The sequence below is a fragment of the Lepeophtheirus salmonis genome, chromosome 6, assembly GCF_016086655.4.
Source record: "Lepeophtheirus salmonis chromosome 6, UVic_Lsal_1.4, whole genome shotgun sequence".
Lineage (NCBI taxonomy): Eukaryota > Metazoa > Arthropoda > Copepoda > Siphonostomatoida > Caligidae > Lepeophtheirus > Lepeophtheirus salmonis.
The window spans coordinates 2,819,320-2,885,765 of record NC_052136.2 but is presented as its reverse complement, the minus strand read 5'-3'; the positions used below and the strand labels follow the sequence as shown (position 1 = coordinate 2,885,765).

Genomic DNA, 66,446 nt, shown 5'->3' with positions numbered 1-66,446 from the left:
TAGTATCGGTACATCTCTAGAATTGAGTCAAAGGCTTGCAAAGTTGAACTAAAGAATGCATTCAATATTTAAAACATTATATAAGAAGCAAACCTATAAGAACAACATCTGACAAAAAAAATATAACTATTTTTAATTATAATGTCTTTTTAACAGTCATAAATATATAAGTATATATTTTTTTTTTTTTTTTGGGGGAGGGATTTGCAGAGCTCAATCCAACTCTGAGATCTTAACTAGTAGTCCATTAAAATCTAAACACTTTGAATGTTAGACTTCAACAAGATATAATCTATTAATTAACAACACAATTAATACAATAAATGGATATCAGTTAGAGCTCTCTTAATCATTAATGTAGCCATCCTTAGCGGCGGCAATGATGGCTTTCAGGTGGCAGCGGAAGGCTTGTCACCCGCTGTGGAGGTAATATTCTATCATGGCGTCCCAGTGCTGGCTGACAGTGGCTTTTTAGTGCCTCGGTATTTGGATGACGGACACTGCAGGGCTTCCCCTCAACATGCACCCAAAAGGTGACGTCAAGGGGGCTAACATCAGGGTTGTAATGGGGTCAAAAGTGTTCAAAAGATATCAAAATACTCATTTAAAAGAGTTTTGCAATGGAGGAGATGGGTTTCTTTCGTTGTTAGTGTCAAAAATGGCCTATTCACCCTCACAAGGATCTTTCCACCCACTTTTTTAATATGTTTGTGGACAGTCTAGTGTGAAATCCCGATATCTTTTGCATGGGCCCTCATGGATTTGAAGGGATTGGCCTGGGCTGTTTTCTTTAACTACTCCGGGTCCAGTTTGGCCTTTTTGACAGAGCCCTTCTTCCTCTCCAGCGTTTTGGATTTGCTCACGGCGTAGACAGGGGTTCTGGAGACGTCTGGCTGTTTGGAATGCTCAAATAGGAATTCGTAGATCACGTTCAATTGGCATTATCTCTACTCGTACATAAGCTAGAGAGTTTATCTTTGTTTTGTTTTGTAACTAATATTCCAAATATGAATTAATTTCAATCACTCAACCTTCATAAATTAGTAATTGTTCAGATTTCAATTGGCCACCTGGTATGTATAAAAAAGTTCTAATGATCCAAAAAAATGTAACATTCCCAACTACATTTTGAAAGTTCCATTTCGAACTTTTTGCACCTGTAGTCTCATTTCTTTAAAAGACATTTAAATTTTAATGATTTTGAGGGAAAGAAAAATTGGGGGAAGGTAAATGAAAACGTCTGTTGTAGATGTTTGTGAAAAACTCAGAAAATTAATACCATTAAAAGAGAGCACATTTACAGCAGAAGCGGTTATATCTTTCTTAAGGCAATTACTCCATGAAACAGAAATCCCTACTTCTATGTGGATTATAAGTAACTCAAATAATGGGACTTTTTAAGTAGAGATAAATTACACACTAGTCAACAAAAATGGCAACTTTTCTTGCCCTTGGATTGACAGGGTGTATTTCTGATTGCTTTACTTCGAAAAACTTAAATATGAGCTTTATAACATAAAGTGTCTGGTATTACGGCCCACGGGAATAATTTTTTCAAAAATTTGTTTCTCCAACATGATTCATTGTTATTTTTCGTCTAAACAGATCTTTGGAACAGCAAAATCATGAAATATAGTTTGCAGGTACATGGATCAAATTGAAATATTATTTTACAAAAAAAATTGAGGAAAATTTGACTCTTTCTTTGAAAGTCTAGTAAATTTCATCATTTTTGAATACAACAACAAACATCATTTGTCATAAAAATTGTTTACTGTGGTAATGGGCATATTTAAAAAAAAAATACACCAAAAATCAACATGGTAACTCAGACAATTTGAAGAACGTTTTTGAGAAGAGCAGCAACAATCAGCTGTAACGAGGGAGGAGGTGGAGAAGGAAATAAAAAAGGATTTTGGGAAGAATTACTCCAATATTGTTCATCAATTCTGCTCTGAGTCCAACAAGGACTTAAAATTATAACTACACAACAAATCCTGAAGGTTACTCGCCGTCTTTTATGATCACACACGAATGTTCAATCAGATTATTAATATAATTGAATCTATTTAGGATAGGATGTTCACTACTTAGAAATTAAATAATAATGATAATTGCTAAGGAAAAGAAAATTCATTCTTCCCATTGCCAATTCCAAATAAATGGGGCAACCAAAAAATTTACATTACTAAACATCATAGTTTGATTAAAGTGAAAACATGCAACTTCTTTATTAAAAAAAAAAGAGTACATTAAAAAATAATAATATTTTAAAAATTACTAGGAAATGGTACTCACATTATAGGGCTGAATAGAGGGGAATAGAAATAAAGAATGAAGGTGGGAGAAAAGATACAGAGAGAGGGATGTAGAAAGAGAGGGAGGGAGAAGATAAGAGGGGAGAGACAGAGAGATATAGAAAGAGAGAAGGGAAATGAGTTTGATATCGGTCAAAAACAGACTCTTACTGAGACTGAGAGGAACAAAAAAATCATAAGAATATGTTTGGATATTTCATACGTCTACTTGATAAATTTCAGACTGATCTGTTCGACCGTTTTGGATTCATGTGTGAAATCACCAAAAACACACTTATAAATGTATATATAAAATTTCAAATATTTTTTTATATATTTATTAAGATATCAAGACTTATTGATAATCGAAAGATATAAAATGTGTCTGTCTTAAGGTGACAAATACTAAAATTCTATGTTATAAATTTCATTTCAATAATTCCTTCCCCATACAACTCCATCTGACTAATTAAAGGAACATTTAACATTTTAAAAAAATCAATGAGGAATACACTATTTTAATCCAGGGCAAATATTTGTTGACCCGATTTTTTTTAGTTCTTTTCCCCATGAATTTATACAAAAAAAAATAGAGTTACCAAATCTATCATGAAAGGATAAATAATTTGAAGATCATTCTCTTTTTTGTAATTGCTCCATGAAATTATTTATTTATTTATCAAAAGCATGCATGATCGACTTTGGAACAAATTGGGATACATAACTCAATTTTATTTAAGGTGGAGGTTTTGCGCTCTAATGAGAGGTCAAGGTAACATAAAACGTTAAAAATGCATGATCGACTTTGGAACAAATTGGGATACATAACTCAATTTTATTTAAGGCGGAGGTTTTGCACTCTAATGAGTGCCCATTCCTTTTATTATTGTATTTTTGAAGAGAGAACAATAAGTTTAAATTAATCAGTAGTGCGGGAAAGACGAATATTAAAGCGAGGAATTGTAGCAGAGTTATAAGTGTAACACCTTGTTGGACTCGGAATAGAATTGAGGATGTACCTTGGAGTAATTCCTGCTAATATCATTGTTAGATACGGAGGTTGATTTTTTTTATTTCCTTCGTCTTATATCTGCAAGCTGCTAATTTAATTAAACTTCATGACAGCTAAGTTGATGTTTTCTTAAACATTCTTCAAAAATTTTGGGTTACTACGTTCATTTTGGGTTTCTTTTTTTAACCAGCGTTTCATATTATTTTAATCTCTATCAATCATGCGTGCACTGACAATTAATTTCGAATAACTTTTTATATTATAATCCTCAAAACCTCAGCAACCCTCGATGTCAAAATATTAAAGGTTCTGTGATTTAAAATGTATCTTTTGGGGGGAGATAAAACCCCAAATTAGTAATTTCCGTGTCTCCAAAATTTAATTTATTATTACATTATCACTCCATCAAACAAGAAATATTTTGAATCACAAAACCTTCTCATTTAGATAGGGAGTGTGGTTGAGGTTTGAAGATTATACCGAGTGGTTCATTGAAATTTGAACAATTACTAGTTCAATAACTAATAAAGCTTGAGTAATTGAAATTAAAGTATCAACAATTAGTTACAAAGCAAAACAAACCTGAGCTGTACGTGATCGACAAATTTCTATTCACGCACTCCAAGCAGTTGGGTGTCTCCAGAATTATTGTCTACGCTGTCAGCATGTCCAAAAGGTCATATTGGAAACGGAGGAGTAAAAGAAAACAGCCCAGGCTAAACCCTACAAGTCCATACAAGACATATCACCAGATTGTCCAGAGAGCTATCAAAAAAGTGGGCAGAAGGAGCCTTGTGAGGGCGTAGTGGCCACTTTTGAAACCAGCAACTAAAGAAACCCATTTTCTCCGTTGAAAGAGTTACGAATGAGTCTTTTGAGTTATTTTTAGCACATTTGCCCCCTACATCCCTGATGCAAACCAATCGATACACCTTTTGGGTGCATGTCGAGGGGAAGGCCTACATTACACGCCGTCCAAAGCTCCTCAAAGCCACTAGGAATCTCGGGATTTCACACCATACTGTTCAGAGAGCTATCAAAAAAGTGGGTGAAAAGAGTCTTGTAAGGATGGAGAGGCCACTTTTGGCACCAGCAATCAAAAAACCCCATCTCGTCCTGTACAATATTCTTTTGAATGAGTATTTAGAGTTCTTTTTGACTCTTTAGGCTCCTCTACAGCCCTGATACCAACCCCTTGACTACACCTTTTGAGTACATTTCGAGAGGAAGGCCTGCATTGTCAGTCATCCAGACACCCAGGCCTTAAAAGCCACTCTCGGCCAGCACGGGGACGCTAAGACAGAGGACTACATCTGCAGCAGCTCCCAGGTCTTCTGCCGCCGCCTGGAGGTAATCATTGCCGCTAGGGGCGATAACATTAATGATTAAGAGAGATGAGACACAGATATATTAATAGTATAATTTTGTTGTTAATTAATAAACTATATCCTATTGAAGTTTAAAATTCAAAGTGTTCAGATTTTAATGGACCTCTCGGTAATATGCAATGTTATTGGAAATGCTGTATTTGAATTGTGGATAATTTAAATTCATTGCATTCTTCCTATGACAAATGGGACTACAACTACCAAGGAATGGGTTATATTGCAGGATTTATTGCTTTATCCATATCCATATATGTGAACATTATGAATGATAGACGTAACATTTAAAGAGGCGGCAAACTTTTAAAAATAGCTAATAATTTATTAAGTATTTATTTTCGTTTTTTTAATTTATGTATATTTCTATATCATTTCCCTGGAATATATCCCAAATTTCGACCTTTAATTCGTATAAAAAATACTATAATTTATTGTTTAATTGTATAGTATTATTATTATTTTAAATAATCTAGAATTGAACTATTGATAAAAACATTTTTTTTACATGTATTGGATTAGAGTACCAGAGAGAGTTAGAGTATTAGACTATAATTTTTCGTCTCTTCTAAAAATAAGTTATTTGTCAAATTTGGCATTTATAAAAAAAAACATTATGTCATAATTGTCAAAAAAGCAACCTCCTCCCGAAAAGAAAAATCTAGCTACCTTTCCTACACTACTCAACAAATTTTTGCCCTATGGGTTGAGATGGTGTGTGTCCAATTGATTTTACTTCGAGAAACATTGTATGTAACGACCTAGCTCAATAAACTATGCGCTCGGGAGAAATTATTATCTTGACCTCAGTGTGTGCCCCGGTTGTTCCTAGAGAAGAAAATGTACTTCCTTTATATCAAGATTAATAGAAATACAAGGTTATACCAAAAGCAAAAGTGTAAATCCGGTGTGGATTGGCATGTTAAAAAAAAAGAAACCGAAAATCAACATGGTACCCTAACAATTTGAAGAATGTTTTGGAGGAGAGAAAGAATAATGCTCATGGCTTATCATTAGATCAGCTACAATCAGCTGTGACAAGAGAAGAAGGAAAAAAGAATATAAAATAGGACATTTGCTAAAATTACTCCAATCTTAACCCCCAATCTACTTTAAGTCCAACAAGGGCTTACAATGATAACTCCGCAACAAATCCTCTGGGTCTTTTATGAGCACACACGAACGTTCAATCAGGTTTTGAATATAACTGCACATATTTAGAAAAGGGTGGTCACTACTCAGGAATTGAATAATAATGACAACTGTTAAGGAAAATAAAATTCCTTCTAAATACTACCAATTAAAAATTAATGGGTCAGCTAAAAAACTCACCGGATTTACATGTATAACCATAAGGATTTTCTGACTGATGCTTGACTTCTACCCTGCTTTTTAATAGAGACGTCAAAGAATTTAATTGTTACCAAAAGGAGCTATATATCGCTTTCCTTGACTGCTACTGTTAGAGTACCGATGTTATATTATATGATTTAAAAATCTGTCTACCTTGGCCAGCAGTCGGTACGGTACATCAAATTGAAAAATCTAGCAAGCCAGATTACATGATGGTCTAACCTTGTATTTCTGTTAACCATGATAGAAGATGATTCCTAGGTCAGATGGAGTAAATGTAATACTATAATGTTTACTTATAATTAATCAGTGTAACTCTATCTCATCAATTAAACGAACATTTAAAATATCATGAAAATAACCTTTATATGTAGCTCAAAATTTATGTTTTTGTGGTCTAACGAGAGCAACATTTTATATACTATCAATAAGCTTTGATTGCTTGCGATTAAAAATAAAGAATTTATGAGATTTCCAAAGAGAGGGTCAATATTTTGTCATCATTTTTGTATTTACAGGGAATTTATCTTATTTATAAAGAAATAGAGAAATAGTTAAATTTTATTTAAATCTGGGAAATTTAATTTTAACTATAAATTATATTTTTTGCTTCTTTTTTTATAAATATATTTTAGAACTTAGAAATAAAACCATATAATGTAGTTGTCAGAAAAATATATTTTTCAAAAAAAAACACAGAAAGTGTGGCTTATAAAGGTCATTTCCATGGTTTTTTGGGTAAAATCAATGAGGAACACACTATTTCAATCAAAAAGGGGGGGGGGAGTAAGTTAACATTTTATTGAGTAGTGTTGCCTATATAAATAAAGCAAAGTTTATCGGCATGTATAAACGTATGTTTGAAAAATAGGCATTTTTGATCTAAGAAATAATAACGTATATCATCGATTTATCTTCCATTATTTTTATAATAGCCTAACTATTAATTAATTAGCTACAGCTAACTCACTAATTAATATTCATGCCCAATTGAAGGTGGCAATATGGAATGGAAATTTATATAGATTGCTTGAATCTTTACAAGGTACTATATTGATAAATAAATTAACATCCAACATACCTTTTATTCTATCCTGAACACCCGATCCGTAATTTCGAAGGCTATCTTAAGGTAACTTATTTTCCAGCGAATGTGCGATTAAACGATGCAACGTATTGAGAGAAAAAAATTAGACTGGGTGATGGATTAAGAATTTATCTAGGTCATAAATTCTGATGTCAAAAGTATTCCCCTCATTTAACCAATGAAAATCATGCATTTCTATGGGATGCCCCAAACGCTCCTAGACTTCCACACACGTCTGCTGCAAGTTTTTTTCCCCTAAGAGTTGTATAAAATATTTTCCGATATTATGTAATAATGAATGAAATCTCGCAGGCGTTTAGTTCAACTAATATTCAAAAAGAAAAAAAAGGGAAGCACTTTATATAAAGTTTAAAAAAATGAATGATGAGGTTTAGCGATGAGTTAAAGTACTCCCTGGCACATCAAAACATATTTATAAAATTATCAAGCTGTTATTATTACTTTTTTTTATTCTTAAGGTGAGATTGTCCAAGTATTGAGTAGCTACGTGGGAGAGGGCTCATGAAAAACGGAAGGTAACATCAAGGATTTGTTGTGGAACTATCTCCTATATTATTAAAGTAAAGTTTGTCTGTTCGCCGACTCCTAATAAACTCCAGACAATGCTAGTACTACTCCTAGTCTAAAATAAATGACGAATAATCCCTAAAATTGCCTAACTACCAGTAGATTTTTGGCCTTTTTTATGTTTCTTTCTGAGAGAAAGGTTGAGAGATACAATAAAAATAACAACATGAAAACATATCAATTAGAACATGATTTTTTTATTAATAAAAAGGGGGATAGGTCATGTCCCCTAGTCGACTACACATTAGTACAAAACACTCCAAAGTCTAATTAATTGACTGTTTCATACGATCCTACAACATGAAAATAAAACAATATGTAGAATGACCATTAATGTCCTTGTCGAGACTGAGTCTGAATAATTTATTCAAATTATCAATATTTAGTATTCCATGTTGCCTTATAAGACATTCATTTAATGTATGTATGTATCCACGGTTCTAAGTCATGTCGTGAAAGGCCATGTCGAGTATTGCAACTAAACAATTTCAATGGAGAACTTGATAATTAATTTTCCTTCTCTTATGGTTAACAATAGGGATACTTATGAGCAGTGACGTATAAAATTTGTCTAGTATGTATGTAAAAATAAAAGAAACAGAAAATTAACGTGGTTATCCTGACAAATTAAAGAGTGTTTGGGAGGAAGGCAGCTTAGTCGTCATTATGTTTATACTAGATCACCTGCAATTAGTCATAAAAGGAAGGAAGTAAACACAAATCCCACTCCCTATAATATAACAAGAACATATAGGCTAGAATTACTTCGATATCGATCTTCAATTCTACTCAAAGTCCAGTAAGGATTTACACTTCTAATCAGAGATGCTAATCTAAACATTTTGTGCATGTTAAAATAAAATAAAACAAAAATAAACATGGTAACCCTGACAATTTGAAAAATGTTTTGGAGGAGAGCAGCTTCATTAGTTCAGCTACAAGCAGCTGTGAGGAGCGGAAAGAGAGTTAAATGAACAAACTAAAGGTAAGAATTACTCCGGTGTTGATCCTCAATTATACTTTGAGTCCATCAAGGACATACAATTATAACTTCGAAAAAAATCCTCAGTGGTAATCTACGTCTTTTATGAGCTCATGGAATTGTTCAAGTCGGTTACGTATACTGTATACATCAATTGTAACTTTTATTTAGTAGAAAAGGAAGTTCTTAATAATACTGATAGCAGCTTAGGAAAATAAAATTCCCTCTACAGGTCGGCAACTCCAAAAAAACGGGCAAGCTTTAAAAAAATGTTACCGATTAGTATCACTACTTAATTTTCAAGAATATGAAATTTGAACATCGATACTCTTTTTATAATTTGTACTTAAACATATTTTTTTTGTTTACCAAAGCCAACATCATTATTATTGTATTTTTGACGAGATAATAATAAGTAAAAGTTTATCTGGTGTTGTGTCTTGACGAGGGAGAGACACAAACTTATTTATAGTAGGAGAGATCCAGGATGACCGAGAGACAAAGGAGAAGAAGAAATGGCGTGGAGGAATAAGACTACAATATAATATAAGATCATATGTATTCTTTATAATACAAAACCATACTCTAATTTATTTACAAAATACACGACTATTTATACTATGTAAAATGCAGTACTTTAATACATAGAAGTAAATACAAGAAGAAATGCTTCGTTAATTGAAAAGACATTTCCTTTATGGTGTACGTACGTCCTACATATTTTTAATACAAAATTTTAATGCAATAAATAAGTTCAAATGCTTCTTATTTCTGTTTAACATCAGCCAACTAAATGTAAAAAAAAACAATCTGTATGAAAAAGGATTCAAATAGCTCTGTCCTAACGATTTTGTAATTTTTTGTTGCTGGTAACCTAAACAGTGTTTTTTTTATTTTCCAAAGCTGTTATTATTATTATGTCGTTCTTGAGGAGAGAACATCTAAGAGTAAAGTGTAACTAAGAGTGAGTTTGCTCATGAATAATTGAGAATAACGCTGATGATTTGTTGGGGAATTATGCGTGTAAGTCCCGGTTGTACTAAGAGAAGAATTGAGGCTCAATATCGGAGTAATTCCTGCCTATATCCTTACTAAATACAGATAATTGTGTTGATTTCCTTCATCTCATATCTATTCGAAGCTAATTTAATGAAACGTTATGAGGGCTAAGCTACACTCCTTCGAAGCATTCTTCAAATTGTAAGGATTACCATGTTATTATTAAACTTGATAACTTCGTAGAGAAAAACGCGTGCAAGGAGAAGGGGGGAGAAAGACTTATGGTATCATTGTTTAAAATACTGATGTGATTATCATCTGCCTGCTTTATGATAATTTTTGAGGGTATAACGAAAGTATTTATTAGCAAAATGTTTATTGAAGATATACTACGTATAATTGACTTAGACGTTTTTTATCCGTTACAGTAGATTTGAAAACGCAACACTCCATGAAATTGTAATTTAGTATGAACCATATTCTCAGAATAATAACTAATGAAACGACAAAGTAGAGTATTTCGAAATATGTTTGAAGTTCCCAGTTTAAAAAGAAGGCTTAAATTAAATATAATCTACATACTAAAAAAATAAACCATCATACATTTATATTAAATATACAAAATTAAACAATTAGAATCATATAATCATAATAACAATAAATTATTAATACAGAATATTGAAATCCAAATAATATTTCTTGGTCTTACATAAATTCAGTTAAATATGTTATAACTTTAGGTTGCAAAACACAAGCCAGACGTGGAGTTTAATCAAAAAAATAATCACCCCTTTTTTTTCATGTGGAAGTTGCTATATACAATTGTGCACAGGATAGATATATCTCTACCGATGAGATCTAAATAATTATTAATAATAAAGTAAATGTAAAAATCATAAAATTAGACAATAGATATGCTAATAAAAAAAATGTTAAAATTAAATCCATCGTAAAGATTTAGTGCAAAAGCTAATTATGTAGTAGTGTCCGGCGATATTACTCCTTATTAAGAGCATCAAAAAAGAAATTTTTCCCGTTATTTATGCTTATATAACAGCATACTATTATCATGAAGGATATACACAATTGCTAATAATAATGATACACCCAATGCAACTACCCCGTTGCTGTGACCATTTAAGCAGTTGTTTTTGCCTTTTATGAGTTTTCTGAACACCATTTCTTGGGGCTTATCAACCATAGCTAATCCTTAAATGATAAAAAAGTAATATTTATTGACTATGTAATATTGAAAACCTAACTATCATACCCAAGACTTTGAGTGAAGAAAATAGTGTCAGATAAACTAGTTGCGAACCATCCAAAGCTACTACCCCCGTTGTTGTGACCATTTAAGCAGTTTTTTGCCGTTTAATGAGTTGTGTATCATAATTCTTGATAATTTTGTCTAAAATAGAATCATATTTTATGATTAGATTTATAAAAAAATGAATACTTACTTTTAGATGGTACAAAATTCAGAGTTACATTTGATAATTGGGTGTCGATTACTCTAAACATGCTGAAAATTATCTTAACTTCACAATTTACAATGGGGGTATTTCTATAAATGGCATCATTACCAACATCCTCCATTAATTAATGATGGTTCCTCGGGAAGGGATGGGTTTACCCGTGTATTTCTCCATAAATTTTTTGAACGTAGGATGATTAGCAATAGATAAGGTTATATTACATGCAATAAGCATCTTTGTGAGATCAAGGTTAAAGTCTGACTTGATGTATTCATCGTTAACTTGATTTTATAGATGAATATCCATACTCTTGTTATGAGATGATGATAATGAGTGGCGTGCAATTCTAGACAGGGGACTAAAGGCACATTTATATCGATAAATCCGACAAGCCATCTGTTTCTCATCCGATAAGTATTTTCCAAATTCCTGGGCCTCCATTTTCAGAAATCCAGACACAAGGCGACTTTATTTTAGGCATTTTATTCAGTTCTCTATCGACGATCAGCATCTAATATTATATTAATATTGAATAATAAAGGCGGGAATAATAACGTTCTCGATAGAAGAAGATGTATATAATTTAATCAATGATGCCGTAAGTATTTCTTCTCTTCTCCTCGCACGCTATTGTATTCTTACCAAAATTATCAACCTTAGTTATTATACCATTTATTGTCATCACACTTCCTCCCTTTGGCGTTCCTTTCATTCTCTAGTACTCTAGAAAGTCAAAATATAAAAGCATCAATCGCAGATCCAAGAGGGATTAAATCATCCCAAAGATTATTTTATTTACGTGATTTTTATTCACATTAACTTAAAATTGAATACAGCAAACCAAGGGAGCCAGAACCAATTTTTATTTGGAGAGCCACTTTTATAAAAATTTCTTAATATATTACTAACAACACTAACTCAATTCAAATTGTTAATGTGTTTCACAAGTGGAGGCCAATACACCACCCCCTCTATTACGACACCTTTGTAACAAACTGAATGATGTAAATATTGGTTCCAATGGGGATATGTTTACATGATGATTGATGCCCAATAATGTGTCAAATCACGTGACAAGGCAATTCCTTTAAAAACATCCATAGCATCTGAGTGACATTGTGCTCCCTCTTCAAACTGGCCTCTTTACTAATCACACTAAAAATGTTCGCGATGTGATATTTATTATTTCTTTCAAACTTTTTCCAAAAAGAGAAAGAAAAAAGGCCCAAAATCAGTTGCTTACTCAGCAATCTCTTCATAACTTTGAATTAATTTTTCAATGATACACGGTAATTGTTCACAACCAAACAAAAGCTAATTGGAATTCAACCAGTCAACTTTCCAAACTAGAGGCTGAAATTTATAAGTTGAGGCAGGCTAAATAAACCATAAAATGGCCCCTTATACAAATCTCAAACTCTCCCCCCCCCGTCTTAGGAGCAATGTTCATAGTTTTTTAACCCCTCTCTCTCCTAAAACTTTAAAACAAAGCCTGTTACCTTCAGGAGATACATGGTCTTGGAGTTATCTTTTTCACTGCGCAGGATGTAGCTTTTATTATACCACAGATGACGTCGCTATATCATTTTTGTCATCTTTCCTTATGCCAAATGCAACTTTGTCTTCCTATGCAGAATTTACCTAGTTAATTCAGCTAAAAGAGTGAATTCATGGAGGCTGTATATTTTAGTTAAGCAGTCACGTTCAAGTATACTCGAGGCCCGTAGTGGACAAAAAGTGTCGCTACGAGACCAATAACTTGTACAAATATTAATCTCTTGATCGATTCCCTCTTCTCACTTGATATAAATACAACTACTTGTTGATCTCGAGTCGTATTTGAGTGTATATAATGGTCATTTTATTAATTTTGGCTATCATATACAAATGTATATCTAAGTTTTTCATGCAATATTATAATATGGTATCAAATAAAATACTATGTAGGATTTTAATGTTTTGAAATATTGTATAGGTATGTAATTCATTTTAATAATTGTGAAGAAATAATATGACAATGATAGTCCGGGATTAATTAAAAGATAAATAGCATTTGGTATGATTTACTTATTTGGCAAACCAGGGATTACGAAAGAGATGGAGAGCGCACTCTTTTCTACATGGTTTTTTTAAATACACTAGTAGACATTTACTTAATATATACATCGTTTAATGTTCTACAATGTACCTAAATAAAATTACATTCAAATCTTATTCCCATTTGAATCATTTGAAAAAATTATGTTGTTGTAACATACAAAAAGTTTGAACTTACGATATAAACCGTTATTGAATTCTAAGAATGATTGAATTTTTTCTGATACCCCAACAACTGAATCAATATAAATAAAAACCTTTACATCCTTGTAATTATAACTTTATATTTATCAATATACTACATAGAAGCCCATAGAAAAATACAAAAAATTACAACAATGTTACTACTTACTTTTTTCCTTGATACATTATTTTTTGGCTGTCTTCGTTTTTTCGAATGAAGCTGAATATTCTTATCTTTAATATAATTTTTTTGAAAATAAATCAAACAATTTATAAGCAACAAAATTCAAATAAGTTAAAAGTTCATGGCCATCGATACAGTTGCTGTAGACAATCCATTGATTTTGACAGATCAGCATTCCTTTTAGACAAGATATAAATACATTTCGAGGATTTTTATGTGAACAAAGATAATTTTTTATAATATCACAAGCAGATATAAACTTCAGTACATTATAAATACGAAATTCAGTCACAAATATAAAATAACTTAGTCTCACTAGTCTATACTTATTAAGTTCATCAATAATTTGATGGCTACCATGTTCATCAATTAAAATATTAAGATGATTAGATGAGCTAAGCTTATCCCTACAACATTCATTTACTCCTAAAATAGGTTTTACAGGAGCCCTTGCTATTTCCATAATGTTTCAAAGCTTCTATAGTAGAATCATAAGAAAACTTCAATGATATATTGACTTTGTTTTTTTCAATAGGTTGAGGAAATAAGACTTCGTGAGAGAGTTAATGTGTATATTTGATTCCTAGGCCCATTTCTTGTTGATAAATTTTAATAACAGGGTGAGAATGAGCTTCCAAGCGTTCGTCATGATTTTCAAAAGATAGAAAACTAAAAGTTTCCTATTTATTATTGTAGAATTTTTTTTTAAATATAGATTGAATCAAATAATAAGAATATCTTTTACTTTTCAGATGGAGAACGGATTTTCAATATCGAGTGGGGTAGAACCATTTCCTAATTTGTTCTTTAAAAAAATCATGGTTGATCGAATGTCCATTAGTCGGACGGGCTACTGGTCGAAGCCCGACATCAGTAACAAGCTTAAGAACTTTGAATAACCATTTTTCCATGACTTTTGAATCAATTCTCGATAGAGTAACCATTGCAATTACGTCGTTATACCTGCCTAAGACACAAATAAATATAAAAAACAAGATTGTTCTGGTTGATCCATTATCCTCATATCCGTAGAGCTTCATCCCGATAATTCAACTCTTTGAGCAGAATACACCTCGTCTATGATGATATAGCGACATTTCTGCCCTTAGCATCGAGCGAAGCTATTTTACAATTCAAATAATCAGATGTTGAGTTATCTATTCCTGCTTCCATGGATAAAATGCTGGCGAGTCTTTTGATGAGTTTTTCTGAAGGCAAAACAATTACGCGGGACAAAATGATTTGTCGGTATAAAGTCGGACATGTTGTTTGCCATAGCACGGACATTCCTAGAATTATTGGAGAATATATCCTACCATATGGAGTTTTTGAATGAAGGAATAGCTGCTCTTGTATAAATTCAAGATGATTACTTTTTTCCACGAAGTCATTGAGGGCATCTATGATGTCCTCTAAAATAAAGAATAACTCCGTTTCTTCTTTATAACTACTTAAATAGGATAAACATTGTTCACTTTTTGATCTTCAGGTTTAAATTCATGAGCAAGAGATCTATTGATCCGGGCCTGGAACTTGGAGTTCACCAATTGTGAGATGCAGAAAGAACTTGACATAATAGTTAAAATCTTGCCCCTCTCCTTAAATTATAAACGAAAAATCTCTCGTAAAAACCTCAAGATACTTTTAATGAATAAATAAAAAGTAAAAACAACCTGGATCTACTAAAGTAGTAAACAAAAAACAGTATATTCTCCATCTCTATAGTACTCCCGGAGCAAACTACCAAATGATTTCAGGACTATTTCGGTTTCTTTTAGTGATAAAGGTTGCGTGGTACAAGAAAGGTTACGACGTACTACCTTTCCCCATGTTCACATTCAGTACACATATTATACGCACTTTATTATTATAGCCTGTGTTTTCAGAACCCTCCATTCCTCCTACGTGCGTGCTTACTTTGTACACATCCTCTTGGCATAAATTTCAAACCCCAACTATAGACATTAAACATGGTATGAGTAATTGGAAAATTTCTAAACCAACCAAAATACATTGTAAAAAATTCATGTTAATAAAGTAGTGGTTAGCGTGTTTTGTAGACAAAACTTATCCTAACATGAAAAATTAGGTAGTAGTTTTCATCTACTGTTGTTTTTCTATACATCGTTACCTGAAACATTTCATACGAAAATAAACATAAAAAAAGTTCTAAGTCAGTTGTAATCAGCATATTTCTCCCAACTATTGGGTATATTTTTGCATGATTATATTTTGTTGTTGGGGGTACTTGGTTGCTGGATTTTTTTGTAAGCTAAAAATTAAAACTTTTTGAAAAAAAAATTGAAAAATTTAATTTTTTTGGAAAAAATATTCAAATATTAATTTTTTAAAGACATATCAGGGGCGTCCGCAGGGGTGGGCTGGAGCAGCTGTACCCCAAACCCAAATTAAGCAATTTGTAATAGGAATTCTTTTGATCAGGATTAAAAAGATTTACGCAAAAATAGGGTTAATTTTTTTTTTTAAAGATTTTCTTAAGATAAAAGTTCATTTGTACAAATTATGCAGCAGAGCACAAAATTTAATATTTGAAATTTTTTTCCAAATTCTTCAAAAATCCAACGCTGTTCATAAAAAAAAAAATTGGAAAAAAATATTTTAACCCTATTTTCTCGCAATATTTTTTCATCCTGACAAAAAAAGAATCTAGTAAAAAGCAAAAATTTCTTAATTTAAAAGGGATACAGCCCCTTCAACCCACCCCTGCGGACGCCCTTATATGTCTTGCAAACTTGGACTATAAACAAAAAAAAGAATTCATAGTTATCAAACAATGGAAAATATGGCTAAATAGATTTTTTGATTAGTATGAATATCATCTTAAAACATCTTAAAAATAGAATGAATTATATATTTAGACACATACTCCGCTGTCAACATAAAACAGTTTTAATTTTTGTTTTCTTTTTTTTTACACTAATATTTTTTTCCGTAGCTACAAAGTAAAATTTAGTTAATCATTAATTAAAGAGGTAATTAAAAATGTTACTTCTCATACACAAAAACATAGTCTGCATTTTGTTATCAACTGTCGATGTGCCTGCTTCTTTTCCTCTTATCAGTGTTTTGAACGTTGATTAGTTAAATTAGAAATAGCTCTTGTTGAGTTGCTGTAAACAATTCCCAAATATTATTTAAAAATTAATTTTATTGAAGAATTGGATACAAATTTTGATTTGGGGTCTTTTTCTGTTTCTTTTCGGAGGAAAAGTTGCGAGGTATAATAAAAGCAACGACTAACCATCTGTTAATCAAAGGGTTAACTATGTAATATTTATTAGGCTGTCTTCCTTTCTGAATAGCAAAAGAGGTTTAGAGATACAATGTAAATACGCATTGTCTATCTAGCTTTGCTACTTAGATTATTAAAAGGAAAGGATAAGGCCATAAATCACTTACGCTACAATATTTTACTGTAAGCTACTCTGTTAGCATAGTAGTATTTGTTGATATCGTCAGAACTTAGTAGAAATATTTGAGCAGTACGCATATAATGTCCTAATTTGTATCCGGTAATACCCATGACTCATAAGAACAGTTAAAGAATATCAAGAAAATTCTAGGTAAATTAAGTAATGTTTATTTCATCGTATAATATGTATATAATTAATATTTATGTATTTGGAATCCTACTGATTGAGAACTGAAAATCGTTACTGACTAACATTGATATAGAGCGTCTTCATGTGACATCACCATTTTGATGTCGTTCATTTTGAGGGCCTTTACAGCCAAGTTTTATAACAGTCAAAAACCTTTATTCTTTAATATTAAGGAAAGTGGTGAACAATGGGACATCAAAATGGGACCAACAAATAAAATGACTTAACCTTTACTGCCTATAAACATTTTATCGCTCAATTACCTTGTTTGATTAATATATGACCCTAAAATGTATTTATAATATATAATTATATCGTAATAGAATCGTATTTCCTTACTGTAGATACTATTATAATGGAGAAAAAGAAATGTTTTTTCTACATTTGTCCAACTTTTCTCGTTCCTAAAGAATTCGATTTAAACAAAGATTAATTGTAGCCATTTTTATGGATTTCAGTGCATATTACTTTATTCAGGGAATAATATATTTTTCCTGCTTTATTTAATTCAAATATCACTGTTTATCATAGACATCAAGTAGTATTCCATGGAAGTCTTTTTGTATTAATAAAACCATCTGATGAAGTTAGATAAAAGTTTGTTGAAAATTCGTCATTTTATGTAGTCAAAATATCAACTTTGAGCCCCCCTTCAATTATGATGCAATTTATGACGTTAGTGAAAATGCTATACTGTCTCGAATACTCATTCTGTGAGTGTATGTAAATAATAATTATATTATTAACATTAGTAATAACTTAATAACTATAAATAATACTAATATAACTGTCATTGTATAGTATTAAAGTATTAGTATCAATAGATGGCGCTGTGAAGCTACTTCCATCGTAAAATGTAAACAAGACTAGCAAGAAATAAAAATATAAATATTATACTTTATAGTATTGACAATGGAAGTATCCAATAATTCACAACTGTTAAAACGTGTTCGAAGTGATCGATGTCTCTGTCCTCTCTGCTACAATCCAAGAGCCACCTTCTATTGTTATGAATGTATTAAATTCGGAGATTTTTCTCATTCAAATCCCTTAAAAAATGAGATTTTAGCGGAGAAAAGAGTCAAGCTGAAGGGATTCTCTCTCAAATCATCCAAATTTTATCAAACCATTAGGGAAAAGTTGTCTGAAAGTAACGAGTACTTTATTCTATCCGAGAATAAACGCCTTGTGGAACTACGGATTCGTTATTTGAAGGAAATCATTGCTGAAAAAAGGTATTTTCAAACTTTCATTGGACTTTTTTGTTTGTTTGACGTTTGTCCTTGAAAAGTTTATTAATTATTTGGGCCTTTCTCTATTTCTAAATGTATTTAGTAATTGATTCATTATCTTGTTACAGAAAAAAATGTGAGAGTTTAAAAGAAGCGTCAGATCAAATTTCCACGTTTAACTCCAAAAGAAGGCTAAGATTGCCTCAATTTTCTAGTCGTACAAAAAAAATGGGAGAATATTTTGTAACTTGTGTCTTAAAAGCTGATAAACTACGACTTCGCCTCCAGGAGTTACAGTCCTCAATTGCTCCATTAAGAATTAAACATTTACAAGATTTAGTCAAATTGATTTTTCCTATAGAAAGGATATGTCGTACGATAAATAAGGTAAGGAGAAGCCTTTGTGTGTCTTGTCAGCTGGCTGTTGCATTTATATATGTTGTGTACAAGTTGTAACTTGTATAAGAGGATTGTACAAGTTGCAACCAAAAAATAAGATGAAGAAGTTAGAGCAGGACTTGTCATGATGATAATTGATAATTTAATATTTCATGAGTGGTCGATATATTTTTTTAATTTACTTTTTAACTTTACTCATGAAAATTACTAATTTATCAGTATTATGTGGCCCATTGAAATGTTCAAATGCCCACAGTTGTATACCTTGTAAATACATAATAAATGCGCAGTTTAAAAGAATCAAAATGAAATTATAATTAGTAATTAAAATGACTGAGAATGTAATAAGACGTAGAAATTGTGACTGTACAATATACTTTTATATTTTACAACTTGTACAGAAACCGCAACGACACAGCAAATATACTTATATAAATGTATGGCTTCCATAATATTATCAACCCCTCACTTTTTCAGGACGAATTAGATGAAGATCACAATGAAGTAGCAGATATATTAGCTGAGGCAATGCGCACATCCTTTGTACATGGACGATGGATCACCGCTAATTCAGATAATTCCGAAGAAATCCAATATCGTATAGTGAATCCTACTCTTCCGTCCACGGGCAATTACACTTCTTACTATCACTATGGTGCAGGAGATGATCAAGTCGTCATGATTGCTCCTTGTTCATCACCGGATGCTTCTGAAGTTTCCTTGATAGCTGGGCTTTCATATGTAGTGCAACTAGTTAAACTGATTGCCTTATTTACTGACGTTATTCTTCCTCAAAAAATATCTCTTTCGGATTTCCATTCTACTTCGCCTTGCTCCAATGAATATCGATTCGCGCGTCGTGTAGCATCTTTGAATTGTAATGTAGTTTATCTTTTATGTTCTATTGATGATGAATTTATTATCCATGATCCGCTGAGGACCTTACAAAATATTCATTCTTTCATGCTACACTTAGAAAACTATCCAGATAGTAGATTAAGTGTTTTTAACGATCAACAAATTAAAAAACCCGAGGTATTGGTCTCACTTATTCAAAAAATATTTATGGAAGTGAGCAAAGTAGTGCCCGAAGAGGGACATTCTTCAAATGGTGAGGAGTGTGATGCTAAAGAATTCAAAGACAGTGATATTGATGATGATTGGATATCTGTTCCAGATATTGATTCGAATAGAATGAAAACTCTGTCACCCTCACCAGTTTCTAATATTGTTACGTCGCTCCTTCGCGGCTTTTCTGGTGGTTCTTCCACCTAATCAAAGTATCTTTATTATATATGTGATATTTTTATTATGTTTTTCACAAACTACAAATACGCATCCATATAATTATATGTGTAATACTTATATTCCATTCGTTGTTATTTATATACTTAAATAATTATTTAAAATATAATTCCAAGATTTTTTTTATAGTTTGAAAATATATTTCCATATTATTGTCTAAGGTATTTTTTTCTTTTCTTTACTTCGACAAGATGAATTTCGATGAAAGTTCAGGTACAGTAAACTGTAAAACCGATTGGGGTGAATGGTATCAAACAGTTAAAGAAGTTGTCATTCTCGTAAATGTTGAGCCAGGTACAAAGTCAAGAGATGTCGAAATTAAAATCAAGCCAAAAAGGATATCCTGTAAAGTAAGAGGGGCTCTACTGTTTGAGGTATGTAGGTTTTTCTCCCAATTAATTTAGTTTATTATAATTTAATTTTAATTTTAGGGAATTCCATATGAAACCGTAATGGAGGATGACTCTATATGGACTATTGAAGAAAACAAACTTATTAGGATAGCATTAACTAAAGCTGAATCTCGATCAAAAGAAACATCTTGGTTGGGGCTTCTTAAATCAATTGATGGCGAAGAAATATTATTTAAGCCAGATCCATATGTGTATAATGAAATGCGAAAAAAATTGGATTTAGAACAATTTCAGATAGAGGTAATAATGTTTATTTTTATTATAACGAATACATAAGTATTCACATTTTGATATTTCATAATAACTCTGTACCAAACGTATTCGACTTATGATGTTTACCGTGCGCGGATAACTGCCTGGGAGAAAATTGCCCGTATTTTGTTCAAACTTCATGATGAATGATAACACATAAATTCAGTTAATATTATTTATGACAAATATCTCAACATATTTATTTGTTCCATCCTCCAAGGGAGTACCTTCAAGTGTGAGTAGTATTATTGCAATATAGGGGGGGGACTAAATAGCTTAGGGCCTCCTAAAATATGGTTGAATACTCTCCGCCCTTTAGTATTATGGGGTTCTTTGGATGTATGTGATGCTTTAGCGGTGGTTTTTTATGGATTCCGAGTTTCTGCAAGTACCCCGGACAACCCTAAGCCTAGAAACTATTTTTTGGTATTAGATGGGTTCCTTGGATGTATTGGTTGAATTAGCGTTGATTTTAGCAATCTCACTCTATCCCAGGGGCAATCTGATGGTGAAAGGTATACAACTATATTTTTAAGGGGCCCTACCATATTATTTCCTCCCTACCTCCTTCCAATCCTCTCCATTTCTTAGAAGATTGGATTGAATTTTAAAAAAATGCAAGGAAATTTTATTGCAATAATATTACTCACACTTGAAGGTATTCCCTTGGAGGATGGAACAAATAAATATATTGAGATATTTGTCATAAATAATATTAATTGAATTTATAATGTGTTATCATTCATCATGAAGTTTGAACAAAATACGGGCAATTTTCCTCCATTACAATTTTCTCCAGGACAATCTTCAACCGGCAATTTTCCTCAGGGCATTTTTCCTAGTACCGATGTTAACACCTAAATTACTATCAAAAATTCAAAAGCATAATTATGTTTCCTCAACAAAGTGAAGATTATATTTTTAGACAACATAAGACCTTTGAAATGGTGTATAATTAACAGTTATAAGTTGCTGACTTAACTTACAGTTTGAGCTTTTCTAATTTAGTTATGCTGAAGATTTTTAGTGGAAAATAATGACAAAATTGTTTAACACTTCAATGAAATTATATATATATATAGTTATACTCACTATTGATCAGAGGTGAAAAAAGTCTTAATACTGCAATGCCAAGTCCTTGAATATTTTTATTGAGTCCAGTTTGAGTCCTCAGATTTCTTAACAACTCAGTTTAAATCCATAACTACAATATAGTGTTCATTGTGCTAAGACTTTTCTTACTTCAGGTTAAAATAGCTTTGGAGTCCAAGTCGATTTGCAAGTCTCGATTCCAAGTTCTCACCTCCACCATTGATTACAATTTTGTACTAGATATTATCAGAAAATGAGATTAATACTTTGCTGATTTATAGAAAACAAGCAATTTTAACATGAAGTGTTCAAAACTCATATATTTACTCTTTATGATATTGTTCATCTGATCTAGAAATTGTCAAATTTGGGTGTCGAATACGAAGTAATGCACTTTCAGTAATAGTACAACAAGGATTTGGTCAATTCTTGTCATATATACTGGCAGTTTTCATCAAAATATTTAGCATAAGAAATAAAATATTAAAAAGCTATTATTTGAGTATATACTAGTCCAGAAGTAGGAAAAAGTATCTATATTGCAAGGCCAGGTATAGTCCCAAGTATTTGGTATCAAGTCTCGAGTCAAGTCCAAAGTCTTTGCTCACAGGACCAAGCCCTTAAATATTCTTATTAAGTCCTCAGATTTATTTCAAATTCATTTCAAGTCCATATTTATAATTAATTTGTTGATTTGAGTCTTTGTCTATAAATCAAAAGTAATGGAAGCCACACCCAAATCTTAATTGCTAAGTAGCATCGTTAATATATTTTTCTGCGTATTTATTTCTACTAAAATGGAGTTTTTATCGTGTAAAGGAAGGTATTTCAATGAGTATTTGGTTTAAATGCAGAGAAAAGATTGAAATAAATGCCTCAGCTTGTATAAACGTTTGCATTTTGGATTTTTTCTCTTTGTATCTATTGCATTAATTATAGCAGGACTATTCAATTATATATAATCAAGGGATGAGTAATGTTTGCGTGCTTGAAAGCAAATATATATTGTTTGGGGAAAATTTTTCGTCATTTACTAAATTTTTCAGGTTGAAGAAAAGTTTAATATATGTATATGTATTCATATATGTAATACATCCATTAATTAATTTAAAAGGGATCCAACATGGCATTTGATTTTGTTGTGAATTTGAAATACCCTTCCATATTCTTACTTTTGAGTGCATTTTGAATATTTTTTACATATTCTTACATTTTACGCATTTGCTTTTCTCTGTTTCAAACAACACATTACACATTTTGTTCATATTAGTTTGACTTTATTGTAGGTATAGTGGTGGAAATTTTTCAGAAAGTTTCGTAAATTATGGGAATTGTCAAATGAGTAGGTTATGTGATTTTGAAATGTTCCGTACACATTAAAAGGAAAATATTTTATAATTTTTACGGTTCATTCCCTAATCATTACTCATTAGGTTGAAAGTATTTATGACTATGAGTATACTGAACCCTCCCCCCATCACAAATATATTTTAATAGTTATAATTCTAGGAAGTAATTAAATTTCTTACTGCAGTTATTTGATGATGACTTCAGCCCAGAGGAAAGAGGAGAGTAAGGATCTTAATTTTTTTTTAATTAAATACATTAATAGTAGAGGGCTATTGGGAGACAGTGGGCCTAAAATTCAAGGAACACTCATTTATCAACGTTTGATATTAATTTATTTTATAGGTCATTAATGATTTACCCTTTACATGGTTCCACCAAGATATTTTTTCCTACATCAAGAGTAACTGCAATATGTCTTAAGATCAAAAAATGTCAGTTATAACAAAATTTTAAATATTTTTGTCTGTAATCTCGATCTAACGAACTTTTGTTTTTATCAACCGATTAATATTTAAATGTATTCAATGTTGCAACATTTTAGTCATATTTTTTTAAATATACTTGTTTGTTTTATGTACCAAATAGTGGTAGTACCCAGGATTCCTCGGAGTTAGTATGTGTCGATGAACAAACAAACTTTGCTTCAATAATATAATTTGCTTTATAATATAGAAGAAAACTCCTCAACAAATCCTCAGAGATACTCTCCGTTTTTCATTTGCACATTCACACTAATTACTAAATACTTAGATGTTCTCTCCACAAGAATGAAATAATAATGATAAGAGCTTGAGAAATTTAAAAAAAAAAACATTGTTTAGGTTGTCGATAACAAAAAAGTCGCACGCTTAAAAATATACAACCATAAATATATGTATTCTTCCTCTTCTTTTTTTAATATGAGGCGCTTGGCTTTAGCTATACGCGCTCATTATTAAAAATGAGTCCTTCTTTATATAACAAACAACAGTCAAATTTTGCTATATTGAAATAAATATGTTAAAAAATATATTTTTCACCTAGCCTTTAACATTGAAAATTCCCAATTTACCACTACATATTTCAGTAGAAAATTCTCTGAATTTTGCAACCTTATGTCTGCATCTACAATTGTGTTATATAATTATCATATTATGCAACTATAAGTTCATTTTTATTTTATGAGCTACATTTCCACTATTCTTAAAAATGACAATTTTTTTCACGAAATATTTTAGGATTATATGCTAAGAATTGGAAAAATTGATTTTAGTTCATTCAATTTTTGATGTTTATAATCTAATTCTAAGAAAAACATTTAGTCATCTTGAATTTGCACTCAAAAGTAAAACCGTTTATTGAAGGATATTGTCTTTGGCTTTGGGAAGATAATATATAACAAAGAAACAAAACATTTTAGTCTATTTTGCGTTTTTAAAATTACAACAAAAGCAATGCAATGTAGGATCTTTTTGAAATAATTAACTAATATTCATACACATAGTGAATTATTATTCGATCTGAAATTTTAAGTAAATGACGGGCAATTTTGTTCCTGGGTTATTTTTCTATTTTATCAGGTTGTTCAGTCGAAGTACGGGGCCTCAGAGTAGTATAAACTACCCTGCTGCCGCATTTCTAAGCACCAAGAACCGCTTCTAATATGCTATGATAAAGCCCCTCCCACGGGTTGTGATTTAACTTTTTTAAATTAGATTATAAATGAATGTTCCCTGATCTAAAAAAAACACAATATATACAGGATTGAATAGCAAGACGTGGACTCGAGAGGTTGTTTTAGAAATACTTCAATATTTTTTATTTTTTTTCAATAATAACATGAAAAAATAATTTTAACAAAACTTGTAAACAAGGCCTTTGCAATAATGATAACTCAATATAGCCACCTACAGCATCAATCACAGCCTTTAGACGTCGCCGGAAGGCCTTTAAGGAGTTGACGACAAACTCCTCATACAAGTTGTCCGACAAAGTCATTATGGCATCCTTCAGTGAGCACACATTTATGTGTGGAGTTTCGCAGGTTTCCTTCTCCAATGTGCCCGACAAAGCAAAGTCCAACAGGCTCAACTCTGGCGAGGAAGGGGCCACATCTCTCTCCTCTTTACCTCTCTAGCCTCCTGGCATTCATGACTTCTGTCAGAAGGTAGCGTGGGTTCCTTGTGTATGATGATTATTCCAAGTCGCCCTTCAGGGCCCTCTTGATGGTACTAGTAGCCACGGAGAAGTCGTTGGCGAGGTGATTCATTGATTTAGTGGTGTCCTCCTTCATCTTCTTCTCCAAATTGGGCAATAACTCCGGGTCGCTCTTTTAAATTGTGACCCCTACTTATTGCTTTCCTGGAAAGGTCTTCTCCATCATTCTTTATCTTAGCTATCTTGAAAACCAGGATCCTGGAGCACTTCACAATGTCCATAATCCTTATTACTTCAACTTCAGCATCTAGGAGATCTGAGATGCGCTGCCTTTTGGCTTTTTGCTCACTCATGAGGACGAAATGATTATTATAGTTTGTTTATGCACAAAGGATGGCTAACCCATACTGTCAAAAAATAATATTAAACCTTCCTATATTAGTGAGAAAATTAACATTAAATAATAGTCAACATTTTGCTACCCAATCCTGTATAGAATCATAGCGTGTCTCTTGTTTCAGGGATATTTAACGTCCATCCTCTCAATAAGGATATATTTATTTGTGCAATATGAAGCAAGGCAAAGGTGACTAATTTTTAATAAATTAAGTATTATTTGATGAACTCTTTTCTTTGCTAACTTTTGCATCTCAGATAGAATCACTTTGCTGAGATTACTTGGGCCGACAGTTCAATTTATATTGTTCAAGTTTACGGAGTATATTAATGCATCTAATAATTACCTATAAAGTATTGAAAAATAAATCAGTTTCTTATTTATGATAACTCAACTTTGATGATAATTAATAATTACCCAAGTGCTTATTTTTGGGCGCAGTACTTTTAACCGTTAGCTCTCATGAAATAAAATATAAGCATCTCATTCTTAGAATGGTGTATGTATTATATAAGTTCAATGTTCATTTATTATCCATATATGTAGTACCTATGTCTATATGTATGTAGCCTTTAAAAATTCTTGGAGGGAGTCACGTGAAGATTTTAAATGTCAAGATCATAACTGTCTCTAAGCCTTATTCAAAGGTGTGTTTTCAAAAGTTTCATCCTAGAAATGAAGGTCCCCGATCGATCAATGTTCATTGATTGCTACTCTACCAAATAGTTCTTCAAGTGAGAGGCTCTCTTTAAAGGGAGGCTTGTGACTATGGGGGTAGGGGTCAGTGGAGTGGGGACCATAGAAATCTATTAGACCTCCACTTTTGTTGATTTTTTATGATCATCGTTATGAAAAAAACTCGCCTGTCTACACATTTTAAATGTCATAATTTTCGAGAGAAAAAACTAATATTGTCTATCATTATAACAGTTATTCGTTCAAATTTCGTCTCTTCCAAAAAATTTAAAAAAAAAACTTCTTGGTCGTTTCTAAAACAATAAGTTATTTGTAATTTATAAAAACATTCTGCCAAAATTGCCAAACAAGCGGGCCCAAAGAAAAATTATAGTTATGGCCTGCTCAAAAATTCTGCAAATGCTTCCTGATAAAGTCTCTATTACATAATTTGGACATCCTACTTGCAAATATATTAACAGAAAAAAAAATATTTCGTCCCATCTTCATCTAGTCTCCGTCATAAAAAAAATCATTGATAAATATATTTTGTATAGCCTTATCAACGAAATTAAAACTGTTCCTGAACCGTTTCCTCTTAAATCGTCGATTATAAAAATTGAATCTACCCTCAATAAATTATTGGCATTCCCCTTGACCATAAGCGACATTGTCAAGTCAAGGGGACAGGATAATATCAGTATCAGATTAATGATGCAGAATTTCAATTGCTCACAACGAATGGCAGTTCAGGCAAAGAAATTACTCGATGAAAGAGGTATGTTGTCATCTCCTAATCCAAAGTAGGGCAAGTCACTGACACCGGTCACCCTTCTTGAACCTCACGTTCCACCAAGAGGACTTTCAATTGTCTGCTGAGTGCCATTTCATTGCCATAAGTCACGGCAAGGGACATTCAGATGGTGTAAGTGGCACTATTAAAAGAGAAGCTACGAAAGAGAGCCTCTGACGTCCTTATAAAAATTAAATTACAAAGCCGAATGATCTATTCAAATATGCACGGGACAATATGGAAAATATGAAGATCTATTTTTGCACAGAAGAAGATTATGAAAAAGAAAAGACTATTTTAAAAGAAAGGTTTGGTTTTAGAAAAAATTTTGGGTACACAAAAACTTAATTCATTTATTTCCGAATTAGACCGATTACTAAGAGTCCGCTTGTATAGTGAATCAGAGGAGTCAAAAGTTGAATCTGTTATATAATGTAAGTTTAAAATGAAAATAATTGACTCAATCATATTGTTATTTTATAAAATATATAAATTTTGAATTATATTACACTTAAATAAGAATCCTATTTTATTTTATTAATCAACAGAAAATATGTATATTATATATAATACGAGTTTAAATATAGAACAATAATACCAATATTCTATAAAAGCAGCTCTATATACTCTAAATAGTCCTCTTGTTAGAAGTTATCCCATTAAGATCCCACTCTGATTTTTTTTTTTTTTGAAAACATATACTGATACATGTTGTACGAAAATTTAAAAAAAATCAGGTTTGCTACTTGGCAGGGGCACCATTTTCAAGGCTGCACCAGAGCCCAAACTTTTATTTTTGATTAAAATAAGATTACGATAGAATATAAGTTAAGGTTTGTGTTCTTGTGCATCTTTTGGCGTATTTTTTTTTTAATCGAGCAACTGCAAGCTTAATTATGGCCTTCTAAACTACACTGGTCCAACGCATTAGGCCTAACTTTGAGCCGGCCTAGAACGGCCCAGGTAAGTCACAGAATAGTCAATATAGAAAATAAATTCCCAACAAATCCTTGGTATTACACTCTGTTTTTCATGACCACGCTCCCACGTAGCTACTCAATACTTAAATGTACTCTCCCAAAGAAGAAGAAGAAAAAACAATATTAACAGCTTGGAAAAAAAAATATTATTATTTGATGAGCCAGGGATTACTTTAGCTCCTTGCTACACCTCGACTAAAGTTAAATGTCATTTTTTTTATAAAGTACTTCCTGTTGTCTTTTTTAATATGAGTTGAACTAAACGTCTGCGAAATTTTATTGATTTTATAGAGTGCTCCCTTTATATTATACTTCATTTTTTTCTTTATACTGCATTGGTATATGATAACATCAGAGAGCATTATATACTGTGCACCTAGTGAATGTTCTTCATACGTTTATACATATAGACGGATAAACTTTGTTTTATTCATATATAAATTATGTAAAAATTTTGAACAAAAATTAAGGGTAAAAGTGTGGTTGGGCCAAAGCCCGCATATAATTAAAGTTTTTGTAGATTAGAAGGGGGAATCAATTCAATACCATATAAATATATAAATGAACAAAATATGATAATATATTTTTTGGTTTTTTTATCTTGCAGAATCCTGGAATGAATTTCAGCAATGCCAAATTGGATAAAAATTATGAAGATAAATATTTAAAACAAGCTGCTCGAGCATTGGAGGACAATGCACCTATTTAAATAGCAACAAATCACGTAATCAGCCATTGGTCTTGCCTATTCCTAAGTTAGTAGTATAAACTATCAGCCATTTTGAAAATAGTTGAGTTTGTGATATTGTTGTATAAATAGGCTATGACTGTTATTTATTAGATTAATATATATTATATTATATTATTTTGATGCTTTCCTGTGATATAATATAATATATTCATCGATAACTATAATCCCTTTTATTTTCTTTAAATGTCATTCAAAGATAAAAGATCAGAGCTTCATTAGTGTTGTATTGCATAGTCATGGCCATGGACCTTGAATATGCGACTTGTTAAAACTACATTTTTTTAAGGGCCTTCCTTTATAATGATTTATCTTGAATATCTTAGAGTCCTCTTCGAATCATTATATTTAAAAATATATATATTTTATGTCATTATTTATCATTAGCAATAATATGTCAAATTTTGTTGTATATAAAAATTCGAGACGTCTGCAGGGGGCGCATAACTATGGATTTCTGAATTTTTTTATGATCAGCTGTGGATTTTTGAATTTTTTTTCAAAAAATATTAATATTTCAAATTTAATTTTTCGTGTACAGCTGTGGATTTTTGATATTGTTTTCAAAGAAAATTATATATATTTTTTTTTTAAATTAATTTTTCCAATTTTTATACAAAAAATATTAATTTTTCCAAATTTTTTCAACCCACCCTCGCCCACCCCAAATATAATCATTTGGACGCCCGTTGAGTTAGATTAGATATGAAAATATATTAAAAATGAGTTCTAAGAGGAAAAAACGTGTTGAAGCTTTGGTTTTGGAAAAAAAAATTACATACGGAATATTGATTTACAGGGTGGTACAGTCTCATCAAACAATTTAAATTACTATCATACTATAGTATGGATCCGAATACCTGTGGATTAATGACTTTTTACAGGATGAATATTCCCCTCTAATTAATTGACCAATATCTGATTCAATCTGCTCGCCCTTGTTTTGAGCAACATGTCTTGGATTCGTCTCAAATAAACTTATAAGACTGCGGTCCTATCAGTCCGGACATAATAAAATTTGTCAGTCCTAGGACCGGTCCTTATCGGTCTTTCATTCTAACTAAAACAGCTGAAATGACATAGTTACTCACTATGTCCTTTCAGTTGTTCAACATAACCTCTTTTAAAAAGACAAGATACTTCAGCTTGGTTCACTGATAGGTGCAAAGAAGTTTGCGCCTATCTTCTTTTTGTTGTGTATTTAACGCAATATTTCAACTTTTATGTTGCAAAATGAAGGGGGGGGGGGAAGAGAATTGAAAAAAAAAAATGCTTCACCAGAAGAAGTCAAGGCGCGACCCCTACTTCTTCTGAGAGTTGTGCCCCACTTCTACTTTTTTGCGTTTTCTTGGTATTGTTCTAGTAATATGTGAAGATTAATTCGAACTTATTCTAATAAAAATCATGTTATTATATGGTGTCATTGAAATAAGTAATAACAACTTGGAATCCCGAATTCTAATAATAAAAACATTCAATCATTCTATTCCACTTAGAAGAATGAAGATTCATCACATTTTCCTCTCAACAAAGATGTTACCTCAGAGGAATCCTCACTCCTTGGAGTAGTTGGAATTCGTTCGTAACTTGTGTCAACTTAACATCTAGGAAGTGTGTTGGTTTTAGAATTACTTATTTGTCTTTGTCTCTTCTATTTTTCGATTTTTTTAGCCTGTAGAAAATGAATCAAAGCGACATGATGTCCTTGCATGACAGTCCAATGATTGGAAGTTCGAGTTAAACTTAAAGTTTAAAGCAGGAAATATGTGGCTAGAACTTAATATTATACGTTCGAGGTATCATTAATTATTTTCTTCCTTTATATTTTCAATCCTAGTTAGGATTGAAGAAAATAAAAAGATAGCTAGGACTGAAGGACCCACGTATGTAAGACGTTGAATAGTAAAAAAGGTCCGACCGATAAAAAACAAAGAGCAAAAAACTGATATGTCAATCAGACCTAAGACCGATCCAACACTACTCGTCACTGACTTGCAGTTAGTATTACGCACAACGTCTTTTGGAATATTTTTCCTCCGTAAATGACATCAGGGAGTCCTTGTTGAGCATGGAAACTGCATTGGCCTTCTCCTATGCCATATTCAAGAAGGCTAAACTCAGGTGAAGGGAGAGGTCGAAAGCGTTCAAAAATTGTCTTTACTCAATTATTTCACTTCATTTGCAGTGTGGGCCAATACCTGCAGCCACAATTTGTGTGACTGGTGTGTCAAAATCTCTAAGCACAATAGTCTTAATTAAATTATGTGAAAGTTGTAATGGGACACTAATTCTGAAGCATCCTGTATTTTGCAACTCCCTGATTAAGCAATATATTATTTGTACTTGTGTACAAGTGGGGATTTTATACGAATTGTATCTCGTACAAGAATATTTTTCCAGTTGCTTTTTTTTCGTCTAGAAATGCTATATTTCTATATGCAGTAGGACCCTGGAATTGTCCGGAGTTATTAGACGTTGGCGAACAAACTTAGTTTGCTTTTTAAAAAAAGAAGATAACTCCCCCAAAAAATCTCAGTCCTACTCTTCGTTTTCATAAGGACACTTACACGTAGTTAGTGTTGAGTCAGTTCTTATTTATTCGGTCCAGTCCTGTTTTCGGACCGGTCCTTTGGACTGTCAGCACTAGGACTGATAATAAAAAAAAGTTCATTGACGTCATCAAGGACCGAACTTTATAAGTTTTAGGACTGAAATGGACGGGGCTGCAGTCTCAAGTTCTAAGTAAGGAGCGGCAGAACACTACACATAATTACTCGACACTTATCACATCAAGAATGAAATGATAACATTTTGAAAAAATAAAAAGGAAACATTAATTCATATTTTATACAACTCTTCACATAAACTCACAATACGAGTATTGTGAGTTTTTATGTTGTATAAAATATTTTTATCTACAACACGGAAATAATATTGTATAACAAAGTAATAACATGTTTTTAATTCATTTTAGGATCATATATGTATAATGAAACAAGGCAGTTGATAACATTTTTATTCGCCCCCCCCCACTTAGGAATTTTTGCATTATACTACATTATACAATAGTATGCGTGTCATAAGTCTTGTACACTTTTTATACCGATAATAACGTTTAAATTTCGTGAAAATTTCATAAAAGGGAGAAATAACAAAAAATCGGTTTCCTGATAGGTGTTTATTGAATAAATAAAATACGCTGAAGGTCTTTTAGGAGTTCTAAAAAACAGAAATGGAAAAAATTCGTCCAAAAATCCCTACGCGCATCAAAGTTGGTGTCAATCCCTGTGTGATTGCATGTAACTTCGGAATCAGTAGGACCACTTTATTCAACACCAAAAAGCTCTACAACGAAACTGAATCCTTTGTCGATCGTCACAAGTCGGGAAGACCGAAATCGGTTCTCACAGAAAGCCTCATCAGGAGTGTGAAGGTAAAGATAGAGACGAACCTTTGTGACAACATCTACCTAATGGCCAGGGACCTCAGGGTTCACGAAACGGGTGTCCGGTGCATCTCTAAGGAGGATTTGGACCTCAAGTCTAGGGCAGTCACGAAAGTTCAGGGGTTGACGGCTTTACACAGACAAAAGAGGTGGGACGATCGAAGATCATCCTTAATTAATTGAAGAACCCCAATAGGACAGTCCTCATTTTTTCGGATGAAAAAATTTTCACAGTTGACCCAGTCAGCAACTCCTGCATCATTCAGTACATCGCTAAGACACCCCTCCCAAGGTAAAATTCACCGGGGTTCGAAACACCCAGCCAATTCCATGATGGTCGGTGTCATTCGTTCAGGTACGGCGTTTCCACCGGTGTAGATGAAATATACCTTGAAGCCCAGTTAATATATCATTATTATGCCCAAAAAAAGGTGTTTCCCGCCCTCAACGCAGCCTATGGCATTGGAAATTGGGGAGGGACACAGGACAAAACAGATTTTTCAGTACTTTTGAGACACAGATAATACAATTATTGAATGTGGAATTGATTGTTGTTCATATATTGAAGGAGTAATTTATACAATTATTATTTGACAATATAATTGTGACGTCAAGTGAAGACACTCTACACTTCTTCTTTTTTTAATGTTACGACACGCTCAATGCTACAAGTAAAACGCCTGCAAAATTTACTATTACTAGTTACGTTATTATGTCTTCGATCAAAAACGTCGTACGGATGACTTACAAGGAGAAATACCTACAGAAATACTTTGCAAGGCTGTGTCTTTATTGGTCCAAGGGTTCAAGCGGTTCCGGTTCTTGAACCCCCAGAACCGGAACCGAGACTGCAATATATTGCTTATCGGTCTAAGTTCTTGTGCTTATTTTCGTTTGTTGTATTTTTTGGTATATTTATAATCTTTTAATATTCCATCTGCATAGTTTTGTGTAAATGAAACACGTCGTTACCTTTATTTTATCATGCAACCTTTCATTCAAAATGAAACTGGAAAAAGGCCCGAAATCATCTGGTAGTTAGCCAAATAAGTCAACCATCTTCCACAAATGTTACTTGTAACTATAATCATATGTTGATTCATCTAATATAATGACTATTGACTAACTTGTAAAGTTCATATAATGATGTGATAATCATAGCAACTGTATATTTATTTATTACTTCCAAAAGCAATTATTTTAATTATTATAGTTTATGCAATGACTAAGCAGTATTTCTTTCTTTGATTCGCTTATTGTCAAAAAAAAAAAAAAAAACAGAATTGACGATTAGTAATTATTAGGGGCATTGAATATTTATTACATTAGGTATTATAATAGAGTCAATTGATGACGAAACTAGGTTACTATTTTCATACCCAGTTCGTCACTAGTGAAGCATGTTGTTTTTCTTCGATTTCTGCCAATTTTCTAATATTTGTGCTCCAGCACTTTCGTAGAACAACCACATATTAGCATAGATGCAAATAATATTATCCACCTGTATCTTTTTAAAAAAAACGGAAATAAACGTAGTCACCCTGACAATTTGAAGAATGTTTGGGAGAAGAGCAGTTTAGCTCTAATGCTTAGGATGAAAATCCTTTGTAAAATTGCCATCTTAAATAAAAACACAAAAATAAACAAGGGAGAAGGGGGGAGGCAATAAACAAGGACATTGACAAGAATTACTCCGATGTCAATCCCCAATTCTACTCTGAGTCCAACAAGGACTTACAATTATAACTCCGCAACAAATACTCAGGGTTACTTTCTGTTATGTATTCGTGCCTCCTTCCCTCTAATTATCTTATTTATTTTACTTTCTCGTATGTATATATATTTGTAAAGTACTGATTTTACCTTTTTATAAGTTTAAATAGTTTTGTAATCTATGTATATACCAGAGTAGTTTTTTATATAGATAAGAATATAGATATTCCTATAAATAAGCCTTGTCTTATTCCTCCACGCCTTTCCTTCTCCTCACTTCTCTCGGTCGTCCTGGATCCCTCCTTTTAATAAATAATTGGTACCTCGGCAACCTTCGTAGAGACGCAACACTTTCCGTCTTTTATGAGTACACACGAATGTTCTACCAGGGTTAGATTATAATTGAATCTAAAGGACTATAGGCAAAGAGTGGACACTTTAGGCAAGGAAGGTAGGATTTAGTAGTTGTCGATTCTGATTGGCTTAAACTTAGAAGCTGTTTCATGTTCCTCAAGGCACTTAGCCAGTTTGAACAGCCCATTTCCCCACCTAGCGAAAAGAGAAGAATAAAAGCGACTATGTCACAACAATAACACGATATTATAGGTCGGCCTTCCTTGTTTTTAGATTGAATTGTTTATTTGTCCTTAACCGCTCTTTCCCTTGTGCCCTTTAATTGAATCTATTTAGGAAAGAAAGTTCACTACTCAGGAATTATATAGTAAAGACAACTGCTATAAAAAAGAAAATTAATTCTTCAGATTACCGATTTCAAAAAAACGGGTCAGCCAAAAAATTCCCAGGATTTACATCCTTAAGCATAGCTGTCATAACGTTTCATTTAATTAGCTGCTGGTAGCTCCTACATGAAATGAATATATACATATAAACCCTACTCCATATCTAGCAATGATTTAGGCATGAATTACGTAGATTTCGATCATCATTTCTACTCTGAGTCCAAGAAGGACTTACCCTTACAATTCTTCAACAAATCCTCAGTGTTACTTTTCGTCTTGTGATACTTATATATTTGCTCTTCAAAAATAATGAAAATAGCTTTGGAAAATAAAAAATATATATATTAATATAGAAACTATAAAAAACCCTCCTATTCGTCAATCATAATATTATTTTCATCTATGCGTATAAATGTTGCATTAACAACGGCTATTTGAAGGTGGGGAGTGTAGATAAGGCCGGTTTTAGCGTGAGCAAGGCCTGGGACAAAGGTGTAGTCCCTTTTCTCTCTTTCTTTCATTTTTTTAATTCTTGATATCTAACATATATTTTCACTTTTTTAGAAAATAAAATGCAGGGAACTTTTCTATTTTTCTAAGACATTTTTTTGGTTGAAAAATAATTTTTCTATTTTATTTTAGCCTTCTTTGGCCCTTTTTAATAGTTTAGGTCCATATTTCCTTTGTTTTTGTTTCTTTTTAAATATTTCATTCTATTTTTAAGACGACATTTTTTAGAGAAAAAAAGGTCAATCATTTTTGTATTTTTATAAACTTTTTTAAATTTATTATTCCTGTCTATATTTGCATATTCTTTCCAGCACGGGTCCCAATAAAGAGCGGTCCTGGAGTAAGCTTACACCTCTTAAACTGACCCAGTGTGAACCCAAGGCAGAGTTGTGACATACATATTTTCTGATTTTACAGCCTCGGAGTAATTTGTATTATTTTCATTAAGTTTCTTTTGAAATGATATCAACTGAGCCAACTTGGTTCATCCATGGGCAAAAAATTGTCAATATTAGAATTGATATTATAACTAATGTACAATTAACTATGCTATGAAATTGATGTCAAAAGTTGCATATTGGTTTGAACTTTGTAACAACAAAACCTCAAATCTCAATATCACTCTACAAACAAGCTGAAAATTTTGCCAAAAACTGAAGAATTATCCAACTAGTCCTGTTCTCCCCTTACATTTTAATTGGATGATGAAGTATTTGGCCACTGATATATTATCAAGTATACCTACGCTATATAACATGTAGATGAATAGAATTTCAGTGTGCACTGATTAAGTATTCTTCCATAAAAAACATAACAGGCTCATTTTAAGAAATATAAAGATCTTAAGCTGTACGAATGTAAAATTTGTCGTCAGTAATTAAGCTTAAGGTTTACTGATAATCACATATTTATTAGCATAGTATATTGATGTCAAAATATATTTTAATCTATTAATTTTGTCTAATTGAATTACATTGTAATAAAGCCATTCGGATTTTATCTATATTTCGATTTAACACAAATAAATTCAGTTATTTGTAATTACATTGGGCCAGGGATTTAGTAAGTTTAAAAATTAGTTCTAAGGGAAAACGGTTGTTGTGTGGTTTCATCATCTTTTTTGTTCATTATTTAATCGTTCGTCGTGGTATTAATTTCCCCCTTGGATGTAAGCATTCTCACCGATCTTGGGTGTAAATTGTTTTAAAAATACATCATAAAATAGGTATATATGAATTTAAATATAATTATAATATTGTACCTGCACTAATGCTATTTTAAATGTAAAATAGGAGTAATTCATTTTCTCCCCCAAAATCATATAAAAGGTAGCTGAAACATATGATACCATATGTATCACTCCCACTTTCTCCTCGTGCTCTTCTTTTCGTTACAAAAATGTCAACTCTATTCAGACATATTAAAATTATATCACCATTTAACAGGCGTAAGGGACATTTATATCAAAGACAATAAGTTAGCAGGATAAATTGTTTGACTAACTTGTTGAAATTGGATTATTTTCATTGCTTTATTTTACTCAAATACTATGTATGTCAAGAGTATTTCTCTATTCAATGTTTTGTGGAAACGCCTTTTCAATGTCAAGAGTGTGGATTTTTTTTTTTTTTTTTTTTTTTTTTTTTTTTTTTTTACAGTTAAGACACAATTCAATCGTCATCGAAATAAAGTACATGCCAAAGTAAAAGAATTCATCACATTCTAATATATTTGAAAGTGTTATTATCTTGACTAAAATATATTGGCCGTAATAAAAATAAATTTATTACTTTTGAGTTAAATTAAAGGCTTAATTTAACATGCTTATAACTATGTTGACTATGTTATAACTCTGATTTAGAACAATTATGCACCATTTTGTTTAATAATTAATCTGTTGGCATTTTAAAGATAATTTCATCTTTCCCTTAATTATAAAAACTAGTGTTCTTAGTGGCAAAAAAACTGTGACGGTCGATTTGACAAGATTATACCTATTGAGTCTAATTTTGTACCTGAAAAATCATTCCATATAGATAACGACAGAAAATAATCCACTTGTTTTCAGGTCCAGAATGTACAGTGGATGCATAATAACCTCGAATTAAGCTCCTGAAGCTTATTTGTGAGATTCCTGTGTATTAGAGGTGAAAAGTTAGACCCAATCGAAGCTTTTCCAAATCGAATGTCCCAGTTTTTTTGCAAGTAGAGACAAAGATTTTTAGTGAAGAGGAATAATGAAATTACAAAGGGAGCGCTCTTAAAATGGCAACAACGGATCAAACAAAGCTGTGTATCTTTGACCTAAATCGCATAATTATAATTTATAACAATGTTAAATAAATTATGACAATAAAAAATGAATGGATTAATTTTTAATACACCTAATATCTTATTCAAGATATTAAACCTTTTGAATATATATGAATTTGGTGAATGCTTTAAATATAAAGAAGGCTAAAGCAGGTATTTACACTACCTTCAACTGCGAACTCCTGTAAGAATACGATTTGAATAGATGGAACTATGTAGCTCAGTGTACAACGCGCTCCAGAGACATTATTCTCTTGAACTCAATGTTCAATCATGGACTGAGGTCACTCCAAGAGAAGAAAATATACATCACGTATTTTGACTTGAATGACAATTCCTAGGACAAATGGAGTAATTGTAATGCTATTAAGTTACTTATACTTAATTGGTGCAACTCCATATGACCAATTAAATGAAAATTGAAAGCCATACAAATAAAATGCATTATTTCGAAATATTTTTTATTTATTGAATCATTTGTAGACGCAACTTCCACGTAATATAATTACATATTCATTTATAAAAACATTTTTTATTAAGATTGTATACAAAAGTATGTCATTTACTTTTACAATTCATACTATGATATAATTAATTATAATAAAGATTTCTCAAAAAAATATAATTGAATAGACACTCATTTTTTAACAATATCTGACAAGTTAAAATATAGCATCAAATTATATATTTTGTATGAGTCAAATAGGCGTTAAGAGCTTAAACTTTAATATATATCAACCAATATTTATGTACACTATATACCTAACCAGTATTTACAAATTAAATTATTCCTTTGAAAGGATTAATGTTATGTCCATCATTATATAAATCTATTGAACTACGCTAGTATTCGATCATATGGATTTCTTAACTGTATTCACATAGAAATCCGGATGATAAATTAAGGCTAACCTGAGAGAATTTTTTGAAAATAAATGCGAATAATAATTATTATGAATCTACTACTACTTAAGTTATTCCAACCCCTGACCAAAACAGTCTTCCACAAAGAAATTAGTTAAAGTGTGATATAAATGTTTGCGAACATAGTGAATACCGTGGTTTTGGTCCGTGTATACTTGTTGTCTGAATAAAATGTCCTTCTCTTCAAGAGTTGCTGAGAGGATTAAAGACTGTTGGAAATGAACATTATCGTCTTTGGTTCCATGTATTAAATAAAATTTCTTATTTTTAAGATTATCAATATTCCAGTAGACACTGCTCTCGTTATATCCTTTTTCGTTATCATTTAGTGGAAGTCCCATAAATCTTTCCGTATAATAAGTATCATATAAACGCCAATCCACAACAGGTGCTACTGATGCACCACAGGAAAACAGGCCTCCAATGTCTGCTGTTAGAACTTTCAATGTTAGAAATCCTCCATAGGACCATCCCCAAATGGCTGTTCTTTCATGATCAATAAACTTGTAGTTATTGAGTAAATGGTGAGTGATGTGAAGAACATCTTGAGACTCTACTTTGCCAAGATTCCTGTACTGGGAAAACTTCCAGTCATCACCTTGAAATCCTGATCCACGTGGATCTATTACTGCCGTAATTATATCGTGAGCACCACTGAAATATGAATAGAATTCATGATAGTTCCATTCTTCTTTAACTTTGAGATATCCAGGTCCTCCATAAACTTCCACGAGTAAAGGATAGCTATTAGCTTTTTCAGGATTAAATCCAGGTGGATAAATAAGTTTAACATTTGCTTTTTGATCTGAGCCTGGAACTCTAACTCTTATGAATTCAATGCTTGGCAATGCAAATTCTTTTTTAATCTCCTCTAGTTCGTAATTATTTTCTAGTGGCATTATAAAACGAAGTGATTTCGATTGATGGATAGAAATCCAAGGAACATTAGGTCCTTTGCACTCTAATACATAAAACGAACCCTCCAAACTCATTCTAACATTAAAAAAACTGCAATTTGTTCTATTAAGATATTCCATTTCCGGAACGTTACAACTTAAGCACTCATGTTCACCAACAGGAGATTCAGGTGTTTGTGGAATCCAAATACGAAAAAAATGTTTTGAAGTCGATCTATCTGGTAATGTAGATGTGTAATATAGATAACCACTCTTATTCCAAGATATCAGATCTACAATATCAGCATTTTTATTTGTTATTCGAATTCTTTCATTTCCTAACACTCTAAATACTTGTCGGTACCTAAATGGAGTTGAATCATCTGGTAAGATCGTTAGAAAATCCCGATTTGGAGGATTAGGGTTGAAAAAAACTTTATAAGCACTTTCTATCCATCCTTTTGCCTCTGTTCTTTGAAATATCTCAACACAATCTAAATCTTCAACTCCACAAAGTGATAGTACCGTTTTATTTTGAACTCGATTCATCCAATCTACTGCAAAAGTTAAGGAATCGACCCAGGTTACTCTTGAAAAATGAACTTCTTCTGAATATAGGGAAGATGGTTCTGATAATTGTTTCACAGTTATGCCACTTTTCTCATCCAGATTTGCCAACCATAGAGAAAGTGAAGGATTCGTGGTTCCTACTTTAGGATAACGAAGAGGTTCTTCGAATCGAGGATAAGGAAAATTTCCGGGATTAGGACGTGGTGACAAATTTCCATACTCCTGTAAAATCATTGATTCGACCAAGGTGTCATTAAAGGAGCCCCAAACAATTTTTTTCCCATCAGGTGACCACCAAAGTGCAGAATTACTTTCAAAAATTTCTTCTTCGAATACCCAATCAGGTATTCCATTAAATATTTTTCCATTAATACCGGAAGTCGTCAATAATGTATCCAAAGCTAGGGCTGATGAACGGTAATGAATGTTGTTGTCCATATCGATGTAGACAAGAGCATTTCCTTTTGGAGCCCACGATACTAAACGACAGTAATACGGCGAATCATTGTCTGCGTCTGAGGGTTTCAAATCCTCTATGGTTCTTCCATCGAGGTCTAAGACACGATATTGAGCATAAGATGATGCTCGATATAAACTATGATAATGTGACTCAATTAAAAGATATTTTTGATCACTGGAAAGTTTTGTAGCAGCTTCTCCCGGATGCAGCATATCCCCCGATACAACGTGCCGTTTTTGCAGTGTATCTACATTGAAAATGTAAATTCCTCGATTCTTGTCGTAAAATGTAATTTCATGATCACTGATCCAAGAGCCGTTAAAAAATCTCGGCCAAAATTTATTTCTTTCAGTAACATCATTTAATGATATTTCTTTCAAATTATTATCTGAGATGAACTTCTCTGAATTGGCGAATGTATATACGGGCTCTGGAGGGGAACTTTGATGACTCACAGAGACTGCAATTAACGTTATCGAAGCCAGAAGACAAATTGCTGAGATGATCATAATCCATTTTTTAGGTCGAATATACGAAACTTGATTACTTAGTATTCCAGTATTTTCTATCGTTACAGATCCTTCGTTTGACGTATTGGCACTTACTTTCACTACATCTCCATCAAGGTTTCCGTAGTTAAAAAGCCTTCTTGCTCGACTAAACATGTTGAATTCAAGAGGCATATCTCAACAAATCTTCATCACTCAACAATCAGACACTAAATACCATTTTTCAGTGGCTACAACCTGTGCAATATCACCTGTACCTTGGTTGTTGAAATGGCGCGTCACGTTCACCTCTCAAGGTCCTTTAACAACGAAACAGAGGTAGTTTTGGAATGGTAGCTGTTTGTAGCGTTGCCAGCACTCTTTAATATATATACCTATAAATTCAATATCACAAAGGGAACAATACACGTTTTTAATCAATTAATGTATTTCATTCCATAATAAAAAAAGAAATATAATTCATCTAAATATTGAGTGCTTCTGTTAAAAGGTTCAACTCTGAATTACTAATTTGGGGCAAATAAAACCCCCATTGATGGCTGCCTAACCTTTAATGACAGAAAAATAATTAAAAATGCACATAGTTAAAAAAAAATAGATATAACATTGGAGGTGTGCTTGCTTATTTGTCTGTTTCCACGGTATTTCCTCGTGGGAAAAAAAAATATAAATAAATATTAAATAATATGAAAAATATCCGATATTATCCATACATTTGAATGCCTCCTATTTTGTCAATATTTAAAACTAAATATTATCTTAATGTCAGACATAGTTGTATTAATATTTTTAAATATAGATATATATATTTATCAAGTGAACAAAATTAAATTGTAACTAAATAAAAGAGGAAGAAAAATAGCAGAGAAAAGTATTGATATGATCACAGTTTGTATGTACATTGAATATATAAATATCTTAAGATTTCTTTTTCAAAACTTAATACATGGTATATATAAAATGATATATATGTATAATTTATAATATCAAGGAGAGAGAGAGAGTAACTATACAAGGAAGCCTTCAGACACATTGAGTGAAGATTGTGCCCTCATGGCATGAATACTACCCATTATTTTCTTCTGATGTCCAACTAGGGTTATACCCAAATCCTGTTGTAGTTGTGCTAAAGTTATTTTGGCAACTTCCGTCATATCTTTGATTCCAGCGGAGGCAAAATTTTCTGAGTAACGAGTCATTTTTATGGAACTAAGCCACTCTTCAATACTTCTAAATGCGGAGTAATCAGGCACGTTACTGCCATATATGTTTTGTAAAGGATCTGAAGCGAGTTTACGAAGAGTCTCAGGACAACATATTAGTTTATCTAATGTCTTAACAATTGAACCAAAGGAAGGTCGATGAGATCTTTCTTTTTGCCAGCAGTCTAGCATTAATTGGTGATTGGCTTCTGGGCAGTCCATGGGAGCGGGGAGCCTATAACCTTTTTCTATGGCTTTGATCACGTCTTGGTTTGACCATGTCCAGTAGGGGCGTTCACCATAGCTCATGATTTCCCACATTACAATACCAAAACTCCAAACGTCAGAAGAGGAAGTAAATTTACGGAATGCAATGGCTTCTGGAGCAGTCCATCGAACAGGAATTTTACCACCGCGTGTAGTATATGCTCCATCTACATTTGAATCTGCAATTTGGCGGCTCAGTCCAAAGTCCGCAATTTTGCAAACAAGTTGTGAGTTCACAAGAACATTTCTAGCTGCTAAATCTCTGTGAACATAATTCATCTCTGATAAGTATTGCATACCATAAGCTATACCCCTCATCATTCCAATTAGCTGCACCACCTAAAAAATAAATGATTTAATCATTAGAACATTAAATCATTTGAATAAAAAATATAATCTTAAACTAAAATGAGAAAATCCCAATTAATTTTTGACTTCATATATAGCCCAATATTTCTTTAGATATATTTAAGTCAATTATAGGGTATGTATTCAATTTTGTGAGATGAGTTAAGATACCAAGAATCTTAGTTATAATTTAGAGCCTTTATTTGATTTTAGAGACTTATATGGTCCTCGATATCGTCTTTCAAATAAAACCTATGAATTTCTAATTCTTTTATTGTGACGATCAAATTGGGCTACTTTAAGTACAATTTGAGGAGCCTACAAAGGATTAATTAGAATAATTTATTCATAGAAATTGTCGAAGAATACAAATGTACCACAAAATTGGGAGAAAAATCATTCTAGCTTGATTTTGTTCTGACGGGCCACATTTGCGGTGTACATTGTCCTTTCATACTTTTTAAAAATTTAGTTTAATATTCAGTGTATAAGAGGACCAAATAAGGATTAAATTTTACTACATAGTTTTGGTTATTTAAGCTAAGGATATCATAGGAAAATTAACTATAACATATCAGAAAAATTTGGTAAAATGTTATTCATTACTCAAATTGGTGGTGACAGGTTTGAGAAAAATCTAACCAAAAATAATACTTTTTTTTTTTTTTAATTACCTGAAATTTTCCGTCGTTGGCCCTTAAAAACGTATCCAGTGAGCCATTTTCCATAAACTCTGTGATGATCATGATAGGATTAGTTTTAGTGACAACACCTTGTAGAAAAATGACGTTAGGATGTTCAAATTGTCCCATAATACTGGCTTCAGTTAGGAAATCCGCTCTACACTTTTCTGAGCTTCCAGGTTTTAACGTTTTTATAGCAACAAGCATATCCTTCCTATCTGGAAGACTAAGCCTTCCTCTACAAACATCCCCGAACTCTCCTCCTCCGATAATGGCCTCAATAGTAATAAATCGCGAGTCTATTTCTTTTGCAAATTGTTTTACAGCAAAGTGAGGGTCTTCATAGGTATGAGGATCGACATACGTTTTGTATGGAGTGGAAATGGGGTTATAAATAGGTGATGTAAGAGTTTGAGCTTGTGAAGAGTTAACAATAGGATGAGATTCATTATTTCCAAAGTGGGAATCTATTCCACGATAGTCCAAACTATCACAACATTCTTTTTCTGACTTACTTATCCATCCTGATGATCCTCCCTTTCTTACAAAGAAGAAAAGAAGCGCCACAAGAAGAAGGGTCACAATTACGGCTGTAATAGAGCCAATGATAACAGATGAACGATCTACAACAACACCACTTGACCCAGATTGATGATGTTCACCAACAAATATAGGTGTTTCAAAACTATCTAAAGTTGTTTGGTACACTGGAGGACTTGAGAATCTACTCCAATGATGATGATTTCCATCTCCCGATTTGACACGTACCCTAAAACCGTACGTTGATGCCTCCTTTAGACGATCAATTTCAGCCTTTTTATTTCTTGTCACGATGGTTTGGGAGTTATTGTGCTCTGAATGACGCGGAAAATACTTCACTTCATAATAACGCAACAAAAAATCTTCTTTCTCATCTTTCTTGGGCCAATTCCAAGATAGCACCACTTTATGAGAGTGAACTTGATCAACATTAATATTCATATTATTAGAAATATATTCTTCGTTTGGGGTATGATCAGCATCCTTGCTCAGGGGATCTATATCATCTGTACGAATCGATATTTCAGAATAGTTATCCAATCTTCCTGACACATTGGATACAGCATTTACTGCATAAATCCTAAAAATATACGTTTTCCCAAAGTCCATATCACTAACTTTAACGTTAGTTTCATAAAAGGGAATCTCTTTTCGGTCAAAATGAACACTATTGTCAGCACATCCCTGATAGCACTCGGCTCGATATCTCGTATCCTTATTGCGCTCTTCCAATGGAGCATTCCAATTAAGAACAGCAGTACGAGGTCCAAGAAACTTAAACTTAAGATCTCTTGGAGATCCAGGTGGTCTCCGACACGGTACAGAAAGAGGTTCCTCTGCTCCCCGATAGTATCCAGGATCACACTCACACAAACCAGAACCCATTTTAATTGCTTTACTTCTCGCAGGACAGTCTGTGCAAGTCTGAACATTACCTTTTCCTGCTTTATATTTACCAATGGGACAAGGAGCACAAAGCCCAGTTAAATTATGAGCTTCATAACCCTCAACACAAAGACAGGTACCCGATGAATACGCCCAAGACCCATCCGCTTGGCACAAATTAAAGAGATCTCCCTTAGGAACTGCATGAGGTACACATTTACCCTGTACCCTCTCAATGGAAGCCACTCCTTTTCCAGTGGGTGTCTCGGGATATTGAGCCAGGTTGAGAACGACTCGAGGACACGTGAGATAATAGACCTTGACGGCGAGCAGCGTGAGGCAAGCACCCTCATCTTGGAACAGAAAATAAAGGCCCCGCTTCATATTGGAGACATCCAAGGAGCGAACTTCCGTGTTGATGATCATTTCGTCGTTGGAGGTGATTCTGCCTTCATCTGCTGCAATCCGATCCAGCATCGTGTAGTCTGCTTGATCCCACGAGTCGCCTCCCGAGGAGGAGGAAGAAGAGGACGCGTAGAGGCGGAACGTTTCCTTGCATTGAAGCGCTTCTCCTGGGAAGAGGCGGCAATTCCGCACAGAGAACTTGATTTCAATATAAAGGCGCGCCACTCCGCGACTCCGAACCAAGGGGGTTCGAAGCCAGTTGTTCACATTGGGGTATCCCACATCGCAGGCCACATAACAGCGCCAATTGATGGATTTGTCAAAGTCTGTGTAACTCTCTTCCACCCAACCCGGAGTCCCAGATGAGGGGAACCGATTCCAATCCAATTGGGCTTCTTTGGTGGAGTCCAAGAGAACGTGAATCTCGCCATGGGCCCATTGGGAAAAGGACAGTATCCCCAAAAGGAGTCTCCATCCAAAATGGGACACACACATTACTCGGCCATCACTTTGTAGGGAGTTGAAATGAACATGAGTTCCGCTTCTTCATAGGTAGGTATTCGTATCGCCCCAAACTTACGAGAATTTACCACCATAGAACCGAGGAACAAACAAAAAAAACAGAATTTCTCTTCTTTTTCCTTAAAAAAACTACTAGTTACTAAAAAAGAGTTCCCTTATTAAACATTTTTCCTTTTCTTCTTCTTTTCTTGATTGAGCTAGTGAGATAGGTGGAAGAAGAAGAGGAACTTGAGGCGGAGCAGAACCTTCCCTTCCAGTGGATTCCCCTTCCCCTTCTTCTTTAGTTCCAGCTTCACCTCCTCCCCATGCCGTACGTCCCCGACCCCTCTTTTTCTTTCCTTTTCTACCTAACATTTCTTCTTCTTCTTCTTTCTTTATTATCTTTTAATAAAGGAAGAAAGGAGAGGAGGGCTGCTAACAAACCACCCTCTCCTAGATACAATGCACACCCAGCCAATCCAGCCTGTATTCACATCCATGTATTTAACAAGGAGGCTACACGCTCTCCATATACTACAACAATTTAAAGAATAGACCCCTTTTCCTCCCTACTCACTCAATTGTTATCTTGGGTATTATAATAACTCATTTTATTCATCATAGCTCACTCAACTTTCTTAGTATGTACTCTTTTAGGTAGTGGAGGTGCTGCTGTTGTTCCTTAATCCACAAAAATGTCTACCTGAATAATTTTTTTTTTTCTTATCTTACTACTCCACATGTTATTAGCATTTTTTAACCTTATGATGGGTAAATAAATCAAGAATTAAAGGATTTTATAAATACATACATTTAATTGTATCGGAAATAATTTCATACACTACTCAAGAAGGGATTATGTCATGTTTATTATCCTTTTATCTGAATGATGATACAAGCCATTCGTCGTCTTCCATGATTATCTAATTCCGTGACTATTGAGTATTTTGTACTTGAAGTTTATCTGTATATATGAATGTATTAAAAACAGTCGCAAAGTACAGTGTATATAGTGCTCCCTGATGTATAGCATTGCCATATTTTGATCTAAGAAAAAACAATGTTGTCACATTAATGAACTATTGCAGGTGTGTGTATATAGCATCGAACGTGTATACAGGGTGCACTGTATATAGTGATCTCTGATGTATATCATATACATATTTTTATCCAACCAATAACTATGTAGACGTATTAATGAAATATTGTAGGCATGTTCATATGTAGCATTGAATATGCAGACTGTTTCTCTTTGTTTTTGTTGTTGCTCTCTTATGTATATAGTATATCATTCATAATTAATTCATATGCATTTTCAGATTATCTTAAGATTCGAATCCAATATATTATAAAGGCTGGTATGTAAAAATAAATTAACTCTCGCAAGCGTTTTGTATTTAATACACGAGGACACTGTTTTGTTTGTTTATGTTACTTAGTGCTTTAGAGATTAAAGTACTCATCAATTACCCCTCCTATAAAAACATTCTGAAATTCTTATTATTATTCTTTCATTCTTGAGGACGTAACACGTCAATATAATATCCATATGATATAAGTATTAAGTAGTTACGTGTGAGCTTGCTCATGAAAAATGGAGAATAATTCTTCCCCACTATATAATTAATATTAAACTTCTGGTAGTAACCGGCATTTTCCAGAGTTATTAGGTGTTGGCTCAAATACAAATTTAGCTTTAATCATATAGAAGATAACTCGTCAAGGTACCTTGATTCCTTTAGTCTAACCTGATTTTAGGTACATTTACCAGCAGGTAACAGCACTGTCTCTTTCTATCTACAAATTGGAAACAGCGACAGCGGATAGTTGAAGTTCAATTAAATAACAGTTAAAAATAAGGAGATAACTTCGCAAAGCGAAGAGTATATTATTGGATTAGGTGGAGAGGGATCTTAACTCAATCGACCACAAATGCTCGAATAAGTTTCCACGTAGAATTAGACAATCATTGGGGTTTGCACTTTATATTCATTTATGTTAATAGCAATTTCTGTTTCTTGAGTTAATGGATTTAAAAGCAATTTGATTTCTTCTCCATGATATATATTACGTTAATCCTGAAAAGATAATATAATGGTTCAAACTAGATCTTTAAAAAAAAGACGTAGTGGTAAAGCACTACTTATTATTAAGTAAAAATAGGATATGATCTCCTTTGACCTCATGCCTCAGTCCACGGATTGCCCCCCCCCTTTTCCTCCTCGGAATACTTCATAAGAGACATACACACAACCTCCACCACATAATGAGACCTTCCATTTACTTTAATGATCCTCCGAAGTGTATTGTCTGAATATCTCGAAAAAGTCAAGATACCTCCTCCTAAGAAATAGCGGTATTGTATTTTAACTATCCGCTGTCGGTGTCTCCAATTTCGAGATAGAAAGAATAAGTATGAAGTCCGGGAAAACTTATAGAATGTACCACCATGGACGTCTCGAGCACCTGGGCAGCAGACTAGAAAACGCACGCTCCAAGGGCTGGCTTAGAAGAAGTTCACGAATAGGTTATTTTTTTTAATAAAAATATATTCATACAGATTTTCACTACAGATTGTATGAGTTAAAATCTATAAATATTTATTCATAAATGGACAATTAATAAGAATTCAACACTAAATGAGCTGCAATATAATTGACATTAATTATTTCAAAAATAGATGCACACGCCCGAAAAATTAATGTTCATAACTTAAACATTATCAAATTGATGTTTGGGAACCATTCTAGATTTGAGCTTGTCTTCAGATGATTCTTTTCTGCCTTCCTGTCGGATGTTGTCATTGAGCTGAGAAACCAAATTTTTGTCCATGACGTTAAAGAGAATTTGTGAAATCTTGCCAAGAATGCTTGCCCATTTGTGACCTTGATCACACAGGATAACTATTGCTTCTATTCTAATTTCTAAACTCTTTTTTGACTCTTTATGGTGGATTTCTTTTATAGGAATAAAGTTAGAGTTTAATGATAATTTCATTTCAAGACGGTTCAGGGGAAACTTGAAGTATTCTTGCCTTTGGAAGCAGTTAAAATATTTTTAAATTTGCATACAGGGTCGAAAATAAGATGAACTTTTCGATTGAGATTGTGTGGGGGAGTAATTGAAGTCTGGAAAAGAAAATGAGTAAAGAACTTCATGTTGACTGGGTGGTTATCAACTAATACGGTCACAATGATCAATCCAATTTGATAGAGGGGTTTCAAGAACTCTAACTGGGTGCTGCTAATCCTGAACAGGTAATTGGAACCAACCCTGTTATGTTAAAATTGTTCCTTTATCCGTAAAATAATTACGAATTTTTACTTCATAAATTTGCATAAATTCAAACATTGACATGTAGAAGTTGAAATGGAATAAAATGTCATTAATATTCACGGTTTCAAATGGTACTGAATGGCCTAATATATTTTTGAAATTCGGGAACTTTTTGCGCAAGTGTTCATTCCTTGAAAAAGCGACACACAGAGAAAAATGGAAAGCTATGCCAGATTCTGCAAACTTTTTTTTATTTGAAACTGTGTATATTCCAGAGATTTACAAATGCTAAAAACATAGTTTGACTGTATAATCAATATTATCAACTCTAGAACCGTTTATTTGTTCAGAATCTGGATGAAGCCAAAGTTTGTTCCCATTGTAGTTGGGAACTATTGTCTTCGGGACATGTTATTACAAGGTTTCGTTCACTATCATCAAGTTAAGCCTGATAATTAGTTTGATCTTGACCACAGTGTTCATAAGTTTTAGAACTTATGCTTGCTCGTGATTTTGAGATCTTATGTCAATTTACTACATGAAAATATAAGAAAATTGTATTTCAGTTGGTTAAATTCGTCTACAAAAATAAAAATAAAATTTCCAACGTAATCTCCATACTTGAGGGGGATGACGGTGTCTTTGATGGAACTTATGTCTAAGTCTGCTTAGTGTGGCCAGCTAAATGAGAGACAAACTCATTAACCGAAGACAGCAGAGAGCCAGAGATACAGCATAGAAAAAAAAGATTCTACCTTATATTGAAACATATATGTAACTGTTTTTTCTGTAATCTTTAACTCTCAAATTTATCGATGTTATCTCATAAGATGCAGAAAACAGAAAAATTAATAGAAATTTATGTAAAATGAGCTGAAATTCGAGCGATTTTTTCGCTCTTCTAAAATGGCAAGCGCGCTCCCACTCTCACTCGTTATTCAGAACAATGAACCTGCTGTCGCTCAAGGAATTTGAGCGGCGTTTAATTGAGCAGCGCTCACTAATGCTGTAGTTATCACACATGGAATCCAAAACAGTCGAACAAATCAGTCTAAAATTTAGCAAGTAGACGTATTAAATAACCAAGTATGTTCCTCTAAAGGCACGTGAGGTCATTAAGAGGCTGTTTTGGACCGAAATAAAATCTATTTTCCCCTTCACTCTTTCTATATCTCTCTCCTTCTCTCTGTCTCTCCCCTCTTCCCTTTTCCCTGTCTCATTGTGCATCCTTCTCTGTGTCTCTTTTATTCTTCATTTATTCCTTGTTTATATTCCCCTCTATGCATCCCTGCAACGTGGGCACCCTCTGCTAGTAAGCATATAAATTGTATATCGGAGTTGATCATTTTTGAGGCTAAGCCCACAAAAAGATGAAAGTTAGCAACGCCCCAAGAAATGCCTACTTGGAGATTTTTATACACTATAGAGTTTGAGAAATACTGATTTAAGATCATAATTGTTAATCATAAAAAAACATTTCAAATACTTTATTACATTATTACTTTCACAACTTTAAAGATAATTTCATTAAAAGTTTTCGGATCTTATCAAATCAATTAGTGTCGAACTATAAATCTAATTTTAAAAAAACTGTAAGGAGCATAATATGTACTATGTGACAAAATTAATACGTAAAAATATCACTAAAAATCCAATTATAATAGTAATTTTTATAGATTAAAGTATAACTATAGCCTCAGTTTATAGTAGGTTATTAAAAAATAAATCTACTTGTACAAAATTATAACTTGTATACCTACTATCTAGTGTGTATACAAATATGAATTAAAATATATGCTTACATATCTTGAAGTGCCTATATTATGAGTTCTAAAAAAAAAGGATTTGTCAACCGGGTCAGTGTCAGTTTTAGGCTGTAATTACTAGTGATGTAAATCAAGTAAATTTTTTAGCTGGCCGAGTTTTTTAAAATAAGTAATCTGAAAAATGATTTTTCTTTTCCTTAGCAGTTGTCATTATTATTTAATTCCTTAGTAGTGAACATTCTTTCCTAAGACAAAAACTAAGTTTGTCGATCTGCAGAGCCCTCATTTTTAAGTGCAGGCTTTATATCTTCAAACTGCATACCACTGATGAAAATATAGTGTAGAATGGGCATGTTTAAAAAAAAGAAACCAAAAATCAAAATGATAACCCTGAAAATTTGGAAACTGTTTTTGAGGAGAGAAAGAATAATGGTTATGACGTTTCATTAGATCAACTACAATCAGCGTCACAAGAGAGGAAGGAGAAAAGGATATGAAGAAGGGCGTTTGCTAGAATTTCTCCCATGTCGATCCCCCAATTCTACTCTGAGTCCAACAAGGACTAACAATTATAACTCCGCAAGAAATCCTCTGGGTTGTGAGACTACAAGAAAGTTCAATCAGGGTTTGAATATAATTGAATCTATTTCTAAGAAAGAATGTTCACTACTAAGAAATTAAATAATAACGACAACTGCTAAGGAACAGAAAATTCCTTTTTTATATTAACAATTAAAAATTAACGGGCCATCTAAAAAACAGACTGTATCATTAAGCATGCAGGTCTCTGCAGTCTGCACCTCCTATTTAAAAAAAGAAAAAAAGGGTAAAGGAAAAAATTAAGTAAAGTTTGTTTGCCTTTTTGTAATAAAACAAATATGATTGTGATCAGATATAATAAAAACATATAACCTATAATATTTTGCGTTTTATTTAAGTTATATATTATAATATGTAGGTACTGTTTTGATTTTATAAAAATATATGACCCTTTAATCAAAATTGATTAATAGTCCAATAAATTTATATTCCTTTTTTCGATCATATTTATAGAAGACAATGAAGTATGGGTGATATTAGTGTTGTATTCCAGTCAAACTTTTCGAGTTTCGTATGAGGATAATATCACAGAAGTTCGGGCTCCATTGAGTTTGCATTGATTTTTTTTAAAAAGAATTTTCACGTATTCAATGTGATTTGTCTTATTCAATACATCAACTTCTTCTATTTATTAAGAAAGGAGCGTCTGTAGTTGTTTAATGTCCTATACTATATATTGCAACCTTTCTTCCAACAGAAGCATAAATAGCAAAGATCAGTTGATTAGACTGTGTTACTTCACTAACAAAAAAATGTATACTATTTTTTCTGTTAAACGATGTTTTTAATTTTCCCTAGTCAATGTTCTGTACATTGATTGGTTGAATTGTGAACAATTCCGAATTATCTATATGAATAAAGCAAAGTTTATTCTGTTGTTGTGATTGTATAAAACACTCAATATAGTGCTCCTTGATTTATATCATAAAAATATTTTAATCCAACGAATAACAATATAGTCGTAATGATGAAATATTGCAGGCATGTACCCTCGAATATGTAATACAATTTTTTTTTTTGTTATTGCTCTCTTAAGTATATCATAATTAGAGTTGACATATTTGTAATGAAAAAACTATCTTTAAAAATTAAAAAAGGAGGAATAGTTGTTTCGTGGGTTCTTTCTTATTTTTAGCTAATCATTTAATAGGTCATCGTGAATTTAACTTCTGCTTTCGAAGTAAGCATTATTGCTTATCTGTGGTGTAAATTTAGAAAACTGTAAAATAGAAATAAATATATGTCTATTTAAATATGATAATAATATTTTTCGTCCACGAATGATATTTTAAATGTAGAGGATTCCTTTATTTATACCAGTAATTTATACTAGACCCCCCAAAAAAAAAAAAAAAAATCATCATCATCATATAACAGGTCTATGATATTTAGAAGGTTCTTAATTCAGCAGGATATTATATATTTTCAAAAGGAATTCCGTCAATTTGAGTATCATTTTATTAAAATGACAATAAAAGCCAATCGTAGTATTCAATGACTACCTACATAATTCCGTGACTATTGAGTATTTTGTACTCGAAGATTATCTGTATATATGAATGTATTAAAAACAGTCGCAAAGTACAGTGTATATAGTGCTCCCTGATGTATATCATTACCATATTTTGATCTAAGAAAAAACAATGTTGTCACATTAATGAACTATTGCAGGTGTGTGAAAAAACAATGTTGTCACATTAATGAACTATAGCATATAGCATCGAACGTGTATACGGGGTGCACTGTATATAGTGATCTCTGATGTATATCATTTACATATTTTTTATCCAACCAATAACAATGTAGTCGTATTAATGAAATATTGTAGGCGTGTTCATATGTGGCATTGAATATGCAGACTGTTTCTCTTTGTTTTTGTTGTTGCTCTCTTATGTATATAGTATATCATTCATAATTAATTCATATGCATTTTCAGATTATCTTAAGATTCGAATCCAATATATTATAAAGGCTGGTATGTAAAAATAAATTAACTCTCGCAAGCGTTTTGTATTTAATACACGAGGACACTGTTTTGTTTGTTTATGTTACTTAGTGCTTTAGAGATTAAAGTACTCATCAATTACCCCATCCTATAAAAACATTCTGAAATTCTTATTATTATTCTTTCATTCTTGAGGACATAACACGTCAAATGAATTGATATAAGTATTAAGTAGTTACGTGTGAGTTTGCTCATGAAAAATAAATAAAGAGTAACACGGAGTATTTCTAGGGGAGTTATCGTCCATATTATGAAAGGAGAATTTGTTTTTTAGCCAACGCCTAACTACTCCGGGCAAAGCCAAGTACTACCACTAATTGAATAATAATTTTATAGTTTGAAAGGTGAGGCTAACACCTTTTTGTTTGTTTGTTTATTTTCGTGTGAAGGGTTGCGTGATATAATAAATATAACGAGATCTTAATAGTTTGTTCATTCTTACCAACTATGGAACTATTTCACTATAATCGTTGATAATTGTTCAATGCTTAACAAGAGTTAATTCCAATTCAACCAATCAAGCACTCATAAAGGGGGAGGGAGAAAAATCTACAGCTGAAACAAAATAGAGGTTAAATTCTTCTATGAATGAGAAAACACCATGTGAGTGATACAAGAAACTTGACTAATAATCATTACTCAAATGTTCAGAGCCGTGATTATTCGAGTTCCAAGTCAAGACAAAATTTTCCCAAATTTATTTCAAAATTCTAAAATTAAATTTCCAATATTTTATATTTTTTGGAAAATCCATTGTTATTCTTAGAAAATTAAATTTCTAGAAAAAAAATTTCAAAAAAAAAAATTAAAAAAGAAATTTAAAATATAGAATTTTTTGGAAAAAAATTTCAAAAATCCACAGCTATTCAGAAACAATTTAAGTTCGTGGAACAAAATTTCATATATTAAATTTTTGAAAAAAAATTTCAAATATTAAATTTTTTGGATTTTTTTTTTAATCCAAAGCTATTCACTAACAAATTATATTTATTCCTCTACTGCATAATTAGCCCGAATCACCTTTTTTTAAGAAAATAAATTTAAAAAAATAAATTATACCCCTTTTTGTGTTAGAATTTTTTCATGCCTACAAAAAATTTCTAGTAAAAGGCAAAATCCTTAATTGGGGGGGAAAGTACTTCCAGCCTACCCCCTGAAGACGTTCCTGTGAATATAGTCAAATTGTAATTCTTATTAAATCAATTATTTGTCATGAATCATAAATAACTTTCCATTCGAAAAAAATGTATATACATTCCAACAGAATCATTCCCATAATATCTATTTCATATTTATGCAATATGAGTCTGATATAATATATTATGTTATGTATAAATTGCAGCTTAAAATTAGGTAAATATTAAAAGTTTATAAATATAGGGCGTTTTGTTTTTCAAAGGAGACAAATGTTCTTTATTCATTATAATAAAGATTAAAATAACGCATTAATCATTATTTTGCATTACTGTATTACGATAGACGTTATTCTAACCTATAAAAACTATTGATAAAGTTTTTTTCTAAAGCTAAAACCAATTGAGTAAAAAAAAGAGAACAAACATAATCCTCTATGAAAATGTAAAAAAAACGATGCGCACTATACACGGAGCATCAAATTTTCAACTTTTTTTTGTTCCTTAGAAGAATTAAAAGAAAAAAAATGAATACTTTATATAGGTTAAAAAAAATGTCTATCAAAATTATTTCATGCAAAATAACTAAAAAATTATTTTTAGTAACTATATTTACTAAGTAATGATCTTTTGTCTTTTTTCATAATTTGATTGAGATGTACGACTTTAGGATGATCTTGTAGGAAAATGAAATTTTATATAGGTTATTTTCATAAACATATGACAGCTTTTCCACTCTAAAAAATCGTAATAAAAATTCGAAAAAAGTTGAAAAAGAAACCGTCCTAATGTTTAATCATGTTTTGATAGCAATATAAATTTTATTTAATAAGTGTAAATACCAAATTAAACCTCACCATGTGAAAAATATAATTCAATCAAATGAACTAAATGCAATAATTGATAGGGGGACCAAATGTTCTTTTATGACCAGGTATGTCCTCATTTTACCAGGATCTGCCTTAGGTATTGTGGGCATAGGCGGAGTTTGGGAGAGGGCCGGGCATGTATATATACTGAGTAATTAGTAGTAATAGATAGTTTTATTTTGGTCCTTATTCATTCGTTCCAGTCCAATCCAGTCTTTGGACCTGTTCTATCGGCCCTTAGGACATTTTATTATTGAGAACGGTCCTTGGGACTGTCGGTTCCTTGAAATTTTTCATAAAAATATCCATAGATTATTATGCCAAATAAGATATATCAAATTTGTATTGCACATATCTTGCAAGAAATATGTTTTTTTTTCCATTATAATCTAATGTAATACGAACATATTATATTGTTATAGTTTATTTTATTATATAACGGAATAATTAAAAGGATGAAAAACACCCTCATTGACTTCACGAGGGATCGATTTTACCTTCTTTAAGGACGGACAAGTGGGACTGGACTAGACGGGATGAGACTGGACTGAACCTCGGTCATCGGTCCTAAATAAGTACCTACACAACAACAGTAATAGGACGATTCCAAAGAAATTATCAATTCCAGTTCTACATCCGATCCCAAATTATTGCTAACACTACTTACGATCATAAGAGCATAATGTGTAGAGATGAAAAACGTGTATACTTTGGGCATCAACATGGTAGACCTGACAATTTGTAGACTTTTTTGGAGGAGAGCAGCTCAGCTGTCATGACATTTCATTAGATCAACTACAAGCAGGTGCAACCAGAGGGGAGGGGAAGAAGGAAATAAACAAAGACATGAGCAAGAATTACTCCAATGTCGATCCCCAACTCTAATTTGAGTCCAACTAGGATTTACAATTGCAACTTTGCAACAAATCATCAAGGTCAATTTTAAGAACATATACAAATGTTCAATCGTGGTTTGAATATAATTGAATGTACATAGTACAAAATGAAGTTGACTCCTCAAAAATTAAATAATAATGGCAACAGCAACGGATATGAAAAGTCCCTTTTCAGTTTGCCAACTCAAAAAAACAAAAAAAAACGGGTGATCTAAAAAAATACACCCGATTTGAATCACTAGTAATAAGTAAAGTTGACATGTTTGTCATGGAAAAACGACCTTTAAAAATTAGAAAAGCAGGAAGAGTTGTTTGTGTGTGCTCTTTCTCCTTTTTTGTTCACTATGTTATAGGTTGTCGTAGTGCTAACTTCTCCCTCTGAAGTTAGCATTACTACTAGAGATGGGATTTGTTTAAGAGTGCGAGGAGAAGGCGGGAATGAAACATATGGTAAAACGGAAATAAGACCATTGTTCATATCAACTACCTATTGTATGATTTTTTTTTTTTTTTTTTGGGGGAGAGAAAATGAATAAATACTATAATGAAGAGAACCTCCTCCATTTAAAATAGCATTTGTACAAAAAAAATATGTAATTATATTTAAAGTCATATATATTTATAATTTTATGCATTTTAAATTAATTTACCCCAAAGATAGGCGATAATTCTTCTTTTAGAGGGAGATATTAACACACACACGAATTATTAAATAATGAACGAAGGAGAAGAAAGAACACACGCATTAATTGTTTTATCCTCTTCTAATCGCTATACTTAGTTTTTTAAACCATTGGTTTTGGGTAGGAAATAATTTGTAACATTTATATAAATGAATATTACACGTGAATTGATTAAAAATCACAAGATTTGCGTAACTATATAACCAATACAGCTTTAAAAACAATTAAATGTTGAAGTTTATTATATTTTACATTGTCTTCTTTGTTTTCTAAATTGTCATGTTTTATTATATAAATACCCTAAAAATATGATATTACATCGTTATACAATCCTATTTCTTTGTTGTAGATACAAATTAAGTATTATAATGGGAAGAATACTATATTTTTCTCTAATTATTTTACTTTTCTCGTCCCTATTGGATAAAAAAAAAGGACAAATCTTGCGATTTTTAGGATATATTAATTTAATTTAATTCAAATATCACTGCTTATCGTAGACATCAGTAAAATTGCTCTAAAATGTTTTTTTTTTTTTTCCTATTCAATTTAGGCTACCCAAAAAAAATCACTTTGCCCAACGTAGGGTCAAACGGGACTAATATAAAAAACGAAATTAATATATGGCTATGTCATCAATACATTTGTGTTGTGCTTGAAAAAAAATTTCCAATCTCTTTTCTCCACTTTCTACTTACACATCCTAGATTTTTTTAAATGTTCCTTTAATTGGTTAAATGGAGTTGCACTGATTAAGTTTAAGTAAACATTATAATATTACAATTCCTCCAACTAAACAATGAATCTTGTGTGAAGTCCATAGGTATAAAGTATATTTCATTCTACAGAAATCACCTGGGCGCGAACCTATGCACATTGAATTCAAGAAAATAACTTCTCTCGAGCGCGTTGTACATGAGGTACGGCGATTCCATTCCTTGATTATCTTGTTTCTTCGGATTAACATATTGCTTTTCCTCCATATAAAAAAAACATGTTTAATTTTTCATATTATAAAATCGGCATTATTTCCTTTTTTTTAAATGGCTTCTATATAAAACAGTCTGCTTAAACATAATTAACTTTAGTATAATTAGGTAAAAAAGTTTAGGTGTAAAAAGTCTCATACATCCATTTGACTCCATACATGAAGTTAAAAAGTGTACTTGACTTTTTTTCTTGAATTGAAATTTTCTAGATACTCAACTCTAAATTAATACTGTCGGGGTGAAACTGATAGCTAAGACACGTAATGCTAACATGGAAGCATGAAACATTTGAAAAGTTTACCCAAATTCTTGGGACAAACCTCCAAATGCAAAATTACCCCCATTAGATCCCACACTACCCTAAGTATGTGGAATATCAAATATCGTTAATATTTTGCCACATATTCTGACTCGAATTGAGCTATTTCTACTTTAAAAGTTAATTTGGAGCAGAGTTAGAGACTCGAGACTTTCAAATCGAATTGGACTTGAGTCCATGTTTTGAAAACTTGCAACAAGACTTGATCTCAAAATCAAAGACTCGAGCTCTGACTTGGACTCGAAAGTTATGACGTTTAGACTTAAGGAAGTTTGATAGTTTCTGCTATTTTTCTTGTTGGACGCCTTCTTGAATTTAGGATCATTTTTAAAATGTTTTTCCCACAATCCTTTCAATTTTTTCATAATCATTGGAATTTATTATATTACAATAAGGGATTATTTCCCACAATAAATACATTTTTTTACCTGGATATAAAGTGCCCTTTTAATTATATTTTTTATAATGATTGTAATATTCATTACCTTGGACTTGTGAGGAAAGACTTTTGAGACTCAACTTGAACTTGCATTATAAACAGTGATGATTAGGGCCATGAGTGTTTGGTTCACGCGCACTATATATTGGATTTTCAAGTAGCCAATACTAGGGTTTAGCGTAGAAAATGTATATAATCTTGGGGTTCCGTATATAGTATACTAATAAACAACAATTACTATGCTATTTTATTACAAAATATATTGAATTCACTTATTTGAATCAAGGATATATACAATAGATAAAGTTTTGTGCTTTAAATTACATGCACACTAGAAAAAATTTCAAACTTGTATGTAATATAACTTTTTGAATACGCACAAACTTTCAATGAAACGTTTTCAAACTATTGTGGCACTATGGCCATAGTGCAGTCACACGTTTCAGACATTTAATGTTTGAACAACTGTTATAATAGAACATTTGTGGATGTTGTTAATCATAGGTAAGATTCTATTAAATACACGTCTAACAATACATGTCATTGCTAAAAATAATTAGAGAAGATCGGCTCTCTCAAATGAAAATGCAAGCAAGATTTTTTGTTCCACGCCCAAATTTTGCGTGAAATAATCAAATATCAAAATAAAGCTACGTTATCACGGCACAGTGGTACCCTCTCCCACCAAATGATATTCCAATTCCGTAAATTGAATGCAAATGATTTTTTTTTTTCAGAATGCTTAGAATATGATCTTGCATCCCAAAATTAAGGCTAAAATTGAATTTGATTTTAACACCCTCTAGTAATAAATAAACGTTGGAGAGACTAAAGAACAGAAATATAAACACAAATCAATGACGGTTACAATGGAAACTGAGGAGAGTGAAGAGGAGCAATTGTTGTAATTATTGAGTTAAGATTCCTAGCTATCTTTATATTTTCTTCGGACATAGCTAGGATTGAAGAATATAGGAAATACGAAAATAATGAATGATAGCTTGAACGTATAATATACGTTCTAGTCACAATTCTCCTACAAGTATTTTGTCTCTTTGAAACAGAGCCTGATAAGAAGAGTTTACGGCACGAGATTTCAGCACACTCTAGTGATATATATCAAATGGTCCAAAAAGAAATCGAATACAATACATGAATACTAAAAAAATTATTTTATTGACCTTACACAGACGATTAATTATTATAAACAAATTGAATAATTACTTTATTTCGCATACACATGCATCGGCTATTTCTATTTTATGGAACCGCTACTTCTGTTATTGAGTTTACATTTTTTTTCATTTTTTTGAATTGATTGAGAAACATCATTTTCGGAAGTAGGAGGTTCCAAATAAGGAGTAAGTATGTATGATCCTGAAATAGTGGAGATCTTATTTTATCTGAAATTTAGATAAAAAAAGTTGCTTCAGATTTTTTTAGAGCACAATCGAGAATTATCTGATTCTTTCCAAAGATTTCTTTTCATTTTTAGGATCCATTGCCTTCTACGGAATTCGTCCCTTGGAAATGAAAAAAGTGTAACCCCCTCAGCTCCAGAGCGATTCCTGCAATCCATGGCACTACAAGAGGACATACTTGCGGTATTTTAACAGAATATATCGCCTATGTAGAGGTCTTCAAATAAAATATAGTAAAATATTTTAATGTTTTGGGCAATGACTCCAACACATAAGGAAATCAGCTATGATTAAACCGGATAGCCTGGTGAGGTAACTCTACTTATAAGTAAGGGTGATAATTTTGGTAAGAATAGAACCGTCTCAATCAAGAACGTTATCATTCCCGCCTTTATTATTCAATATTAATATAATATTAGATGCTGATAGTCGATAGAGAACTGAATAAAATCCCTAAAATAACGTCGCCTTCTGTCTGGATTTATGAAAATGGAGGCTCAGGAATTTGGAAAATACTTACCGGATGAGAAACAGATGGTTTGTCGGATTTGTCGATATAAATGTGCCTTTAGTCCCCTTTCTAGAATTACATGCCCCTCATTATCCTCATCTCATATCAAGAGCATGGATATTCATCTAAAAAATCAAGTTAACGATGAATACATCATGTCAGACTTTAACTCTGATCTCACAAAGATACTTATTGCTTGTAATATACCCTTATCTATTGCTAATCATCCTACGTTCAAAAAATTTATGGAGAAATAGACGGGTAACCCCATCCCTTCCCGAGGAACCATCATTAATTAATGGAGGATATTGGTAATGATGCCATTTATAGAAATACCCCCATTGTAAATTGTGAAATTAAGATCATTTTCATCATGTTTAGAGTCATCGACACCCAATTATCAAATGGAACTCTGAATTTTGTACCATCTAAAAGTAAGTATTCATTTTTTTAATAAATCTAATCATAAAATATGATTCTATTTTAGACAAAATTATCAAGAATTATGGTACACAACTCATTAAATGGCAAAAAAACTGCTTAAATGGTCACAACAACGGGGGTAGTAGCTTTGGATGGTTCGCAACTAGTTTATCTGACACTATTTTCTTCACTTAAAGTCTTGGGTATGATAGTTAGGTTTTCCAATATTACATAGTCAATAAATATTACTTTTTTATCACTTAAGGATTAGCTATGGGTGATAAGACCCAAGAAATGGTGTTCAGAAAAGTCATAAAAGGCAAAAACAACTGCTTAAATGGTCACAACAACGGGGGTAGTTGCATTGGGTGTAGCATTATAATTAGCAATTGTGTATATCCTTCATGATAATAGTATGTTGTTATATAAGCATAAATAACGGGGAAAAAATCTTTTTTGATGCTCTTAATAAGGAGTAATATCGCCGGACATTACTACATAATTAGCTTTTGCTCTAAATCTTTAAGATGGATTTATTTCTAACATTTTTTTATTAGTATATTTATTGTCTAATTTTATGATTTTGACATTTACTTTATTATTAATAATTAGTTAGATCTCATCGGTAGAGATATATCTATCCTGTGCAAGAAGAGAGGTGATTATCTTTTTGATTAAACTCTGCGTCTTACTTGTGTTTTGCAACCTAAAGTTATGACATATTTAACTGGATTCCAATGTCAGAACAAGAAAATATTATATGGATAAATCTATTATTTCAATATTCTGCATATATAATTTATTGTTATTAGTTATATGATTCCAATTGTTTAATTTTGTATATTTAACATAAATGTATGATGGTATATTTTTTAGTATGTAGATTATATTTAATTAAAGCCTTCTTTTTTAAACTTTGAACTTCGAATATATTTCGAAATACTCTACTTTGTCGTTTCATTAGCTATTATTCTGAGAATAAGGTTAATAATGAATTACAATTTCATGGAGTGTGACATTTTCAAATCTACTGTAACGGATAAAAAATGTCGAAGTCAATTATACGAAATAGGATATTAAACATTTTGCTAATAAATAATTTCGTTATACCCTCAAAAATCATAATAAAGCAGGCAGATGATAATCACATCAGTATTTTAAACAATGATACCATATGTTTCCCCCCCTGCACGCGTTTTTCTGTACAATATTATCAACTTTACTTATCGGTCATAAATTGTTTTTAAACAAGTTGCAACTACTTCAATATAGAAATTGGATTTCAGAAATGAGATGTATCCTTTTAAATAAATAATTTCCTTTCTTGTTTATTGAAATTCCATGAGATCAGTGATTCTTAACCTTTTCATCGTTCCGGAGCATTCTTTTTTAGTATCTTGCGGTATATAAAATATACTCAGCCAAATGTATTATTCACTATTTATATATATTTCGCGGAGCCCTCATTAGGAACTACTGTATTAGATGTTCTATATAATAAGAGTTTAAATTTGTCGATGAATAATGGGGAATAAAAAGCTTGATGTCATTATAAAATCTTATTGCCTATTGGATATACAAACTACTAACGTCGGCTTGCACGCACGAGAGGGAGTACTCCTTACAGTGAGAGTTGCTTTTATTTAAGAATATGTACACAAGTGTCGCTAGTGTTTAGCCTCTACACGCTATTTATCTATGTCAAGTGTGTAACAAAAGGCGCGGAAAAATTGAGTATTACTCAAAAAGATGTCTAGTCAAAGTATGGATATAACAGATTCCCAGGAGGGTTTCTCGAAGAAGGACTTGGATAAAATCACATCGGATGTGATATTTTACGTATTAAGTATAAATAAATACTTACTAAACTATATGAAATGAGCTCTTAACTTTTATAAATCATTTTACAGGTCAAGAAAAGAAAAGACTTCCTCTTAAGAAAAATGACATTTTTAAAGCTTGTAACATTCAGAATAAATCCAAGGCGCTGAAAGAAAATATAATGATTGAAGTCAAGAGACAATTATCTCATATTTTTGGGATTGATTTACGTGAAATGAATTCCAGAAAAGGCTCTTCAGGAATGCAGTATATCTTAATTAATGAGAAGATTGAGATTTTAAAATCATTGGATGATAATTATTTGGTATTCATAAAGTAGTTACTTTCATAATCACTTTGAAGTTTGTTATTACACAAGTATATGAGCCTATCATTTTTTTTTTTTTTGTAGAGAAACTTACTTTTAGTGATTGACGTAATTAGCATTACATGAGCTATGAGTTCACACTTGTTATCAGTAGTTATCAACTTGTTGCATGATTTTGTTGAATATGTATTTCAATGGATGATATACATAATCATTATATATTAATTAATTATAGTCTCTGAGATTTTCTTTCTAATACCTAGAATTGGAGTGATACAGAAAACGCTAAATTGGGATTGCTATTCACAGTTCTTGGACTCATATTTATGTCTCCCGACGGAGTTGTTGATGATACCGTCATTTACTCATTCTTAAAAAAACTATCTGTCTATGACGACTCTATGTCTATGGATAAAACTATGGCACAGAAAATTCGCTCAACACAAGGGGAAACTGAGGGAGTTTCCCCCGAAATTTTTAGTCTCTTCGGTAATGTCCGTGACTTGATCCATAGAGAGTGGGGATCCAGGCAACACTATTTGGACATTAAAGAACTACCTATGAAGGAAGGGGATAGTATTCCTCATTTTGAGTTTCGTTGGGGCGAAAGAGCGGAAATGGAGATTAAGAAGTCAAAGATTTTAATTAATGTATGTCTGATGTACAATTGCCCACCATCTTATTTTAATGAACAACGGCAAAAAATATTAAATGGAGATAATGAAGAGGATTGCACAATACTAACGGACTACGAGAGTGCGCTATCTAAAGATGATGAATTAAGTACCTGTGAGTCACCCCCCTAGATAAATCCCTATTCAGATTTGATTATTTTTTCTCTGATTGGCGAAAAATATATTTATGTAACTGAAAATATAATTAATATAAAAACGGATTTAGAATAAATACCTTTATTGAGTACTACTAAACAAACTTTATTCATGTTTGACTCTGATACGTTACAAAAAAAAAAAAAAAAATGAAATAGCTGCTGGGAGAACGTTTAGATGCATTTAAGGAATAATAGCCAGGATACCAAGGGAGGGAACACAACGCGAGTGACAAGCCGAGAAGAATATGAATTTATAAAAATGTAATAAAATTTGTATTTAAAAATATATATATATAAGATTAAATAATATTTATGCGGGGTGAATTGCCTTGAAGTATAAAACTTGTGACTCATAGTATATGATATATAGATAATTGACATAAGAATTAAATTTATGCAAGGAATTATATTTTTTTATGAATCAGGACCAGAGCTTACGAAAGCCACTAAAAATGCTTTTAGTAGGACCTAAAAAATTGAATGAATGAAAAAAATAAGACTTCATTCTGTTTGATTCCATACAATAAAGAATTCTCGCACAAATAATACATACATATTAAATAACAAATATTAACTCGAAGCACTGTTCTTCCCGTCGCTATAAGAGGTTTTTGTATCTGATGGATTCAGGGCAGTTGCTTCATTGGGGAGATTTTCGGGAGGGATGACAAAAGGCGTAGAGCCTGAGGATCTGGGCTGATCAGTATGAACTTCTTCTGCCCCCTCATACCCAGGTAAGTCCCCTCCTGACTCTTCCCCATCTTCTGGCTTGCACAAACCACAACAATCACATCTACCTCCGCAGCGATTACAAAAGCAATTAAAGCATTTGCAACAGCATAGGCAAAAGCAACATCCTGTACAACAGAAAGTCGACCAGAAACAACACTGAAACCACTTGGATGAAATGAGGAGAAACACGGGGATGACACTATCGCCCATCATATCAACTGCATGCAGGCCCACAGAGCCATGATAATCGTAGATTTTGCGCTTGTTTGCATCGGATAACACTCTATTAGCATAGTTTAATTGCTTAAACTGGAACAAAAGAAACATGTATTTTAATCATAGGAACAGTATTTGATAATTAAGTTAAGTACTATAGAAATATTTAAAATAACTTGATATATAGGTCCTTATAAACATAATAATTAGTATGATTATATCCTGGAAAAGACTCACCATTTCCTCCGCCTCAGGATTGTTGGGATTTTTGTCCGGATGGCATTTCAACGCCTTTTTACGATATTGTTTTTTAATATCTTCGGGACTGCAATCCTTTTTGAGCTCCAAAATAGCATACAGGGACTCCCCAGATACACTGAAAATTAATTAGAAAAAAGAGGTCAACATGTGTTCAAAGTATTGAGCCCAAAGAATTCCGAACTTACGAAAGCCTCTTTTCGTCGTTCATGATTAGATCATTCCAAATGCAGACGACAAATATATGTTGAGTAGGTAGTCAGAAGGGAGTGTTTGAATCGAACGTAGACGTATGTTGAAAGGTGGAGCGGGAATCTGTTTAATCACAATTAATTACAACACTTGATATCCATCCTTAGTAGTACTACTGAAGTGATTCTGATTCATATAATAAAAAATATTTTATCTCTCTTCCCTTTTCTTCCTTTCCTCTATCTATCTCTAGCAGCTGCTACTCCTAGCAGCTTATAAATTTATTTGTATTACTCCTTCGGCCCACACTCCCAGCTTATTATCCCAGGGAACACTCAAATGCATATAAAATGCGCTCTTTTTAATGTTTGACGGGAGTGCAAAAAGATGCTCGCATATTAATATTAATGCTGTAAATTGAAACTTTGATCTTACCCAATTTAAATAATAATTTAAAAGAAAAAAGTATAACAAGTTTAAAAAATTACCCTTTTAATGAGATTGAATTTGTATTATGTACAAGTTGTAATTTGTAACAGCAAATTGTACTCGTTGCAACCAGAAAATGAGATGAATAATTTTAAATGATGGATGATGAAATGGGGATAATTGAATATTCCATTAATGGAGTAATTTTTGACTATTATAATACAAACGACAAAAATATAAGTATTCGGTGGCACATTATACAGCTCAACTTCCCATGGTTATATTACTCATAAATAAATAATAACCATGTAATTTAAATAGATCAAAATGAAATGATAGTATCAATGTATTGTTGGTTATTAG

The 66,446-nt window shown here is 32.2% G+C and overlaps 6 protein-coding genes across 7 annotated transcripts; 3 read left to right on the top strand and 3 right to left on the bottom strand.

The window, feature by feature from the left end:
• The first annotated feature begins 17,066 nt into the window (after positions 1-17,066).
• Atg14 (autophagy related protein 14) lies at positions 17,067-20,362 on the top strand. 2 transcript variants are annotated; one of them, XM_071889233.1, is made up of 4 exons: positions 17,067-17,223; positions 18,167-18,497; positions 18,623-18,881; positions 19,371-20,362. In XM_071889233.1, the coding sequence occupies exons 2-4, from the start codon at positions 18,175-18,177 to the stop codon at positions 20,166-20,168; spliced, it is 1,380 nt and encodes a 459-aa protein (XP_071745334.1). In that variant the 5' UTR covers positions 17,067-17,223; positions 18,167-18,174; the 3' UTR covers positions 20,169-20,362. The 2 variants fall into 2 exon arrangements, with proteins under 2 accessions (XP_071745334.1, XP_040569887.1); XM_040713953.2 differs by lacking the exon at positions 17,067-17,223 and adding an exon at positions 17,802-17,975.
• A 27-nt stretch (positions 20,363-20,389) lies between these two features.
• Positions 20,390-29,201, top strand: LOC121120184 (nudC domain-containing protein 2). The gene is made up of 3 exons (XM_040715024.2): positions 20,390-20,572; positions 20,630-20,851; positions 28,894-29,201. The coding sequence occupies exons 1-3, from the start codon at positions 20,390-20,392 to the stop codon at positions 28,993-28,995; spliced, it is 507 nt and encodes a 168-aa protein (XP_040570958.1). The 3' UTR covers positions 28,996-29,201.
• A 9,001-nt stretch (positions 29,202-38,202) lies between these two features.
• On the bottom strand, positions 38,203-41,471 carry LOC121120446 (venom dipeptidyl peptidase 4). The gene has a single exon (XM_040715313.2). It carries the CDS (start codon positions 41,286-41,288, stop codon positions 38,730-38,732), a length of 2,559 nt encoding a protein of 852 aa, XP_040571247.1. The 5' UTR covers positions 41,289-41,471; the 3' UTR covers positions 38,203-38,729.
• Positions 41,472-41,523: 52 nt separating this feature from the next.
• Eph (Eph receptor tyrosine kinase) lies at positions 41,524-46,311 on the bottom strand. Its single transcript, XM_040715312.2, has 2 exons — positions 43,606-46,311; positions 41,524-42,922 (listed from the first exon to the last, which is right to left on the bottom strand). The coding sequence occupies exons 1-2, from the start codon at positions 45,937-45,939 to the stop codon at positions 42,122-42,124; spliced, it is 3,135 nt and encodes a 1,044-aa protein (XP_040571246.1). The 5' UTR covers positions 45,940-46,311; the 3' UTR covers positions 41,524-42,121.
• Positions 46,312-62,921: 16,610 nt separating this feature from the next.
• LOC121119735 (non-structural maintenance of chromosomes element 3 homolog) lies at positions 62,922-64,357 on the top strand. Its single transcript, XM_040714493.2, has 3 exons — positions 62,922-63,121; positions 63,186-63,421; positions 63,688-64,357. The coding sequence occupies exons 1-3, from the start codon at positions 63,025-63,027 to the stop codon at positions 64,228-64,230; spliced, it is 876 nt and encodes a 291-aa protein (XP_040570427.1). The 5' UTR covers positions 62,922-63,024; the 3' UTR covers positions 64,231-64,357.
• Positions 64,358-64,502: 145 nt separating this feature from the next.
• LOC121119736 (dnaJ homolog subfamily C member 5) lies at positions 64,503-65,836 on the bottom strand. Its single transcript, XM_040714495.2, has 3 exons — positions 65,651-65,836; positions 65,442-65,580; positions 64,503-65,297 (listed from the first exon to the last, which is right to left on the bottom strand). The coding sequence occupies exons 1-3, from the start codon at positions 65,671-65,673 to the stop codon at positions 64,827-64,829; spliced, it is 633 nt and encodes a 210-aa protein (XP_040570429.1). The 5' UTR covers positions 65,674-65,836; the 3' UTR covers positions 64,503-64,826.
• Between the last annotated feature and the right edge of the window lie 610 nt (positions 65,837-66,446).

Bases quoted from the DNA above. Each gene is read 5' to 3' on its own strand.
- Atg14 (XM_040713953.2), top strand. From the start codon at position 17,921: ATGATGCAATTTATGACGTTAGTGAAAATGCTATACTGTCTCGAATAC. The intron at 17,976-18,166 runs GTGAGTGTATGT...TATACTTTATAG, and splicing joins CTGTCTCGAATACTCATTCT to TATTGACAATGGAAGTATCC. The intron at 18,498-18,622 runs GTATTTTCAAAC...ATCTTGTTACAG, and splicing joins GAAATCATTGCTGAAAAAAG to AAAAAAATGTGAGAGTTTAA.
- LOC121120184 (XM_040715024.2), top strand. From the start codon at position 20,390: ATGAATTTCGATGAAAGTTCAGGTACAGTAAACTGTAAAACCGATTGG. The intron at 20,573-20,629 runs GTATGTAGGTTT...TTTTAATTTTAG, and splicing joins GAGGGGCTCTACTGTTTGAG to GGAATTCCATATGAAACCGT. The intron at 20,852-28,893 runs GTAATAATGTTT...TTTATCTTGCAG, and splicing joins TAGAACAATTTCAGATAGAG to AATCCTGGAATGAATTTCAG.
- LOC121120446 (XM_040715313.2), bottom strand. From the start codon at position 41,288: ATGCCTCTTGAATTCAACATGTTTAGTCGAGCAAGAAGGCTTTTTAAC.
- Eph (XM_040715312.2), bottom strand. From the start codon at position 45,939: ATGTGTGTGTCCCATTTTGGATGGAGACTCCTTTTGGGGATACTGTCC. The intron at 42,923-43,605 runs GTAATTAAAAAA...TTTATTTTTTAG, and splicing joins CCAACGACGGAAAATTTCAG to GTGGTGCAGCTAATTGGAAT.
- LOC121119735 (XM_040714493.2), top strand. From the start codon at position 63,025: ATGTCTAGTCAAAGTATGGATATAACAGATTCCCAGGAGGGTTTCTCG. The intron at 63,122-63,185 runs GTATAAATAAAT...ATCATTTTACAG, and splicing joins TGTGATATTTTACGTATTAA to GTCAAGAAAAGAAAAGACTT. The intron at 63,422-63,687 runs GTATTCATAAAG...TCTAATACCTAG, and splicing joins CATTGGATGATAATTATTTG to AATTGGAGTGATACAGAAAA.
- LOC121119736 (XM_040714495.2), bottom strand. From the start codon at position 65,673: ATGAACGACGAAAAGAGGCTTTC. The intron at 65,581-65,650 runs GTAAGTTCGGAA...ATTAATTTTCAG, and splicing joins AACGACGAAAAGAGGCTTTC to TGTATCTGGGGAGTCCCTGT. The intron at 65,298-65,441 runs GTGAGTCTTTTC...CTTTTGTTCCAG, and splicing joins ATCCTGAGGCGGAGGAAATG to TTTAAGCAATTAAACTATGC.